The sequence below is a fragment of the Molossus molossus genome, unplaced genomic scaffold (genome assembly GCF_014108415.1).
Source record: "Molossus molossus isolate mMolMol1 unplaced genomic scaffold, mMolMol1.p scaffold_m16_p_5, whole genome shotgun sequence".
NCBI lineage: Eukaryota > Metazoa > Chordata > Mammalia > Chiroptera > Molossidae > Molossus > Molossus molossus.
In genome coordinates, this window is record NW_023425388.1 from 116,077,411 (window position 1) to 116,148,382 (window position 70,972).

Below are 70,972 nucleotides of genomic sequence, written 5' to 3' on the forward strand. Positions count from 1 at the left end.
AAGCCCTGGAATTAGGTACAAGGACAACTCCCTTGGGGTACTGGGGACGCTGCCCGAGTCCGCTGCTAAGACAGAGACACTCAGCCATGCGCTCGAATCCGTTGGCAGAGTTCCAGGTTCTACCCGGTTGAGTTCAGGAGGGCGGCACCTCGGTGACCCCTGGCCTGGTTTCCCATCACCTGGACAGTTTGCTGGGAGGACTCCGCCCTCCCACTCCGTTCACGGGGAGGAAGCCAGGGGACCAAGGCAGTTCCTTTCCCCAGAAAGGTTGGGAACTGTGACCTCAGAGTTGGTTGCTTTAAAAAAAAAAAAAAAACTTAAAAAAAATAGAGAACAATGCAAATGCTAATAGAACATACCCAGAATTAGTGACTATTTTCTTCCAAGGTATTCTGAGAAATTTTCCCCCTTAGAATGGCTCGGGCATCGCAAGGCACAGGTTGAATCTGCCATTTTGCTTGATCAGCCAGATTCCTTTCAAATGAAAATGTAGAACTGGAGCAGGATGGAAAGAGTTCTGTTTGCAAGAAAATGTACACAAGTGGACCAACCAGGTGACGCGTTCGACAAATGGCTATTGCCGTGTTTTAAATTGCGCTTGAAATCGGAACTATATAAAGAGACATTTAATTTACATGTTCGTTTTGCTGTTTTCACTTCCTCCTAAAACAGAATTTGTGTTTGTTTCCTGGCAGAAAATGTTTAGTTTCTAAACAGATCAGAGTAGCCCGGCCGGTGTGGCTCAGTGGTTGAGGGTCGACCCTGCACCAAGAGGTCGCAGGTTTGATTCCCGGTCAGGGCACATGCCCAGGTTGTAGGCCTGATCCCCAGTGGGGGGCATGCAGGAGGCGGCCAGTTGATGTTCTCTCTCATCCATGTTTCCACCTCTCTCTCCCTCTCCCTTCCTCTCTCTCTCAAATCAAGAAAAAAAAAAAGAGTAAAATTTCAGTTTACTCCAGTGACAGAGATTTAAGGGGGCTAAATAACTCTGGGAAATCGGAAGTTTTGTTGCCAAAATATTTATTTAAAATATTTTTATTGCATTTTTTTTTTTTTTTTAGGGAGAGAGAAACATTGATGAGAGAAGGTCAACTGGCTGCCCACTACTAGGGCCTGAGCCCACAGCCTGGGCATGTGCCCTGACCAGGAATCGAATGGGCGACCTCTTGGTGCAGGGGTTATGCTCAGGCCTCTGTGCCTCACCAGCCGGACTGTTGCCTGAAACTTTATGCTCATGTCTGAATCTCAAGTCGAGTTCTCCTCAGCGCTGACAGCAGTGTATTGTGTGACTGCTGGTCCATGACGTCACCTCTCGGGGCTACAGATCTAACATTTGATGCTTTGGAATAACTGATTATCCTTTAAAAAATTTAAAAAAATGTTTCTTCTTTATTGAGTTTAGAGGGGGAGGAAGGGAGAGGGAGAGAGAGATGGAAACATCGATGAGAGAGAACATGGACTGGCCGCCTCCTGCACGCCCCCCACTGGGGATCGGGCCCACAAGCTGGGCATGTGCCCTGACCAGGAATCGAACCAGCAACTTCTTGGTGCAGGGTCGATGCTCAACCACTGAAGCTCTACACTTGGGTACCTTGTTGACCAATCCAGTAAAGTGCTGGCGCTATCGGACAGATGACAGCGCCACGGGGAGCCCGTGACACCGGCGCGGTCCACGCTCAGAGAAGTGAGTCTGGACCTGATGCGTCTGCTGACCAGGGCCGTGACCGTGGGCCAAGGCCGGTCGCCTCCTGAGAGAACGGCGCGCGCCAGGCCCCCTGGTGGCGGTGGAGCCTCACTGCACACAGGGGGCGCACCACCTGTATCTGTGACTCCGCGTGGAAAACGACGCACACCATTCAGTTTTGGAAAATATTTATTAAAAAACTAAAGTGAATGTGGCAAAAAAACAAACCAACCAACACATACCTTTAAATAGCAAGCATATGACACGGTTATAAAGCTTTTCCAACTACTGACCTAGTCTTTCCACCAGCTGCGGTCAAGGAGGGCGTCCGGGGGGGCCCCATGGACACGGGTCCCCGGGACCTGCGATGAGCAAAAACTAATTACGTGAGGACTCTCATTGGCCATAGAACTTGCTTTCCTAGGTCACCCACCCCAAACACAAGGGAGACCAGGTCTTAGGAGTGTGCTCCCGGGGACCTGTAGTTCTAGTTTTAATTTGGGGGTGGGTGTGGGGGTGGGGGGAAACTGTAGAAAGACAAACAGTGTCAGTAGAGGGCAATCTTAAAGCACCTTTAAAACCTGGACCCTTTCCCCACAATTTAACCCGGCGATTCTCAGACTCCGAGTCACGGGCTCTCCGAAGGGGCACGCCCACGAGTCCTCCGGTGACCCTGCGCACAGTGGTCCGCCTCCCGGCTCGAGAAACACCGTTTAAAATGCATCAGAACAATTCCTATCCCCTAAACACAAAATGAAAAGAACCTTTTAACAGTCACTGTGCTTTGTGAATTTGGAGGGACCAACACAGGGGTGGGGGCAGGAAGGAGCCTCCGCTTCCTCACACCTGGTCTGCGGGAGACCGGGGCAGCCCGTCCAGGGCTGTGCAGCAGAACTGAAGCGACAGCACCGCGTCCGAGCGGCCGGCAGGCCCACGGCAGTCGTCCCAACTGAACGCACCCTGCTGAGCGGACGCGCCAGAGGGACGCTGCGGTCCACACCGAACGCGGGCTGACTGCTGGAGGCACAGTGACTGGAACACCCATAAAACCCTTTATTGGCCACGGCGCCGTGCCCACGTCCTGCCGGCGCGTCACGGACAGCAGGTAGAAATGGTCACGTTGATGCCCAGGTTCCCGTTGTCTGCAAACAGGTGCGCGATGGCCGTGTCGAACACCAGGCAGTCGCTGTTGACGATGGCCGCGGCCACGCCGTCGTGGATGGACCGGGGCGTCGCCTCCCAGGTCAGCCGGCGCCGGTTCCCGTTCAGCTCCAGCCTGTAGGCGAAGTTCTCGGCCTGCTTGCGGGTGCCGATGAGCAGGACGATGGCGAAGAACTGCTGGTGGCCCTCGTACTTCTCCTGCTTCTCCAGCACCAGCATGAACTGGTGGCCGAAGCAGGACTGCATCATGACCCAGTCGACGGCCCCCGGCAGGTTGATGTCCGTCGCCAGGAAGACGATGTCCTCGCCCTGGAGCGTGGTGATGCTCTTGTGGGCGTGCATGAGGTGGGACATCACGGCTTCCAGGGACCCCTGCCACTTGCAGGAGGCCCCCGGGCAGGGGCAGGAGTAGGGTCGGTACTCGCAGATGTCTTCATGCTCCGGCTTCTCCGTGTGGTGCAGGGTCAGCGAGCAGCCGGTGGTGGCGTACTGTGAGGACGGAAAGAAACACGTTGAGCCCCTGGCCGTGTCCAAGGTCCTACCGGCGCCAGCCTCCCCGAGGGTGTCCCCGCTCGGGCTCCCGGCCTGACACGGCAGTCTCATCTCAACGATGTCCACCCGAGAGGCGCTGGCTCTCAGAGTGCAAGTCCCAGTTCCCATCCACAGCCAGTCTGCCCTGCACAAACCCAGGGCCGGCGGGCGGGGACATGCCGCACCCCACACCCCGCAGACCTGAGCGCTCACGTGTGCTCAGGAGGAACATCTCAAACACAACTGCCGAGCCAGGCCCAGGGACCTGCCTTCCCCCTTATTTTCTGTGACTTTAATCATTTTTTTAAAAGAATTTAAAACTGCTTTGGGGTAGGGTTCGAGAGAAATATGTTACCTAGTTTTCAACTAAGGACAATTTTGAAAATACAGTTCCCCTCTCTCTCTCCGTCTCTCTGTCTCTGTCTCTCTCTCCATCTCTCTGTCTCTGTCTCTCTCCGTCTCTCTGTCTCTGTCTCCGTCTCTCTGTCTCTCTCTCCATCTCTCTGTCTCTCTCTGTCTCTGTCTCTCTCCGTCTCTCTGCCTCTGTCTCCGTCTCTGTCTCTCTCTCCATCTCTCTGTCTCTCTCTGTCTCTGTCTCTCTCCGTCTCTCTGTCTCTGTCTCTCTCCGTCTCTCTGTCTCTGTCTCTCTCTGTCTCTCTGTCTCTCTCTCTCCGTCTCTCTGTCTCTGTCTCTCTGCATCTCTCTCTCTGTCTCTGTCCCTCTCCGTCTCTCTGTCTCTGTCTCCACTCCCCCCTGGCTCACACTGGTTACTGGAGGGCAGGCTGGGGGGCTGCCTTCAGCTCCACGCCCTTGCCTGGAGTGAGCAACCTGTGGTGGACGGAGGCTGGGAGGCTGGAGACCACTCACGTGACCTCTCTCACCTTCTCTCACTCTTGAATCTTCCCGAGGGGCTCGGAGCATACCTCGGGGGTGAAAGGCAATCATACCCCAGAGCGCTTAACCAAGTCGGAGACGGCTGGCCTGTCTGGTTCCAGCCAGCGCAGGTTAAACTGAGCAGGGCCTCCCAGGCTCCGAGCCCTGAACTTTCCCCTCTTCCTCAGGCCCAGCTGCAGGACCAGGCTTGTCAGGGCCTCAGGACAGGCCCCGGAGGAAGGGACCGAAGTGCCCTGATGGGGCGCTGTCCTAACCCGTTTTCTGTCGCCGTCGGCCCGCCCTTAAACTACTGCCTCAATAGGCGACAAACACAACCTTGTCCTCTGAGGGTGACATTCCTGATGGATAAGCCACACCCATCCCGGGACAAGACCACACGGAAAGGAATCAGATGTCCCCCACCTTCACCGAAACGCCGATGCTCATTCCCCGCCGGCAGATGGACCAGCCCACAGGCAGGCACTTGCCCGAGTGTGATGCGCTTGTCTGAGGGGTGAGGGAGCCTGAACACCTTTTCGGGGGAAGCTGGAAGCATGCCTCAGCCCCCCGGGCCACAGTGGCAGGTGACTGTCCAGCTCACCCACCCAGACTCCCCCGCCCCTTTGAGACAGAGACACCGAATGAGGGCGGGGCCAGGCCGTGTCTCTAAGATGTTGTGTCCAACTGCTAAAAAAAAACCCCAAACAAAATCCCACAGTGTGTTTGCCTCTCCCTGCCCTGCCTTGGAGAATCAACCCCTTATAAACCTTAGGTAGGTCAGATTCTGACGTGTGCAGCTGAACTGGTCATCAGCAAGTGGGCACTAGTGACCTCTCCCTACGAGACCCCGAGCCGTGGTCACTGAGGGTACAGAAGCTGTGAAGCCAGACCCCACGCCCCTGAGGAAGAGGAGGCCTGGACAGAAATGCAGCTCCCTCCTCCCCTGCCTAAGGTGGACGGTGAGGATTTTCAGCAGAAGTTGGAAGAAATGTCAGTTATTGACTTTGCCCATAGGAATTGCTTACTCGTATTTTTAAACCATGGACTAATTTTAAAAGCATGGGTGTAAAAAATTTGATCAGAGGACAAACACGTTTATTTACCCATATATATTAATATTTTGTGTTCCTAACAAGTATATGGCCCTAATAAACAAATCCTATTAACTATGGGTTTTTAAATTTATTTTTAATCCTCACCGGAGGATATTTTTCTATTTATCTTCAGATAAAGTGGGAGGGAGGGAGAGAGAGAGGGAGAGAAGGAGAGAGACAGAAACATCGACGTGAGAGAGAGACATTGACTGGTTGCCTCGCGCACAACCCTGACCAGGGCCGGGATGAAACGCAACCGAGGTCCGTGCCCTTGGCCGGAATCGAACCCGCGGCTCACTGGTCTGTGGGCCGACGCTCTACCCGCTGAGCCAGACCGGCCAGGGCTGTTTTGAATCTGGGGTGCAGCTGGGAACAGAGCCTTCTGCAGCTCTGAGTGGCGGTTGCGGCATCTGTGCCCCGAGTGTAGAACACACAGTAACAGCAGCAAGAATTAACCCAAGCCCGGCAGGCCTTCTGGCCGAGACAAGCCCTCGATGCTCGGAGCTCCGGCGTCTCACAGGTGCTCGATACACCGGTGCTGAGCCCGCGGATGAGGAGCCACCCAGGAGCGAGCGGGCTGGGCAGTGTGCGGGAGGCGACCTGCGTGTCCTCCTCAGCCCAGGGCCCACCCCCCCACGCCCACCGACTGCGGCGCAGCCGTGTTCACGCCCAGCGACTTCAGACCCTCTGCGGTACCTCACGGCAGGGTATTTATAATCTGAATTACCCGGCTTGCCTTACATCACTTCCTGCAACCCAAATACAAACAGGGAACCTCCTCCGACTACGCGCCACCAAAGGCCCCCTGGCGTGTATGTGGGCGATGACTTTATGGACCGAGCTCCTGCAACAGCTCCCACGAATTAAATGAGCATTTTCAAGGGGTGAGGTGAGGTGCTTGCTCACGGTGCACTTTTTCTAAAAAGGCCGAACTTGAAGGCCAAACCACTCTTCCTCTTTTCCATCAGCGGAGGGCACGTCTTCAGGAGCACTGAGGCCAATTTTTAAATTTTTGGGGGGGGTTAATCCTTACCTGAGGATATTCTTCCATTCATTTTTAGATAGAGTAGAAGGGAGAGTGTGTGTGTGTGTGTGGCGGGGGGGAGACACATCGATTGGTTGCCTCTCCCACAACCCTGACCAGGGCTGGGGAGCGAACCTGCAATCCAGGTACGTGCCCTTGACCGGGAATCAAACCCGAGACCCTCTGGTTCACGGACTGACGCTCTGACCAGGAGCCAAACCGACCAGGGCTGGTGCCACTTTTATGGCAAACGGATTAGAGAAGATTCGGAAAAGGAAAGGTCTCAATGTGAGCCCTGGCTGAGTAGCCCAGATGGTCAGAGCGTCGTCCCCACACACCAAGGTTGCGGGTTCGATGCCCGGTCAGGACACATACAAGAACCAACCAATGAACGCATACATAAGCGGACCACCAAGCTGAGGTGTCTCTTTCCCTCTCCCTCTCAAATCAGTCCTTTGAGAGGACCTGGAGAGCGTGATGCTAAGCGAAAGGAGCCAGTCAGGGAAAGACAAACACCACATGATCTCACTTATTTGTGGACTATAATGAACAAGGTGGGCTGATGAACAAAATAGACCCAGAGACACAGAAAGGAGTAGGGTTCAGATGGACAGACCTCAGAGTAGGGGGGTGGGGGTGTTGGGTGAGACGAACCACAGAACTTATTTGCCTGTCTGCGTAACCAATAGACACAGACAACAATGCCGGGGGTGCGGGTGGGATGGGGAGGAGGGGGTCTGGGGGGAAAGGAGAAACATCTGTAACAAAAATAAATTAATAAAACATTGAGAAGAAACAACTTTAAACATACGCGCACTGACATGCACACGGACACACGCGTGCTGTCACGCTTCACGCGTGTCGGGTCTCGGCTCTGTTCTGCAAGACACCGTGGAGTTCCTGTTACCTACACTAGGGGCAGGGCCCGGGGATCGGAGGGAGGTTTTCGGGGCCTGTCTGCATAATGGTCGGGGTACCTCTGAGCAGCAAACCGAATCGCACTGGCCCCTGGGCTGTGTTCCCGACACGCCCAGGGCTCTGGAGGCAGAGGCCCCTGTCCCCAAGCCCCGAGGCAGCCGTGCAGACCCCGCCCTGCAATGCTGCCGGTGGAGGGGTGTCCCCCCGACAACAAACAGCTCAAACACAGACGCAGAGCCACGCAGAGAAGACGGGACCGAGTGTGGAGGATGGGAAGGGAGCGTCACTGTGGACAAAGGGGCTGTGGACGGAGCCGTTCCATCTGGTGACCCAGGACAGGGGAGCCAACAGCGGGATCGGACCTACATGGGCGGCAGGGACCTGACCGAAGGCTGACGTGACTTCAGGGTTTATCGGCATTTGAGACCGCTGATTCTCGTGCTGGAGACTGCTCTGCACGCTGTGCTCGGTGTCCTGAGGCCTCCAGACCTCTGCACACCAGACGTCAGGACAACTGCGCCCTGCCCCCATCCATTATGACTCCCAGATATGTCACCAGGCGGGGCCAAATGTCTCCTGGGGGCTACAATCACCCCCGTGGAGAGGCACTGATTTCAATGGTGATAAAACCTGGCTGGGCGGCCCAGTCAGAGCGGACAGGAGGGGCCGGGCGGGCAGGTGGGCTGCCAGCCCCCCAGGAGCAGGTCCCGATCGCTGGGAGGCCTGGAGTCCGCTCCCCCTGTGCTCCAGGCCGACTGGTCCAGGCGCCGGCCTGCAGGCCACCAGGAGCAGAGCCTCGCACCCTGCACCCCTCGGTTCCCTCACTACCCAGGACAGCTTGGGAGTCAAACAAAGAACAGTCTGAGAGAGAGAAATGAATTCACATCTGCCTCCATTCCCCAGCATCCAACCCCACAACTCAGGGACCAGAGTGCAGAGAGACACAGCTTATAGAAGCAGGTTCTAAAATTAACTCCTTTGGTTCTCAAAGGAGAAAACTGGCCTGGAAGCCCCCCAGGCAGGGGCAGCGCACCCCACACGGAAGTGAGCACTAGAGCCTCGCATTTCTGTGCACTCTGGAGGGAGCTCGGACCGGGAGGGCCCCCAGGACCTGCTTTCCTTCAGGGCCCGGTGCGCAGAGCACCCCTTCTTCCTGAGCAGCAGCACCTGGCCGGGGTCTCAGGGCTGCCTGTGGGTCCTGGGCCCTGTCGGCCGCTACCAACGAGATTTCTCCACAGGGACGGATCTAGGTGAAGTGGGAATACACGTCTGTGAACCTCGCGGGGTGGGGGCGGGGAGCTGAGCAGACAGCCCCACACAGATGCCCCAGAAAGAACAACGCCGGCGGGGGAGGGGTCGCAGCAGAAAGAGAAACAAATGTTGAAACAACACTTCTGACTTCCCTTTGGAAACTTTCCCCATTACAGTGGCTCAGAAGTCTTGTGCCAACGTGTCCTGCAGTGGAAGGGGCGGTGTGACCTGGTGCCTCCTGCTCAAGTCTTTGCAGACAGCAGCACAGAGCGCAAAACCTCCTGGGCACGGGGTGTGACGGCCGTATTCAGACGGGGGTCCAGGCAGCGTTATGGCACAGAAACCCCTTTACACAGAAACAGGACCAGATGCGTCAGAAACGGTCAAACGCTAGGCCCCTGTTGCAATGAGGATCTATGCAGAATGACCCTTTCTGGCCAGGTGCTAGGTGAAGGGCAGGGACCCTCCGACGGGTTCAGCTATTTAACCTCTTGAATTAAATGCGAGTCCCTGCAATTCAAGAGCAATTTGCTGAACTCCCAACAAATCAGCGTCTCCCACAGGGATGGCTCCCGCAGAAGCCTGTGCCTCACCGGGACTGTGAGGCAAGGCCCTGCCCCCACCTGCTCCCTGCTTAGGAAACAGTGAAATGTATTAGCAGGACGCCCGCCAGCACCTCCAATGAGAACGTGAAAAGGAAAACTGCACAATCGATATTTTATTGTTGACGCTCGTAAGCTTCCGAATGAAACCCGAGACATGTCCTGGTGCCGGAGTAACCACAAGCCAACCGCACTTTTCTTCAGTGTAAGCGCGATGGTCACAGAACACACGGCTACGTGCGACGCAGGACCGAGGCGGGGGAAAAGGGAGCAACTGAGGCTTCTGGAGAACGGGCAAACGGGACTAATTTTGAACTATTAATTGCAACTGATGTATACGTTTGAAATCACGTAAGAATAAAAATGTGTTAATGACTCCAGGGGCAGAGTTGCCCTATCTATGCTTTGTGGGATAGGTCTTCCTTTTGCAAAATGGCTCCAGCGAACTAAGTTTGACCACCATCGTGTTGTGTTTAAAGAAAAATATTCTTACTATGTATCTGCGTGTGAATGCAAAACGGAGCTCGTTTCTCTTTTACTGGAGGTTCTGGTCATCACCGGCAACGCTTCTCTGACCCCTTCGAAGCCAAAGCTTTCTCCTTGCTCCTCGGGTCTGTCTGCAGCTTCCTGGCCTGGCTGGGGCCCTGGAGGGTCGTTTCCAGCCACACCCTCAGTGCTCCAAGGTCCAAGGTCTGGATTCCCCGCCCCATCTGAAAAAGGAGCTCCGGAGCCCCGGGAATGGAGCGCACCCCACCCCCACCCCTTTTAGCACCGGGGAGGTGCACGCAGAAAGAAATGAGAGTTATCTGAGCTCCTGCTGGAAGGATGCATTCCTGGCGGTGTAATTTACTCTGTCTGATAAGCAGGCAACCAGGCTGCTACAGGTTGTAGCCTGTGGCTTCTCAACATTCTTTGGCCTTGGTGGAGAGAGCGCTGTAGCAGAACCTAGACTCCAATCCCGGCAGAACACAAAGTCAAAACTTACACGTTGCCACTTTTTAAAAACACCTCTAGCAAGTCAAGCGAGCGCCTCTGGGGCAAAAAAAAGTCTATCTACTCCCAGTAGCTCACTGAGTGATCACAGGTGGCTTTCCAGTTAATTTAGGGGGTCTATTGATTTTGTTCAGTGATTTACTGATTTATATCCCACCCACCCAATATCCGTGGGTAAACGGATATTCGGTTTCTCTCCAGCCCATGGTTCTCCGCTGCGGTGTCAATTTCACCTTAAGAACCTGAGTGTGGGACGTATTAACACAACAATTCAACAGACCTTGAGATCCTGTGAGGAAAACACGTTCATTCCAGACTTGTCGCTAAGGGTTTGTTTTGTACCTTCCGATAAAGGCGTGTCACATATTGTATTTACAGAAACTACTCGGCGTGGAGGTATTTATTTACAGCTTTTTGCAAATCTCAGGAAGGTTGGGAAGCAAAGGCACTGCTGTCATTTTGATGGCTGTCTGTCCCTCTTGCGGAAAAGGTGTTTGCAACCATTGCTCGCGTAGCTATAATTAGCACTCAAGCACCCAGGGTCCCGTGTGACCTTGAACTGAGCCTACCGTGTCACCTTGAGTGATTCTACAAAACTATGACTCATCTAGGGACTACTACTAGCAGTGAGCGAGCGCAGACATGCGTAACAGGAGAAAGGGACATCTCTTCTTGTGAAATAATTATAATACTCAACCGGCATCTGTCTGTGAGCACCCTTCCTGTGAGAGTCTTAGCAAATTTTCACTTGAGTAGTGTGTGACATTCCTCACCTCCTCTACGAGGTAGTGCGGAGAGATCATTACAACCGATGCCACAGTGACAGCTCCCAGATAGCAGGGGAAGACAGTGTCACTCGGGACCAGAACTGCCACACAGGGCAGAGACCAGGAACGGCCGGTATTGAACTGGACGGAGGATCTTCTGGGGAAAGCCGGTCTAACAAAAATCGGGGGCTCAGACGCCCTCCCTCTGCCTGAGAGGCTGACCGACCCCACGCAGCAGGTACCCTGGTGGAAGACTGGTGTAATTTTATTGCAGTAATCTGAGAACATCCTACTTCGGGGAGGGGGGTAGAGGGGGAGTGCATTTAGCCTTACAAAGACTCCCCGGGCTGGCAGAGGTTTATTTTTAATCTTAGACACTTTAAACAAAAGTTGACTTTTGACCAAGTATGTTTCTCATCTGCCCGTAGCCGGAGTTAGCAGGCAGCCACACACTGTCTTGGGGAACCAGTTTTGTAAGGTCCCTTCAGGGTCCGTGTTGAAGCAAACAAAAGCACCTTCAAGCAAGTGCTGGGCTGGAAGGCCCCGCAGCACCACACCTCCAGGAGTCGCTCCCCCTTCCCGCTGCGCCCCACTGTTCTGTCCCAGGCTCCCACACGCACGACCACGTAAACTGCCCCTACGCGTGTCAAACGGTGCTCCGCCCCGGCCGTCTTGATTTCTCAACTAGAGAAGTCACATTCACCAGAGGTCTTTTTAAATTTTTTTCTTTTCCCTTTATTGATTTTAGAGAGAGAAGAAGGGAGAGAGGGAGACAGAAACATCGATGAGAGAGAACATCGACTGGCCGCCTCCTGCACGCCCCCACTGGGGATCAGCCCACAACCTGGGCCAGTGCCCTGACCGGGAATCGAACCGGCGACCTCTTGGTGCAGGGTCGACGCTCAACCACTGAGCCGCACCGGCTGGACTCACCAGAAGTCTTAGGTGGTTGGGAGGGCAACCAGAATTAGTAAGTAAAAATACAAAACAGCCAGTATGTCCCAGGCAGTATTTGGGTTATACTGACACTCCAAAATGATTTGTTTATCTGAAATTCAAACTTAACTGGGCATCCTGTATTTTACCTGGCGACCCCAGCGAGGGGGCCGTTTTGGCACCACTGCCATCTCTCCAAAAGCCACTGCATAAGCTGGGGGTCCGTGTTCCTCAGCAGGGGGCAGCAGGCAGCAGAACAGGCAGGAGGTCAGACTAGAGTTTCTACTTCCCAAACTTACAAGCTGTGTGACTTGGGGCACATCTCTGAAGGGAAGATACTGACTGTGTTCTGTTGTGTTCTGTTCCCTTTAAAAGTAATCAGGAGGATAACATGAGATCACACACCTAGCAAGGTAAGCAATGCGACTCCACTCCCCCCCCCCCCAGAACCCCATCAGATCCTCCTCTGTCCTTCCCTTCTCTGTGGCCAACTGCCGCTCACTCCAAATGCAGCTGTGACAGGACCACTGCGGGAGTCTCCAGACCCCCCTGCTCCTACTCCCCCCAGAGAACCACAGTCCTCCCTCTTGGGAGCGGGGTTCCGGGGGTGCAGCTGGAACAGGCCTATTCAGAGGTCCCCTGGGAGGATGAGATGTGACAGAAGACGTTACACGTGTGGCGCTAACATTCCTCAGGTTGCAAAGACCCAGGTCCCTCAAGCCAGCCCTGGAAGAGGGGCAGCTGGGGCTTCAGCAGAGACAGAAGCAGGGCCAGTGTCCAGAGGGGCCTTTCCACGCTGCAGCCGGGTCTGGTTCAGTGCCGGGCTGGCTGCAGGCCACCAGTCCACTGCATGGGCCCCACAGGGCTGCGAGCCACGTGCGCGAGTGCAGGGGAGCACGCCCCTGCAGCGGGGGTCCCAAGGAAGTGGGAGAGTGAACGCCCTTTGTTCAGGGGCTCACGTGTTCAGAGCCTGCGCCCTCCCGGTGGCCGTGCCTGCCTGGCCAGCTACCTATTCTAGGCGTGACTGCCAGGTAGGCACCTTCCGCGTCACCACACCTTACTGGGCACGCGTTCAGATGGCCTCTGTCCGGTCCCTTCCCCATCAATCTGCGGGAACAGACCTGGAGGGTGCTAACCTGTGCTTTCCGGAAAAGCCATAGACATGGCGTGTGCACCTTATCTAGTCTCCCCTTTACGCCTTTCATTTCCTTATCCTCACCCGAGGACATTTTTTGCTTTTATCTTCAGATAGAGCGGGAAGGAGAGAGAGAGAGAAACATTGACGTGAGAGAGACCCATCGAGTGGCTGCCACCCACACGACCCCAACCGGGGTCAGGGACAAACTGCAACTGAGGTGCGTGCCCTTAGCGGGAACCAAACCCGGGACTCTGGTCCGCAGGCCGATGCTCTAACCGCTGAGCCAAACCGGCCAGGGCTGTTAAATAATAAGCAGCTTATTCCAGCGGTATCACTGCCACTTCGGAGCGTCACAGCCCAGCCGGACGAGCCGGGAGGGGAGGGCTCGGGACTGCAGGGGCGGCCAGGCTGTAAGAGGGGCGGGCTGGGGACTGCAGGGGCGGCCAGGCTGTAAGAGGGGCGGGCTCGGGACTGCAGGGGCGGCCAGGCTGGGGTGATGAGAAGCTCGTGGGTAATGCGGAGGAGCTGCCTCTGGCTGCGGTCGCATCGGGGAGGAAAGCAGGCAACAGCGTTCAGAAAACCGAAGGCCAACACTGACGCTGGAGAAAAATGCGTGCCCCACAGTACATGACGCCCAGGGAGCGGCAGTGTGGGTTTGCTGGCGAGACCTTTTATTTTATTTTATTATGTATTTTTTTATCCTCACCCGAGGACATTTTTCCATTTTTTTATTCAGATAGAGCGGGAAGGAGAGAGAGGAAGAGAGAAACATCGACGTGAAAGGGACACATCGAGTGGCCGCCACCCGCACGACCCAACCGTGTCCGGGGACAAACTGCAGCCAAGGCACATGCCCTTAGCGGGAACCAAACCCGGGTCTCTGTGGACTGCAGGCCGACGCTCTAACCGCTGAGCCAAACCAGGCAGGGCTGGCGAGACCTTTTAACTCCTGCACATCCCCTTGGCTCAACCACACAACTGCTGGGAATGCACCTTTCGGAAACCAGTTTCCTTCCACGAGGATTCGGTCAGAGCGGCGCTCTTTCTCCGGGACAGTAAGGAAACGGTGACCTGCGTGGCCGTCCACCGAGCTTGACGGAGCAGCCCTGGTACCGACGTGAAGCCGTCGGACTCCCCCGCGAAGGCTGTCGTCGGCGTGGAGAAGCGGCCACGGTGTCCGCGGTAAACACGGGGTAAGAGGGGAGAGCGTACCCTCTGCGGCGACATGGAGGGAGCTGGAGAGCATTGTGCTGAGCGAAATGAGCCCGCCAGAGACAGACAAACACCTGACCTCACTCGTGTGTGGAATCTAATGAACAAAACAAACTGAGGTCCAGAGGCAGGGAACAGCCCGACAGGTCTCCGAGGGGCGGGGGGTGGGGGGCAGGAAGAGATGACCCAAAGAACATATCTGCCTATATGCATAGCCCGTGGACACAGGCGGTAGTGTGGGGGTTGGGGACGGGGGGCAAAGGGGAGAAAACGGGAGACAACTGTAATCTTGTCAACGCTAAAATAAAATTTGAAAACAGAGATGTAAAAGTAGGTTATGAAATGGTGTGTGGACTCCACCTACCTGCTTTCCTTCTGAATGAAAAAGCCCATCGCTGTAGAGGTCACGTTGGCAGGGCACATGTGGAGTGGCTCAGTGGTTAGCTCCAGGCAGAGGGCATTATAGGGCATTGATAATTTTATATTACTATGTTCTACATTTTAAAATAATGATAACTTTTTTTTTTTTTGGTTAATCCTCACCGGAGGATATTTTTCTATTTATCTTCAGGTAGAGACAGAGGGAGAGAAAGGGAGAGAGAGAAACACTGATGTGAGAGAGACTCATCGACTGGCTGCCTCCCGCACAACCCGACCAGGGCCCGGGATGAACCGAAACTGAGGTACGTGCCCTTGACCAGAATCGAACCCGCAGTTCTTTGGTCCATGGGCCAACGCTCTCCTGCTGAGCCAAACCGGCCAGGCCAAAATAATGATAACTTTTAACAAAATACTTTAGAACGTGTAAAAAAACAACACACATATTAAAACGCATTTCTTGATCCAACCAGGCGTTCCCTTCTAGAAGCATCCAAGAAATGGAAAATAGTCCTCATCACCCAACGCCAAGGCCAGCTTGCCCAGCTCTAGAAAAGCCCACCTGACAAGGAGCAGGAACACAGCTTGGCGGAGAACCTACGGGAGCAAATACAAGACCCCTTTTTTCCCTGTCAAGTTGGAGCCTGGACCTGACCTCGCGGTGCCCGCCGCCTTCCGGCAGCTTCTAACTGTGCGCACCTGCTCGCCTGCGGCTGCGCGTGGTTATCACCAAGTCTGAGCTTCACAACATCACCCGTTCTACCAGCGAGCCGCTGGGCTTGCAGGACACCCACCGGTCACCGTGGGGTCTGGCCCGGGAGGCTCCGTAGGTAGGGCCTGACCTCCAAACCGCCAGAGTAAGCGGCGGCCTGGGGCGAGGAGTGACCCCAAAACACGCCTTTGTTGATTCAAAGTTTTGAAACGGGCCCACTCATTTAGGCCAGCTGTGTCTCCCGCCACCTGTGTCCGCGGCTGAGCACTAACCTCACAGACACAGTGGAGTCTAAAAACCAGGGCCTCAGCTCTTTCCCCGACGGACATGAGGACAACGGGCTCCCAGATTTTAGGAAGGTGATGGAGAATGACGGCCCTCTGGGGCAGCGCGACAACATCCAGCTGGAGGGTTCTGTCTCTTTCGTACGTCTCAGAACAGACACCCCAAGGTTAGCATCAAGATACATCTGGTCAGGAAAAGTGTTCAGCTCTCTTACTCTGCTTCAGGATGTGCACAGTGGTCACATTCTAAATCTTTTTATTTTTTTATCCTCACCCTAGGACAGTGGTTCTCAACCTTTCCAATGCCACAGCTCTTTAATACAGCTCCTCCTGTTGTCTGTGGACGCATCTGCATGTGGGCGGGCCGCCTTGAGACGGACAGAGGGGTGTCTCGGTTCCTAAGACCATTGGAAATACGTGTTTTCCGATGGTCTTAGGTGACCCCTGTGAAAGGGTCGTTGGACCCCAAAGGGGTCGTGACACACAGGTTGAGAACCGCTGACCGGAGGACATTTTTGCATGTATCTACAGATAGAGCCGGAGGGAGAGAGGGAGGAAGGGAGAGAGAAACATCGATGTGAGAGAGACACATCGAATGGTCGCCACCCACATGACCCCGGCCGAGGCTGGGGACAAACCACAACCGAGGTACGTGCCCTTAGCGGGACTGAACCCGGGCCTCTCTGGTCTGCGGGCCACAGTGATCACACTCTAACGCCCGCGTCTGGTCTTGCCCTCATGACTCACCCAACGACCCGACAGACGCCATCACTTTCGCAAGTGCACTCCTACAGGTGCCCCTCCAAGGCACGGGGACCTTGGGTGTGACGAGAAGTGTGCCGTTGACACGTCTGTCAGAGGTGCACCTCCGGCTGCCAGGACCTCGCACGCAGAACGGGGACTAAGTCTCGGGCTGGGGACGCCGCAGGCCAGACCCTGCGCCTCTGCCCTGGCCTCCGCTCCGGCTGTGCCAAGACCACCTTTAGGCGGTGATGGTTTGTCCAGTTCCAGGCCACGGTGGGCAGGACACAGTCTGGCCGACTGTGCGGGACCAGCACTGAACCCCAGCATCCTACCCAGCCTTCCAGCGCTTCTGTTCCTGCTTGTACACCAGCCTCGAGCCTCAGCAAGCGGTGGGGCTCCGGCTGCCGGCGCGGGCCCTGGGCCAGCCTGGCCCGCAGCAGCTGGCTGCGGGGACCGCAGGGACCGCTCCGCAGAGATCATCCTGCCTCAGGGGATTTCTGAGGTGAGGCGGAGATCCCTAGCAAGCTGGCTTATCCCCTCAGACTCCTGGATGATCTCTCTCACCTAGCAACAGCCCTGGAGCCGGCCGCCCTCCACCCGCTGCGGCGAAGCAAAGGCCCCTATGCCACCTTGGACCTGGTCTCAGAGCACCCTGCTCGGCGCTCTCGCCATTCTTTTTCATTTTGTTTTCCTTGTTGATTTTACTTATTTAATTTTTATCCTCACCCGAGGACATTTTTCCATTTGTTTGTTCAGATAGAGTGGGAGGGAGAGAGAGAGAGAGAAACATCGATGAGAAAGGGACACAGCGAGTGGCTGCCACCCGCACGACCAACCAGGGCTGGGGACAAACTGCAACCGAGGTACGTGCCCTTAGCAGGAACCGAACCCGGGTCTCTCCGGACCGCAGGCCGACGCTCTAACCGCTGAGCCAAACCGGCCAGGGCTCTCCTTGTTGATTTTAGAGAGAAGAAGGGAAAGGGAGAGATAGAAACATCGATGAGAGAGAACATGGACTGGCCGCCTCCTGCGTGCCCCCCACTGGGGATTTGGCCCACAACCTGGGCATGTGCCCTGACCGGGAATCGAACTGGCGACCCCTTAGTGCATGGGTCTTCCCTCAACCACTGAGCCACACCAGGTGGGCTGTCCCCATTCTTTTTAATGGAGGAGCAAGCAGGAGCTGGGAAGTACATGACTGGACCAAGGTCGCCTGAAGCCAGGAGGGGAACTCAGTTCTGTCTCCTGCAGTGCGCTCTTCCCCGGTAGTTTACTGAGAAAAGACCTTGGGGTAACCATGTAGTCCAACTCCTTCCGTGGGGATGAAGACACTCAGTGCAAAGAAAGAAACTGGCTGCTACCAAGTCAAACCCAGAGTCCCCAGCACAACAGCTCAGGTCTCCCAGGGGCCAGAGTGGACTATTCTCTTGGTAAAATAAAGCAGAACAGAAAACAAGCCATACGATCACAGATAGTTGGGACCTGCCCGACTTCCAAAGTTCGCGGAGACGAGGCTCAGCGACCGCTTTCGAGACGAAAGCCTTGCACCCTGGTAGCTGGGATTTGGTCTGCAGATGTGGTTGGTTTGGCCTGAAAAACACAGGCTTTACATCTGAATCTGGGCAGTGTTGAAAAAAAAGAGAGAGAGAGAGATCTTATCACTAAAAAGAAAAATGCAGATTTTTGGCTTTTTCTAAAAAAATAAAATAAAAATCAAAACAAGGTCTGGCATGGCCGAACATGCTTTGCCACTCTTGCCAATCACCTAGCACAGAGCAGAAGTTGCCCCCCCCCCCCAGGAGGTGGCGAGCGCCCCCCAGCTCCCCGCCGGCGCCTGCGGGCTCCCAAACCCCGAGGCCACCGGTCCGAGTCCGATGACGCTGTCCTGGTATCTAGAATTGGGCGCCACTGGGCTAGAGGAGTCCACGCGGGGAGCTTTTACCTTTCAACTGGGTTATCTGACTTGACTTTTTTTTTTTTTAAGGAACAGACACAACCTCACAATCCAAATGCAGGAAAGCCTCGCGGGCCGAGGCATTCCAGTTCAACACTCATTTATTTTTTATTTTTTTTATCCTCACCCGAGGACATTTTTCCATCCCTTGTACAGAGTAGGAGGGAGAGAGAGGAAGAGAGAGAGAGAGAAACTTCGACGTGAAAGGGACACATCGAGTGGCTGCCACCCGCACGACCAACCAGGGCCGGGAACAAACTGCAACCGAGGTACATGCCCTTAGCGGGAACCGAACCCGGGTCTCCGGACCGCAGGCGGGTGCTCTAACCGCTGAACCAAACCGGCCAGGGCTCAACACTCACTTAAAGAGAAGCCACCAGAAACTCTGAGAAGGCGAAGAAGGCATGGGAAGAGCCTGCATCACGGTGTCAATGGGTTGGAGGGGTTCTAGCTTTTTCCACAGTCGTGGAGAGACATACTTGGCGGAGGCTAAAATACAGTGACGAGTGGGGACACAAATGTGTCATCCCTCACTTCTCCCACACCCACGCGCCACGGAGGTGGTGGGCCTGAGCTACGGGGAACAGGATGTCAAAACTCTTCAGGCGCGGAACAAGCCATAGAACGGACTAAAAATACCCCCCGTGGCAGAGCGCCATACTCGGATCGCGACCTTTTTAAAACAGGAGACCTGAGCTAATGATGCATGTGTCGCCCTCCATCAAAGGGGCTGGCGGCATCTTACCTTTTAATTAAGTGGCCCCACACCTATGCAAGGAAGCTTACACCTGGCGACACATCCAACTCTGGGCCAGCTGAAGCATGAACAGTGCAGGGACATCATGAAACCCCCCAAATATTAGATGTGTAGGTTACTCCCCCCGCCCAGGTTTTGCTACCCCTTGCTCTACAAAATTCCTGCAGTATTTTATGGTGCGCGTGTACATATGTGGTCTTTTGGGGCTGTTCCCAGCGGAGGCCTGTTTCGTGAACTCATCCAGCCAGATGGTTTTGTTACTGGTGTCAACCCCGAGTGGTGACCTGGAGCCCTGGAGAGAAGCTCGGGTTCGAAATCCTGACCTAGTGAGCAGACACAGGATGTGTGCTTCCGCGATGCAGGTTCACGGGCTGGTCCACTCGCTAGCTGTGTGGTCTTGAAAAGTCACCTAACCCTCAACCTCTCTATAGCATGAGTTTCCTCATCTGAAAGAGGAGAGGCAAACTCATAAAAGGAGACCACAAAGTAGGGGGCACACAGAAGGCACCCCAGGAGCATTCCACATAACCTCCCTTCCCTTCCCAGAAGGCCAGCGGCTACAGAGCCTCAGGAGTCAAACAGTCCCATCCGCTCATACACACATGAAGACACCAAGGCCCCAGAAGTACCCTCAGACACACAGTGGCAGCTCCAGCAACTCCTGAGACCTGGGCTCTGGTACTTGGCCCAACCCTGGTTTTCTTACCTGAGCCAGCCCATGAGGCAGATTCTGAGAGCAGGTAGGGGCAGTGACAAGGCAGCCTCTTTGATTTTCAGCAGCAAGTGCAAGACATGGGGCTAGGTACACAGACCTCCTCTGCTGAAGTCTGACATGGGCCTCACTACTCCCTACTGCTCTCGTCCTCCCCAACGAACATATCTCGGTTGCTTGTTGGGCCTCTATATACGTCCAGGTTTGGTTTATCAAGCTAACGGGCTGAGCTGCCTTGTCAACAGCTTGGATTATTGGTTAGCCAGAGTTGAGGCATGACCCTTCAGTACTAGAAATCTCACCCACACGCACACACTCCTGAGAGGCAGGTCACTCTCTAAGCTTGGTTCCTGGTCTGCGGGGGAGGGGTTGACCCTGTTCAATTTCAGCAAAGGGATGACTTGACCTAGCTGCCCTCCTACAGAAGAGGGGCATGGAAAATCACCGATGTGTCCAGAAAGGCTGAGTATCCGATTCCCAAGCAAACGACTCTTCAGGGAAGACTTCACTAGCATGGTAAGGGTTAGAGAGGACACACGCTTCAACAGAAACCAGAATCCTAGGTCCCGAAGGTGAGACGTCACACTTCGTATAGCACGTTACACCTGCTCCCTTCACTTTCTCTTGGGAGCAAAACACTACTCTTAGAAGATTGCTTTCTGAAAATAACCTGCGGAATACTGACCGACACCAAATGCTGCTCTAATTCATTGAAATCCATTCTTCTCCTGGCCACTGGCGGGTTGGAGAAAAGGGAGAGGCTGAGAAGAGGGCTCCCCTGAAATCCTGTGGCACCCACAATACATCTCCAACACAAATATCCACTCTTATGTCCACTATCACCAAATCTACCACCTTCTTCATGACCCTAAGACAACGATAGGAATAGTTTGCCCAGATGTTCTCAGAAACAAGTACTGATTAGCCTGGGTGAATTAGTGAGCGTTATGAGAAGTGGTTGAAGACGGTAATTTATTAAGGCCGACAGAAAACTCGCAGTCCACACACGAATTCAAACCCTTATTTGAATAGGCTATTTTAAACTTGATCTGCGGTAGGGCACAGGCCAAATTAAATCACTCATTTTACTGACTTGAGTCTCAAGCTTCAATTCTCGGGCGGATTATTTTTAATTCAAAAATTAGCTCTTGCCCTATAAAAATAAGCAGCACCAAGGAGAAATGCAAGACAGCCTCCATTGTTTAGGCACAGAGCAGTTACTTTTACCCAAAAAAAAAACCCCTCAAAAGTATTAATGACATTACTTCCATTCCTAAAGTGTAGAAAAAGAACTTTATGGTACAGCTTTAGGTTAGAATAAAGTATAACCGACAGGTATTATCTCTGAAACTGCTCCTTCAGATTTTTAAGTGACAGATGTAGGTAAGCAGACGTTATAATAGGACCACACAATGCAAAACTATGCAGCCACTGAACACAGGGCAAGGGACAGCTGTCTCAGCCACAGAAAAACACGTGTGATAACATGAATTGATAACAGCCCGTTGCAGAAGCCATTTTTGAAACACCAACCCCCACAAACTCATGCCTACGTCCACATCTATGAACCTTGACACACACACCTGACAGGTCGGGTTCTAAATCGGGCTGCCAGAGGACACTGATAGTGAAAGAGCTGTAACAGCTCCTGTGTGCCCTTCCTATGCCATTTCTGATCAACTTCTGTTTCCATGGCACTCAGCAAAACACACACCACCAACTCTCCAGTCCTTGGAAGGCGCTTGGAGGGAAAGGCGTGGTGTGCACGGTTTCCTTGCTGCTGGACGAGGGAAAACAGGCAGCAGGCACCCCCTCCCCCCGTTAGCTCTACTCCGCAGGGCTCCCACGTGTCAGGAGAGCGCAGATGGCAGTTTCGGGGCGCAGCAGAATCCGGGACCGGTGCTGTCGAGGCCAGGGCTGGCAAAGGGTGCGTGGGGCTCCCCCACTTCCTCCCTCCTCACCTTCGGCCCCAGCCCCCCTCCTGCGGCCACCCTGCCCGCACGCCCGGGCACCCATCTGCAGAGCACACGGGCTGCGCGGAGGAGCCGTGGCGCGTTCCAACCGCGCTCGCGTGCCAATCAGTCCGGGGTCAGTGCCGGGGCAACCGTCAGCCCGGGGCTCCTCTCGAAGCGGGGAGACGGTCCGGGGGCGGGGGGACAGAGTGGAACATTTTTTTTTAAATAAGTGAGATGCCTGCCTGTGGGCGCCGGCGAGCGGCTGGAGGCGGGGGTCCCGGGCCGCCAGGCGGATGCGCCCGCGGCCCCCGGGCTTACCTTGCAGGGGAACAGGACCGCCGAGGCCACCTTCTCCATCGCCAGGTTCCTGATGCTGGGCGTCAGGGCGCCCCTGCACGTCGGGCAGCAGCTCAACTTCTGGCGGCATTGGTTACACACCAGGTGCCCGGCCTGGCACTGCAGGATGGGGGGCAGGACATAGTCAAAACAGACCGGGCACTCGAAGAGCGAGGTCAGCTCGTGGTGCTGCGGGGACACCGGGCCGGCGCCGCCGCCGCCGCCGGGGCCCGAGATCACCGCCGCCGCGGCGGGCACCGCGGACGAGCCGGGGCCCGCGGCGGAGATGGTGGCGGCGGCCGGGGGCGCAGCCGGGGACGGAGCGTGCTGCGGCGGCGGCGGCGGCTGCTTGCTGCAGGGCTTGTTAGCGCTGGGGCCGGTGGAGGGCGGGCGGCTCATCGCGCTCCGAACCCACCATGGACCCGCGGCCGCCTGCCTTCCGCGGGGCCGCCGGGGCCAGGCGGTGCGCGCCCGCCGGGCGCCGGGTCCGGAGCAACGCCACCGCGCCCGCCCGGGCCGGCAACCGAGACGGCGGGCGCCGGGCAGGCTGGGGCGGGGCGCGCGGACGACCCCGCCGCCCCCCGCGTCCGAGCGGCCCCGGCGGCCCCTCCTCCCGGCGGTCGCGGGCCCCGAACCCCGGCGGCGCAGAGCCCGGCGCAGCAGCCCTCGGAGCAGCGCTGACGTAAGCCCCGGGGGCGCGCGCGGACGTGACGCCGGGACACGTGTGCGGCCGCCCGGCGCGCGGGGACTGGCGGGGCCACCCTGCTCCCGGCCGCGGCTGGCAGCGCGGTCGCCTGGCGTGGGCGCCCCGGCCCGACTGCGCCCGCGCCCAGCGGCAGGCCCGGCGCTCGGGCGGCGCGGGCGCAGCTGTGCCGGGCGGGGCGGGGCGGGGCCGCCCCGCGGAGGCGTCGCCGAGTCGCGTGGCCACTCCCCGCGGAGCCACGCCGACGCGTCCCCGGGGCTCACACCCGCGGGCGGGGCGGAAGCGCGGTTTCTCGTCCCCGGCTGAGTCACCGGCGCTGGGCGGCCCGCGGGGCTGGGGCGCGGGGCTGGGGGCGCGCGGAGGGCCGGGGCCGCAGCGGGCACGCACCTGGCACTGGGCTGCCGAGAGGAGGTCGGCGCTCCCCGATCCTGCTCCCCACGCGGGGCGGAGGGGACCCCTGTTCCCCTCCCGGCGGAAGGCGCCCGTGAGTTGAGCGCCTCTGGCCGGCGAGGGCGTTCGGACCCGCTGACTGCAGGGGGGTCCCAGACCCCAGGCGTCCCCCCATAGGGGCTGCCTTGCGAGGCCCCGGGAAGACTGGGGGTGACGCTCCGGGAAAACCCACTGCGTCCTCATCTGAGGTTCCCGCCAAAGTTGAAGGCTTTGAGCGAGGGGTAGGCACGCACCCTGCCGAAGGGACCCCGCGTTCATCTAGGTGCTCCGAGTTAAACCGCTTTTCATGCTTTGAGCCACTGACACTGGGTTTGGAGGAAGGGGTCACTTAGATGGGGTTCAGATTCTTTGTGGGAGAGACCGTGATAAGGAGCAAAAGTGTAATGGAAAGAGCACCGGTCTTACAGCTGGGATAGTGCGGATCAAGTGAGTTTGATCTTCGCCAAGAACCTGGCCCATTATAAACACTGCTTAAATGTTAGCTGTTATTAAATATATATATTATTCGTGAACGTTTAATATTGATATTATCCGTGAATAAAATCTGTTTAAGAAACATGCTGTTAGAGCCCAGAAAAAACTTAAGTTTAATGTTAATTTCTGTGCGCGTGGAATATGATCGAAGTCTTGGCAACAATGAGATGGAATGTCAGTCAACCGTTCAGTAAATGTTTCCTGAGCATTTGTTATGTGCCAGGCGTTGGGCTCTGAGAAGGGTTCACCTTCGGTTTTCCTGCTAGTCAGGGGGCTATGGGAGGACCACACACTCATGGGAGAGCATTCCAGAGGAGCAGGTTGGGTGGGGTGAAGGCCTTGTAGCAGGAGTTAAAGCACAGGGGATGCATTTAGAAGCGCACTGGATTTGGGGTTGGGGGTGATGCATGGGAGCCCCAGTTGGCCTAATGAGAGCTTTATCTCAGTGTCAAGGGGTCACCACTGTAGGTTTTTGAAAAGCATTGTCACATGGCTGAATCAGAGTTTCATAAAGTTATAAACCATAATAATTTAACGTTTATTGAGTGCCCGTGCTCGGCGTGGTTGATTTGTCCTAAGGACTGCAACGACTCTGTACGAGGGGTACGGCTGTTCTTACCTCCATTTTTTTTTATCCTCACCTGAGGACACTTTTTCCATTTTTTGTTCAGATAGAGTGGGAGGGAGAGAGAGAGAGAAATATCGACGTGAAAGGGACACATCGAGTGGCTGCCACCCACACGACCCAACCAGGGCCGGGGACAAACTGCAACCGGGGTACATGCCCTTAGCGGATACCGAACCCGGGTCTCTCCGGACCGCAGTCCGATGCTCTGACCACTGAGCCAAACCGGCCAGGGCGTTACCTCCATTTGTATAGTTGAAACTCAGACACAGGGAGATTAATTTGCTCAGGATCACCCAGCTGATAATGTTTGGAAATAGCTCAGGAGCCCTCCTTAACTGCGATTCTATAGCCCTGTCAGCTGCGCGGGACTCCTGCTCAGTCTCGCTGGGGAGTTAAGATCAGCCCCCTCAACACGGTCGCAGACAGCCGCAGCCTCTGACCAAGCACTGGATTTTGTGGGCACACCGTACGTAAATTCTTCCCTTCGCTCGTCTTCAGAGGGAGAAAAATTAAATCATACTCGATTTATTCCATTTGTGCCTTTTTATATCATAAAGAACATAATAGTGACAACCGAAAAAAAAAATCAGCCACACTTTCACTTTTGTAGGAGAAAATAGAATATTTTCCACTTTGGGTTTAACACCCAAGCACGTGGAATTTCTCACCAAGATTTCTTTTCCATCCACCGCTGGCCTCTCAGGGCAGGTGTCCCCCATAACCAGGGCTTACTCGCTCTCAGAGAAGCGGGGTCCCCACCTGGCCATGTCGACAAGAACGTCCAGTGTTCCGGCCATTGAGGCCCTGGCTGTTCAAAAGGTGATTTTGTTATAGGGGTGCTGAAAGAAAGTACAGGCAAAGCAATTCTCTGCGGAGAGGTTCGGTTTATTTTTCCCAAAACTACAACGGACCCGCCCACTCCCCCCTGGCAGGTGCCTCCTGTGGTCTGGAGAAATCTCTCGCGTCCCCCTTTACGCACTGTGCTCCTTTGGCAGTGACTGAAGACAGGCGGGAAGGGAGTGGATGGGCCTGCTGGTCGACCCACATCAGTGACCCCTCCAGGCTGCCAGGCTGGCCTCTCCAGTCCTCCTCCCTCCTTCCTCCGGACTTCTGATTCAGAGACAGGTAGCCTCTGCCCACTGGCCCCTGTGAGCCAGAGCACTCCCTCAGGAGGGCATGCACGAGGTCGTGGGGGGGCCCTGGACGGTTGCTGCTGTTGCTGGGCTAATATGTAATGGGTGACTTTGTGGCCTGGGGAGGGGAGGGGGAGTCGGGCCTTTTGTCATCTCCTGATTCGTGACTCATTTGCCACATCTGCGGCATGACAAGTTGGCTTCCTTTCCCCACCCACTGTGGCCTGGATTGCACAGACGGGACCTGCAGAGCAGGGCGCCTCTCCTCAACCCATCCCTTCTACACTGCCCTTTAAAAAATTTTTTTTATCCTCACCCAAGGACATTTTTCCATTTTTTGTTCAAATAGAGTGGGAGAGAGAGAAACATCGATGTGAAAAGGACACATTGAGTGGCTGCCACCCGCACAACCAACCAGGGCCGGGGACAAACTACAACCGAAGTACATGCCCTTAGCGGGAACCGAACCCGGGTCTCTCTGGACCACAGGCCGACGCTCTAACCGCTGAGCCAAACCGGCCAGGGCTGCACTGCCCTTTGTGGTATACTGGGAACCTTTCTCTCCTTAAACTATCCGGAGGAGTTTGTTTGTTGTTGTTGTTTTTTAAACCTTTGCCCTGGTCGGTGTGGTTCAGTGCACCAAAAGGTGGCAGATTCAATTCTTGGTCAGGGCACCTGCCCAGGTTGAGGGTTTGGTCCCTGGTTGGGGTGTGTATGGGAGGCAACCGAGCGATGTTTCTCTCTCTCTCCCTTCCTTTCTCTTGAAAAAATAAAAAAACATATTAAAAAATAAAAAAACACACAACAAAACAACAGCTCACAGCTGAGCTCCCAACCTCACCCAAACCGCTGCGCACAGTGAGGAAGGCGGCAGCCAGGCGGACAGGTGCTTGTCTTCGCCCCGTAACTTCCAGGTCGTGCGCTTCCGCAGACCCGGCAACTTCTGCGGCCGGGCTGATGCTGTGCATTTCCAGAGCCAAGTGTGGCTGGCGTTTCTGTTTAGGGTTCGAGATGACTCAGGATTGCCCTGGAGCTTGCTGTGTGGACATTTCTAACAAGGGGAACACTCGTGGGAAATTTGGAGGTGCCTCTGAAGCCCCCTGATAATTATGGTAGGAACTTCCATCTTTATAAAGTGTTTTTGTGTCTGGGGTGTTTTCCACACACTTGAACTTGTTTTGAATACCTATGGGTCTTTAATGCGAGTATCTCTTGAACCACCCCCGTGACCCTTGTCCTGTGTACCGCAGAGTGGGCCTGTGCGTTGGCATTGTTTCTGTGTCCATACGTAGCTGAGAGCTCTTGAGTGCTGGCCCTCTGCCAGGTACTGTTCCAAGTACTTTACATATTTTCATTCTTTTAATATTCACAGTGTCTCCTGTGAGGTAGATGTTCACAGAGGATAGAAGTGGCCTCCAGAGAGGCCAAGTGACTTGTCGTAAGTCGTCTCTGGGATGGCTCTGGTCATACCTCTTCCTGGGGTCCTTCCCCTTTCTTCAGGTGAGAGCTGGACCTACTGACCCACTTTAACTGAATAGAACATGGCCAGAGTGATGGAATGTCACTTCCAAGATGAGGATACAAAAAGACTGAGCCGTCTGTCTGTCTGTCTCTGAGCCATCTCTGTGGGTGAAGTCAGCAGCCACGCTGGGAGTAGCCCTATGAAGGCCGGCACCGCAAGGAGCTGATGTCTCTGGCCAGTAGCAGCAGAGACCCCGGGCCTGGCTGACAGTTGGATTGCACCTGGGAGCCCCTCAGCCAGAGGACCTCGTGACAGCGACTGCGGAGCCCACACAGAAACTGGGAGAAATAAGTAGTTCTTTTCTTAATTTTTGTTTTTGTTAATCCTCACCTGAGGATATTTTTCCTTTGATTTTTAGAGAGACTGGAAGGGGCGGGGGGTGTGTGTGTGTGTGTGTGTGTGTAGAGAAACATCAACGTAAGACGTATCGATTGGTTGCTTCTGAACACGCCCTGGTGCCCTGACCAGGGCTGGGGATCAAACCTCACCCTTTGATGCTTGGACTCAACTCTGACCGTTGAGTCACACTGGCCAGGGCAGTGCTTGTTTGTTTAAGCCACTAGGTTTGAGGGTATTTGCTACACAGTAATAAATAACTAACACAGTTGTTCAAAGTTAAAAAGCTTATCTCTGGCCCTGGCCGGTTTGGCTCAGCGGCTAGAGCTTCAGCCCGCAGTCCAGATAGTCCTGGGTTCGGTTCCCGCTAAGGGCACGTATCTCGGTTGCAGTTTGTCCTCCGCCCTGGTTGGGGTTGTGCCAGTTGATGTGTCTCTCTCACATCAATGTTTTTCTCTCTTCTCCCTCTTGCTCTATCTGAAGATGAATGCAAAAATGTCCTTGGGTGAGGATTAAAAAAAAAGCTTGTCTCCAAAAAGGATTGGAAATTATAGACCCTCTACATTTTCGTCTCTCAAATTATTTTCATCGTGATTCTACTTAAGTATATAAAAACAAATCTAGGAATACAGCTTTATGAGGATTGTTGTATACAGCTACAAAAATAAAAGCTCGGAATACCAAAATACCCAGAATCGTGTCCTGATCACTTATTCTGAGTTACATTCGTATTGTTTTTACACGGTAATTCCATGTAATGGAAGCTGTGCTAAGAGGAAGCCACTCTTAAGTTTGGAAACAATGTCACCGTCCGTCAACAGGGAAAGGAACTATGTAAACCATCCGCAGCACCTTCGGCAACATGGAGACCTAGCTGCTCTGTGACAACCGCAAGCTGCTCCCAGACAGTCCATTTGTGTAACAAGAACCAAAACAAAACCAGTTTCATTCTGTGCTGACAGGGCCTCGGAGGGGCTGCAGGGAGACGCGGAGTGGCTGACCGGGATGGTTTCTGGGGAGGGTGTGAATGGATGCGCTCGGTATTTTCTGTATCTCTGTGGATTTTTTATGTCTTCTCCCCCCGCCCCTTTTGAAATAAGAATTTATGCATGTTTCTTGTGTAATTAAAAAAAAAGGCGCTGTCCTCGTCCCCCTGGGGCTATTTCAGAGTAGGACTTAGTAGTTGGTGCCAGATGAGTGACACACAGAAGACTCGCTGGCCGGCCAGGAGAGGCGGGTCCTTGCACGCTCGACAGGCTGGGGAGCGTCATTCAGTCACGTCTGTGGGTCTGGGCATTGTGCTGAAACTGGAGTTTCACTTATTTATTGATTTGAGAGAGAGAGAAACATCGATGAGAGAGAAACATCGATCGGCCCCCTCCTGCACGACCCCCACTGGGGATCGGCCCACAACCTGGGCTGTGCCCTGACCGGGAATCGAACCAGCGACCTCTCGGTGCAGGGTCGACGCTCTACACCGAGCACACCGGCCGGGCAGAAACTGCAGCTCCAATCCGAGTAACTCAAAGTGTGCGCAGAACCTGGAGGCCCTGGGGAGCAGGAACTAGGCAGGCTGGGGCTGGGCCTCCCAGGAGACGCCTGAGCCAGGGAAGTTCAGTCCTGGGCGGAGCAGGGTGGAGCTGGGAGCCCAGGAGTTGCGGCCATCGGTCCACTGAGCACTGCAGAGACTTTCTCAGTTAATAGCGTCGCGTTTGGAAACCAAGGATACAATCAAACCCAGCTCGACTTGTTGGGGTGAAATAGCCCAGAAGGGGACCGTGGTTCACCCTCACCCAGGGCTTACTATACACCTGACACCCTGTAAAGCATATTGTGTCTAATTCTCATAAGAACCCCACGAGGCACGTAGCACTTACTGTCCCGTTTCACAGATGAAGAAAATCAGGATCTCGGAGGTCACACAGCTGCTACGCGGCGGCACCAGGATCTGAATCCAGGTGATTTTAATCCCAGTATCTGGGTGCCTCACAGCTTGTCTGTCCCGCCCGAGAGCCTTGGATAAATGCCGTAACCAAGGGAGGAGAAGGAGGGTGAGACCCGCATTTCCTGGGCAGGTCTGAGGACAGCATCAAGGAAAGGGGACACGGTCGGGGTTGGGTCTTGAAGCTCGAGTAGGAGTGTGACGAGAGAAGGAGGGGTTGACGGATGCAGTCCGGAGACGGGAGAGAGAGAGAGAGAGAGAGAGAGAGAGAAACATCTACGTGAGAGAGACACATCGATTTCCTGCCACCCACACACACAACCCCAGCTGGGGCCGGGGACAAACCGCATCCGAGGCACGTGCCCCTGGCTGGAATCGAACCCGGAACACACTGGTCCACAGAATGACGCTCTAACCACTGAGCCAAACCGGCCAGGGCGGCCACTGGATTACTAATCTGACAAAACTGACGTTGGAAGCGAGGCCTCGAGGTGATGTCCGTCTTGCTGGATCTCGGCAGCCGGGTCTGGGTAGGGCCCTGCGTGGACATCACTCGAGGCCTCGCTTCCAACGTCGGTTTTGTCAGATTAGTAATCCAGTGGCCGCCCTGGCCGGTTTGGCTCAGTGGTTAGAGCGTCATTCTGTGGACCAGTGTGTTCCGGGTTCGATTCCGGCCAGGGGCACGTGCCTCGGATGCGGTTTGTCCTCGGCCCCAGCTGGGGTTGTGTGTGTGGGTGGCAGGAAATCGATGTGTCTCTCTCACGTAGATGTTTCTCTCTCTCTCTCTCTCTCTCTCTCTCTCTCTCTCTCTCTCTCTCTCTCTCCCGTCTCCGGACTGCATCCTTCAACCCCTCCTTTTCTCGTCACACTCCTACTCGAGCCTCAAGACCCAACCCCGACGGTGTCCCCTTTCCTTGATGCTGTCCTCAGACCTGTCCAGGAAGTGCGGGTCTCACCCTCCTTCTCCTCCCTTGGTTACGGCATTTATCCAAGGCTCTCGGGCGGGACAGACAAGCTGTGAGGCACCCAGATACTGGGATTAAAATCACCTGGATTCAGATCCTGGTGTCGCCGCGTAGCAGCTGTGTGACCCCCAAGATCCTGATTTTCTTCATCTGTAAAACGGGACAGTAAGTGCTATGTGCCTCGTGGGGTTCTTATGAGAATTAAACACAATATGCTTTACAGGGTGTCAGGTGTATAGTAAGCCCTGGGTGAGGGTGAACCACGGTCCCCTTCTGGGCTATTTCACCCCAACAAGTCGAGCTGGGTTTGATTGCATCCTTGGTCTCCAAATGCGACGCTATTAACTGAGAAAGTCTCTGCAGTGCTCCGTGGACTGATGGCCGCACCTCCTGGGCTCCCAGCTCCGCCCTGCTCCGCCCAGGACTGAACTTCCCTGGCTCAGGCGTCTCCCGGGAGGCCCAGCCCCAGCCTGCCTAGTTCCTGCTCTCTGGGGCCTCCAGGTTCTGCGCACACTTTGAGTTACTCGGATTGGAGCTCCAGTTTCGGCCCGGCCGGTGTGGCTCAGTGTTGAGCTTCGACCCTGCACCGAGAGGTCGCCGGTTCGATTCCCGGTCAGGGCACATGCCCAGGTTGTGGGCCTGATCCCCAGTGGGGGACGTGCAGGAGGCGGCCAGTCGATGTTCTCTCTATCTGAAGATTAATGTAAAAATATCTGCGGGAGAGGATTAAAAAAAATAAAATGCAGTGGCAGGCTGTCACTGAGTCTGAGAAAAGAGATGAGAAAGGGACAACCTGACTCGCTAATGGAAAGCGGGTGATTTAAAACATGCGTTTCTCTGGCTGTGCCACAAATTCAGAAAAGGGAGCAGAGCCCGGCAGGCAGACAACCTCCCCCCAGTGCTCACTCCCCACAGGTGCGCTCCTTCCGCATCACTCTTCTTGGGCTGGTGAGTGGCCCGTCGTCGCCCCTGTGTATCCAGGCGGGCTCAGGGAGTGGTCTCACTCCCCCTCCCCCTGGCTCAGCCTCCTCCCGCCTCCTTGGCTCCCACAACCGGCCCCTCCGCACCCCTGCTGCCCGCACAAGTCACAGGACTGCCTCCTGCCACCCTGTCCCTGGCCTTCCCCCTCAGGCACCTCTTGTGCCATCTCTAAAGTACCGACATAAACAACCCTGCTAAATCAGTGGATGCACGTCCTGTGATGAGTAGTGACAGGTAGACTGTTCCGTGCTTGTTGCGTTCGCCAAGTGTAAAAGGAAGGGCTTCCCTGCAGTGAGAGCTGCTTTGGCCAGGTGGCCTGGCTCTTCCGTGGCCTGGCTTCTTTGTGGCCTGGCTCTTCTACAGCCTGGCTCTTTTGTGGCTTGATTCCTCCATGGCCTGGATCTTCCATGGCCTGGCTTCTTTGTGGCCTGGCTCCTCTATGGCCTGACTCTCGCATGGCCTGGCTCCTCTATGGCCTGGCTCCTCTATGGTCTGGCTCCTCTATGGCCTGGCTCCTCTATGGCCTGGCTCCTCTATCGCCTGACTCTCCCGTGGCCTGGCTCCTCTATCGCCTGGCTCTCCCGTGGCCTGGCTCCTCTATCGCCTGACTCTCCCGTGGCCTGGCTCCTCTATCACCTGACTCTCCCGTGGCCTGGCTCCTCTATGGCCTGGCTCCTCTATCGCCTGACTCTCCCATGGCCTGGCTCCTCTATGGCCTGGCTCCTCTATTGCCTGGCTCCTCTATGGCCTGGCTCCTCTATCGCCTGACTCTCCCGTGGCCTGGCTCCTCTATGGCCTGGCTCCTCTATCGCCTGACTCTCCCGTGGCCTGGCTCCTCTATCACCTGACTCTCCCGTGGCCTGGCTCCTCTATGGCCTGGCTCCTCTATCACCTGACTCTCCCATGGCCTGGATCCTCTATGGCCTGGCTCCTCTATTGCCTGGCTCCTCTATGGCCTGGCTCCTCTATCGCCTGACTCCTCCCGTGGCCTGGCTCCTCTATCGCCTGACTCTCCCGTGGCCTGGAGCTCTCATCACCTTGACTCTCCCGTGGCCTGGCTCTCTCTGGCCTGCCTCTCCGTGGCCTGGCTCCTCTATGGCCTGGCTCCTCTATCGCCTGACTCTCCCATGGCCTGGCTCCTCTATGGCCTGGCTCCTCTATGGCCTGGCTCCTCTATGGCCTGGCTCCTCTATCGCCTGACTCTCCCGTGGCCTGGCTCCTCTATCGCCTGGCTCTCCCGTGGCCTGGCTCCTCTATCGCCTGACTCTCCCGTGGCCTGGCTCCTCTATCACCTGACTCTCCCGTGGCCTGGCTCCTCTATGGCCTGGCTCCTCTATCGCCTGACTCTCCCATGGCCTGGCTCCTCTATGGCCTGGCTCCTCTATTGCCTGGCTCCTCTATGGCCTGGCTCCTCTATCGCCTGACTCTCCCGTGGCCTGGCTCCTCTATCGCCTGACTCTCCCGTGGCCTGGCTCCTCTATCACCTGACTCTCCCATGGCCTGGCTCCTCTATGGCCTGGCTCCTCTATCGCCTGACTCTCCCATGGCCTGGCTCCTCTATGGCCTGGCTCCTCTATGGCCTGGCTCCTCTATGGCCTGGCTCCTCTATGGCCTGGCTCCTCTATGGCCTGACTCTCCTGTGGCCTGGCTCCTCCGTGGTCTGGCTCTTCTATGGCCTGACTGTCCCATGGCCTGGCTCCTCTATGGCCTGACTCTCCCGTGGCCTGGTTCCTCCGTGGCCTGGCTCTCTGTGGCCTGGCTCTCCTGCTCGCACTGAGTGGACCTTCTCAGACCAGCCCAGGGGGCTCACACGGGAACAAGGGTAGGCAGCGCCTGCAGCCCTGACATGGAGCCAGGAACCTGAGCGCCTCCAGGCAGCGGCAGCCTGTGCTCTCGGATCCTTTCTCCTAAAGTCTTTGTCTTTTCCTCCTTCTGCACTCTGGCTGTCACTGTGGCCCACAGCCAGGGAGGGATGTAGCCAGCGGAACATTTCCAGTGTATGGTTCTCTCTAGTCCAGCTCCGCCCCTGAAGAATGAGGAGGAGCGGCCCCATCTCAGCCGGGTCTCAGGAGAGGGTCTGATTGGCACGCTCGGGTCAGCTGATCATTCCCAGCCCAGTCCGCCCGGGCCAGGCTGGGGCTCACTCACTGCCCTCCGGCTCCTCCTGATCCTCCCCCCGTGTTGGGCTGGAGAGGATTTTGAGAAGAGGAGTTTGGGGCTGGCCAGACACTCCAGTAGTGGCTTACTGTGTCTTTTAAGGGAAAACATGATCTTTGTCTTCCTAGCACGTAAGCCCCAGTGGGAAAATCGAAGGGTGAGTTGGGGTTACTTCAGACAAATGTAAAATCTTTGTTTTTGTGGGTAGACCGTGGAGAGTAAGGACGCGTGGGGCTTTGAGCTTTGGAGAGCCTGGTTATTCCGCATGAGAATCGCTGGAGCACAGGTTCCCAAGGGACCCGAGTGAAGGCAGTGAAGACCGACCTCCTCAGGGGGGATTCAATTTTGAACGATGACAGTTGGGACTCGGCGGGACAGTGGGATCATTTATCGGGGGGATTTGAACACCAAACACACAAGCTTAGACCTGACTCAAGGATCAGGAATTGGGCCGGCTGGCCGGAAGCTGGGGCTGTTCTGGAATCAGATACCCCCTGATTCAAGCCTGCCCCTTCCTGTGCTTTTATGGGACTTGGGAGGGGTTCTAAGCTGCAGAATCTGTGTCCTCCGCTGGGAAGTAGGGATGACAGTCCTGGCCTGTGGCAGGTTTCCGTTGTCTTGTCTGCCCAGCACCCATCCCCACACCTGCTAAAGCTTCTCAGTGTCTCTGTGTGTTTTGGTCGATCGATCCCACCTCCCAGCTTGGGGATGGACACGTGACCCTGGCCAGGGCTACCCATACAGCCCCTTCCCAGGACACTTTACTTCCGTCTGCTGGACATTGCTGTGGTTCATGTTCAGATGTGCGGTACCTGGAACGGTGGTGCTCCCTTTGGTGCTTGGTGTTCTACCCAACCTGCCCAGCTGGGCAGGGCTGCCCCGACCTGGGCCAATTAAAAGGAGTCTTCTTTCTTGCCCCAGATCAGGGAAAGGGAAGTTGCCCAAGCTAGGCTGATAGGAGGTATCGGACCACATAAAATCCCTCCGACAGTAATGCCAGCGCGATGGGAAAAATAGCTGAGAGATGGAAAGAGGCACAGATGCATCGTGTGAGCTACTTGATCCAGCTGTGCCTGAAGCTGTAAAGTTATCTGTGGGATGTATCGGTTATATGACCGAAGAACTGTTGAGGGAGACAGTCCTCCATGGGTCCCTCTCACTCCTTTGCACCAGGCTGGGTGTGCTGAGAACACAAGGCCCTGACCAGCACTTTTACTGGGCCAGGTCTCATAGTTACGTTCACAGCGGATGACCTCGAAGGATCAGGGGACGTCTGTCTGCAGGGTCAAGAGCAGGCTTCTTACTGCGTGCCGGACAAGTGACGGTTTCCCAAGCTCAGTGATCCTCAGCTGGGACGCAAACCTACCGTGTGCGGACCCTCCGTCGAAGTCCCATTGCGTCACCTGTGAGGGGCTGGGGTCAGGGGAACCAGGGTGAGGATGCCGACGCCCACGCTGCTCACCCCACGAGCAGATCCGGGAGCCTGTGTTCTCTGCCAGCACCCAGGAAACCCCGACAGGCTGCCTTCCTTGTGAGTAGGGTGACGTTCACACCAGACCTGGCCACAGTCCTCTCTTCATTTTTGTTTCTTAAGCCGGAAAGAATAGAGATTCTGTCACTTGCAACGCAAAGTTCTAACAAATTGTATTCGTCGTCGGCTGAGATAATGTGTGAGAAAACTCCTCACCTGTGCTGGGCTGCCAAGTATGTGTGGTCCTCCGCTGGATCGTTTATTAAACAACTTAATTGAGGTGTTTTGTTTGTTTTTTATTTATTCTTTTATCCTCACCGAGGACATTTTTGCATTTATCTTTAGATAGAGTGGGAAGAAGAGGGAGAGAGAAACATTGATGTGAGAGAGACACATCGAGTGGTTGCCATCCACATGACCCCAACCGGGGCCGGGGACAAACCGCAACCGAGAAGTCTCTCTTCCCTTTTATTTTTCCTGACCATGTATTTGTCGAAGAAATGGAGGCCTTCATGTAGGATTTCACAAAGCTAGATTAGACTCATTTTATTCTGTGATGGAGGTAAGATTACCTGTCCTTAGCGGGAACTGAACCCGGGACTCTCTGGTCCACCGACCGACACTCTAACCACTGAGCAAAACCAGCCAGGGTCTTAACTGAGGTGTAATTGACATATTTAAAGTGTACAATTTGATAAGTTTTGACTTACGTAATACCAGTGAAACCTTGCCACAACTATGATAATAAACCGAAATATAGATTACTTATCCTTTTATCACACTTATTTTTAACATTGTATTACGGAGATATTAAAATGTACACAATAGTAGAGAAAACAGTGTAATAAGCTCCCAGTATCTATCACCCATCATATCAATATTCAGACATTTTTGTTCCATTTACCTCCCGCCTACTTTTTTATTTTTATTTTGCTGGAGTACTTGAAAGCAAATTCCAGATGCAGTCTCATTTTACACATCTATCTACAACAGACACATGTTAAAGGTGTAGCGTATATCTTTAACAGATGAGGACTTTTTCTTTTTTTTTTTTTTCCCCTCACCCGAGGACACTTTTTCATTCTTTGTTCAGATAGAGCAGGAGGGAGAGAGAGAGAGAGAGAAACATCGACGTGAAAGGGACACATCGAGTGGCTGCCACCCGTACGACCAACCAGGGCCGGGGACAAACTGCAACCGAGGTACGTGCCCTTAGCGGGAACTGAACCCCGGTCTCTCCGGACCACAGGCCGACGCTCTAACCGCTGAGCCAAACCGGCCAGGGCAAGGACTTTTTCTTGAATAGAGCCACAATGACATTATTGCATCCAACAAAATCAGCAGTATTTTTTTCACGTTCATCTAAAAGACAGTCTCTGGTACTCACTTCCCCCAAATGACAACAAAAATGTCTTTTTACAGTTTTTTTTTTCCAATCGAACTTTACACAAGCACCACCGATTGCATTTCGTTAATACGTCCCATCAAAATCCGTTAGTCTCTAGAAGTCCCCCTTCCCTTTTATTTTTCCTGACCATGTATTTGTCGAAGAAATGGAGGCCTTCATGTAGGATTTCACAAAGCTAGATTAGACTCATTTTATTCTGTGATGGAGGTAAGATAAGATACACACCACCCTGGCCAGTTTGGCTCAGCGGTTAGAGCGTCGGCCTGCGGTCTGGAGAGACCCGGGTTCGGTTCCCGCTAAGGGCACGTACCTCGGTTGCAGTTTGTCCCCGGCCCTGGTCGGTCGTGCGGGTGGCAACCACTCGATGTGTCCCTTCACATCGATGTTTTCCTCTCTCTCTCTTCCTCTCTCTCCCTCCCACTCTATCTGTACAAAAATTGGAAAAATTTCCTCGGGTGAGGATAAAAAAAAAAAAAAGATACACACCACGTTTCTAAGACTTGTCGTGGGGAAAAAAAATGTGGAAAATTTAAAAATATTGTATATTATTGATTACATAGTAAAATGATAATACTTTGGGTATGTGAGTTAAATAAAATATATTTAAAGTCCTCTTAGTTTTGCCTCTTTCAGTGTGGCTACCAGAAAATTCGAAAGTGCCCGCGTGTTATATGTCTGCTGGTCCGTGCTGATGCTCCATTGGATTTTCTGTTTGGACGAGCCCTTCCGAGGGGCTGTGGCACGCCCTCCTATCACATCTGGAGGTGCGTGTGTCCAGCTGTCCGACTTCAGTGGTGCTGATGGGTCGGGGGTAAGAAAGAGCAAAGCCGGTCCTGAGGGGCGGGCCCGGCACCCACCGCTCACACTGCGGTGCCTCCTGCTGCACATCAGCGCTTGGCAGGACGCCGGCTCGCGCGGGACCACGCTGTGACCGGAACGGAGCAGAGGAAACACAGCTCCCTGGTCACGTCTGCGTCCACGGAGGGGCACCGTGCAAACCTGGACTCTCCCTGGTGGGCTTTCACGAGGAGCTGCAGCGTTAGCTTCACTTTGTTCCTTCTGCCTTTTATTTATTTATTTAAAGCAGGTTTTCCTTTATTGATTTTGGAGAGAGAGGAAGGGAGAGGGAGAGAGAGATGGAAACATCGATGAGAGAGAACATCGACTGGCCGCCTCCTGCACGCCCCCCAATGGGGATCGGGCCCACACCTGGGCATGTGCCCTGACCGGGAATTGAAGTGGGACCTCGTGGTGCAGGGTCGACGCTCAAACCCTGAGCCACACCTACCGGGCCCTTCTGCTGTTTAAATGAGAATTATTAAAATACCCAATAAGAGAATCACCTTGCTTCCTGACAGCGTCCAATAAAGAGCAAAGTCCTGATGCTCGAACTATTTTCCAATCATTGCCAAGCCCAAACCTCGAGTCCTTTCTCACAGCCGCTTATTAAATAAAACCTTGTGCTCCTGTTGGTCTGCATCCCCCCTGGTTGTGAGGGGCCAGTAAACACAGCTCTGTTTCTGCAGACTTTGGCTAGTGGGCATCGGCGGTAAGAAAGTGTAGGTGATGTCAGCCTCATCATTCTATTACCAAGTTTGTTGGGGAGATTTTTTTAATTGTTATTAAAAAAAATTTTGTTTTCTTTTATTGATTTTACAGAGAGGGGAAATGAGAGAGGGAGAGAGAAATATCGATGAGAGAGAACATCGACTGGCTGCCTCCGGCATGTCCCCCACTGGGGATCAGCCCACAACCTGGGCATGTGCCGTGACCAGGAATCGAACCGGTGACCTCTTGGTGCAGGGTTGACGCTCAACCACTGAGCCACCCTGGCCAGACCTGTTGGGTAGATTTTTAAGCAGGACTACAACTTAATGCAATTAGAAGTTGTGGGAATTACAGTTAGCGGCTACTGGTAACCCTTGTGAAACTGTATTCATCAGTCCATGGAGTTGCTGGGCCTTGTCCCTCTGGTCCCTGCTGGGGCTGCTGTAACAAAGGTCCGCACACGGGGTGACGTGAGCAGCAGCCCCAGCTCTGTAGCTGGAAATGCAAGATTGAGGTGCGGGGGGCGGCTCACTCCGAGGGCCGAGACAGACTGTCCTTGCCTCTCCCCTCGCTCTGGCCAAGTGCCGGCCGCCTTTGCGTTTCTGGGCTCGGAGACGCATCACCCCGATATCTGTCTTTACTTCCCGTGGCTTTTCCCGTGCCTGTCACCAAATTGTATAAGGACGCCGATCATACTGGATTACAGCGCACCCTAATGACTTCATTTTAACTCAGTGACCTCTGTGAAGATGCTGTTTCCAAGTAAGGTCATGATCTGAGGTGCTAGGGTTCGGACTCCGACAGAGGAATCTTTCAGTGACACAGCCCAGCACCGAGTGGTCATTCACAGCCAGGTTCTTCCCGCTAGGTAGCAGCAGCCACCAACCCTAGAGGGACGATCCTGAGAATTTCACTGTAACTGCTTCATACTCAGCGCACGTCCTCAGCCAAGCTCCCGTGCACACAAAGACATCCATTTAATAAACGTGTTAGTGAGTGGACAAAGGAACGGTTCACACAACCTGTTCCGTGACCTTAGGGAGTTTTCTCTTTAGGGGTTCTACGGACATCTTCTATGAAGGGTCAATCTCACCCGATCCCAAAGTTAAAGATGGTTCAGTTAACCCTATGGTGGTCTCACCCAACCAGGATTGGCTAGCCATGGGACCATTTCTGATTCTAGTCCTGGGTGTCAACCTTACGGGGAAGACGAAGTGTTCACTTTCATTGTGAAACGGTGAGGAGTATCCCTGAAACATTCTACCTTGAATGGCACCAACTTCCCCAAGGGCAGTTCATTTATAGTATCCATTATGCTAATGAACGAATCACTGACTCCACCATTGAAAGCCTATTAATAAAATCTATTATAATTAGCGGAGCCCGTGGTGTTGACTGAGGATAGCTGAAGCCTTCCGATGCTCCTCTGTGTGTGGCATTTCGATGAAACGCTAGCTGTGAATTCTTGATTCAGGCGACCAGCGGTCCCTCGAGTGTACGCGGAGACTGACACACACACGCATTTATATTGCGCTGTCTGAGCTGACGTATTTAAAAGTAAGTTACAGGCCGAACTATTTCCAGAGTATCCTTGGGAAGGCGCACGATGAATGGATGGATGTTGGCGTGTCAAGACCACGCAACCGGGTTAAGTGTGCCCTTTATCAGCTATCTTTGTGAACTTGGGTGAATCATTTCAATATTCTGGGTTTCAGTTTCTTCATCTACAAACTGAAAGGCCTGGATTTAATGATCCTTTAAGTTCCCTTCAGCTCTTAAATTCTACAATTCAATTCCAAGAGCTAATAATTCAGCTAGCATAAAACAATATAATACAGACTGAATACATGACTGCAGGGAGGGAATGGTATGGGGGTGAGCTTGGATTAGTCAAGGGAAACCTTTTGGGGGAGTAAGATAAGACCAGTGAATTATTTTAGTTGTGTGTGTGTGTGCGCGTGCGTGTATAGGGTGTCCCAAAAAATGTTTACACGACTTTAAATAATTATAAAGCCAGTGTTTATTAAAACACATTTCATTTTCAAAAGGTAATAGAATCTACAGACACCCTGTATACATTTTTGGGGTATACCTTCTCTCTATTTTTTTTTTTTCTATGTAAGTACAGATCAAAGTGATTCTTAGTACTCTAAGACTCAAACTTGGGACATTAGATATCATTTCAGGTGACTTTATTAGCTTTTAGAAGTTAAGGCTAGTGAAGAGACAGGGTGTTGGTTTTGCTTGCTTGAAGTTGCCAACCATTTTAATGACACTGTGCGGTGGCCTCAACTTGAAAATGTCCTGTGTCCTACCAGTGTCGTCCTGTGCCACCTTTGTGTGACTTTGAATAAAATGCCTATTTGCAAGACTCAAGTCTGAATCAAGATGCACAGTCCCTTCTGGTCAGAAAGCAAAGGGAAGAACTACTGATTTCCTACACCTCGATTAAAGTAGCTTTCCCACCCTAAACATCGCCACGGCCCACAATTCAGTCCACCCCACAGGCGAGCTGGCTGTCGATCGCTGGACAATGTGCACATCACGGCCCTTCCCGGAGGCTGGCCCGGGGCTGCCGGAGGGGATGGAACAGCGTCCCTTTGTCCGCAGGCAAACGCAAGCGCACGGCGGGGGATGGATGAGCCACAGTGTCCACAAGGGCCAGAGAAGTCAAGTCGGTGAGGAGCTGGCTGAGTCCGGGGGGGGTATGATGGGTGCTCCTGGCTCATTGACGGGGGAGCACGGAGCAGCCCAGGTGCACAGGGCGGCTGGGAGCTGCACCCCCAGCAGACACAATGTCAGAGCGCAACATTGTGTCTCCCCTTGAAGCCACAAATCCAGATTTTCATGCGAGAATCCTTGACTGGGGAGTGTTTGTGATGAATTCAACCTTTTTCAAGCTTCAAAGGCTGATCAAAACTCTGCCTGCACAGTGCGTACTTTTAGGCCATTGATTCATCAAGGAGAAAACGAGGCCTTGTTGACACACCTGGGAGCAAAGCCCAGCAACATGACGTATTGGCTGCCTCACAATGGGTAGGAGTTTAAGATCCGAATGTGATTTCTCTTATAAGTGAACATCAGGATCTTTTTAGCTACTTAGTAGAATTATTGGGAACATTGAACGGGAGAAGGTTTTTGACAAGGCATTTAGCTGGCTCTGTTCGGATGCCCTTTGAGCTAATGGTTATAAACTGGGTGTTCACAGGTCGAATCCAGCCCACAGTCCTTTGAAACATTTTTGGTGTTGATTTATCTCTCCCGACTTTACCCTCAAGGCTCTGAGCACGTGCAAGGGGGCTTGCCCAGGGGAACTTCAGTCTTTTCTTCTGTGCTCAGCACACTTGGGCTGTTCAGGATTTCACATTATGGTGACTGTAGCCAGTAACGTACCATTTGCATTTAAATCCATTTGATTTGAGGATTTCAAATCAGGATAACTGTAGGATTTCAAATCAGGGTGACTGTAGCCAGTAACATCACATTGGAAAGAAACATTTGAATGATGGTGGTGATGGTGATGATGGTGATGATGATGGACCACTAGCGAGACTTCAAGCATCTGCTATGATAGGTCTGAAACACAGGCAGTACCAGTGGCCATTACTTCAATCCTAATGTCAGTATAGTGAAGACTTTGCCCTCTGTCTCTCCGCCTGCCTGTGGACATGCTAACACTTTTGACTTCTTTAATTTTTTGTTACCCATCAAAGTCACAAGTGTCTTCTGTTTAAAGAGCAGAATTCCCTGGCAACTCTTTTTGTTTAATTTTTTTTTCTTTATTGATTTTAGGGAGATAGAAACATCGATGAGAGAGAACATCGATTGGCTGCCTCTTGCACACTCCCCACTGGGGATTGGGCCCACAACCTGGGCATGTGCCCAGACCGGGAATTGAACCAGCGACCTCTTGGTGCATGGGTCAATGCTCAACCCCTGAGCCACACCGGCTGGACGATCACTGGCAACTTTAAAAAGAAAATGTTTTTATTGATTTTTTTAGAGAGAGAGGAAGGGAGAGAGAGATAGAAACATCAGTGTGACAGAGAAACATTGATCAGCTGCCTCCTGTGTGCTCCCCACAGGGCATTGAGCCCATAGCCCGGGCATGTGCCCTGACTGGGAATCGAACCGGGACCTCTCAGTCCATGGGACGACTCTTCAGCCACTGAGCCACCCGGGCTGGCTTCCCCCACAACTTCTGTCTCTGCATCACTAAATAACCACTTTGAGGGCAGATTAACTTTGCTGTGAAATGTGGGACTAGACGGTTTATAGTAACCCATCCTCTTCAAAGTTTCACCAAGCATGTTTTCATACTCCTATCTCATTTGATCTTGAAAGCAACTCTGTTCTTCCAACTTCCTGATGTGAAAAGTGGAACGTGGTGAAGAAACACGACCTGCCTGTTGTTACAAAGCTCACAGACCACTTCTCAGGGCGGTCTGCGATTGTCCAGAGGGGTGTCCGCCTCCCCCCGGAAGGAGGCCTGAGCTCTCCGTTTGACCTCTATCCCCATCGGGATGCTACTTTCTTTCTTTCTTCCTTTTTTCATCCTCACTTGAGGATATTTTTACATTTATCTGCAGACAGAGTGGGAGGGAGGAAGAGAGAAACATGGATGTGAGAGAGACACATCTATTGGTTGCTACCTGCATGACCCGGACTGGGGCTGAGGACAAACTGCAACTGAGGTACGTGCCCTTGGCCAGAATCAAACCCGGGACTCATGGGTCCGAAGGCAGACGCTCCAACCGCTGAGCCACACCGGCCAGGGCTGTCTGCTATTTTCAGTTTGCTACGTGCCTGACCTCTTAGCCATCTGAGCCTGTGACCTCACACAGTGTCTTTCCCTGCGTCATCAAACGCTGCTCAGTGACAAGAAACCTGACCATGCTGCGGTGGGAGGTCAGTGGAGACATCACCACCTGTGCAGCCACCGGCCAGTACAATCCAGCTGACAGCAGACCCAACACGAGTGTCCTGGAGTCTCAGACTTCGTTGGCTTCTGCTTTCCATGCCATGTATTTATTTTTAAACTTTATTTATATGGACTCTATTGGGGACACAACCACACAGGTTTCAAGTGTACAGCCCAACGAAACACCATCCGGACACTGCCTTGTGCGCCCGTTGCCCGCGGTGACGTCTTTTTCCGTCCCCATTTATCCACCCTTTGCCCCTCCCACCTCCTGCCAATCTCTCTCTCTCTGGCTATCACCACACTGTTGTCTGTGGCTCTGTGTTTTTTTTTTTTTTTTTTTTTTTATCCTCACCCAAGGACATTTTTCCATTTTTTGTTCAGGTAGAGCGGGAGGGAGAGAGAGGAAGAGAGAGAGAGAGAAACATCAACGTGAAAGGGACACATCGAGTGGCTGCCACCCGCACGACCAACCAGGGCCGGGGACAAACTGCAACCGAGGTACATGCCCTTAGCGGGAACCGAACCCGGGTCTCTCAGGACCGCAGGCCGACGCTCTAACCGCTGAGCCAAACTGGCCAGGGCTCTGTGTTTTCGTATATGCATATATATTTATTTATTTTTTCTTAGACCCTCACCTTTTCCGCCCAGCCCTCCAACCCCTCCCCTCCGCCAGCTCTCAGTATGTTCTTTTTATCTGTGCTCCTGTTCCTATTTTGTGAAATCATTTTTATTAGATTCCATGTATAAATGAGATCGTGTGGTATTTGTCTTTCTCCGACTGGATTATTTTACTTAGCACAATGATCTCCAGGTCCATCCATGCTGTCACAAAAGGCAAGATTTCCTTCTTCTTTTTTTTTTTTTACAGCCACATAGTGCTCCACTGTGTAAATGTATCGCAGCTTTTTTATTTGCTCATCTACGGATGGGCTCTGGGGCTGTTTCCAGATCTTAGCGATTGTAAATAGTGCTGCTGTGAACACAGGGGTGCGTATATTCTTTCAAATCGGTGTTTCGGGTTTCTTTGGATATATTCCCAGAAGTGCAATGGCTGGGTCATAAGGCAGTTCCATTTTTAATATTTTAGAGAAACTCCACCCTGTTTTCCACAGTGGCTGCCCCAGTCTGCATTCCCACCAGCAGTGCACTAGAGTCCCCTTTTCTCCACACCCTGGCCAGCACTTGTTGTTTGTTAATTTATTGATGGCGGCCATTCTGACAGGTGTGAGGTGATATCTTATTGTGGTTTTAATTTGTACTTCTCTGATGATGAGTGACGTTGGACCTCTTTCGCATGCCTACTGGCCGTCTGTATGTCCTCTTTGGAGAAGTGTCTATTCAGGTTCTTTGCCCATTTGCCCCCCTTTGCCTGTGCTGTTTTTGTGGCCAGGTGGGTCGAGCTCTGGGGAAGTTGAAGCCCAGTACAGGCTGTGTTGGTTCTGGGCCCACGTGGACTAGGTTCCTGTGCAGGTCGGTGTCAGCCATGGTGCGTGCCCAGCCTGGGCCCCTGTCTGAAGCCACTGGTCACTGACCATGGCTGTGTCTACTGGGCCTGGCAGGCATGGGAGGGGCCAAGCTGTGTCCACAGTGTGGCCTCCTGCAGCTCCGAGCTGGGGCAGATCAATCAAAGGGCCAAGGCTCTCTGAGGTCAGCGTCCACCTGTTGGCTACTCTGCCACCCCTGAGGTCGCCTGGATTTCTTCCAGAGCCTTTGGAGACTGTGGAGTGGGCCCACGTTGACCACGCCCCACGGCCCCTTCCACACAGCACAGCTTGGAGGGTGGGTGCCTGGGGGGGGCAGGGTTAGGGGTCTCCTACTTGGGGGCAGCATAGTGTGGCACTCAGTGGGGAGAGAGTGGCCCCTGCTCCAGAATGGCGCTCTGTCTGCTAGTCCACATGGTGGCTCCCCCAGGAGGAGCACACCTGTGTTCCAGGTTGGTGCAGTCAGCTGTCCCCACCACAGGAGCCAGCTCAGCAGGGCAGGGCCGCCAGGACTTGGGAAAACAGATCAGGACGGTTGTCCCTTAGGGGTGGCGCCCGCGGAGCCTGCGGGAGGGGAGTGAGGTGGGGCCTCTCTGGAGCTGTGCAGCCACACCTGCTGCAGGAGACGCTGTGACGGTGTCACGCTGAGCGTGTTCCCTTCCCCCGCAGAGCTGAGCTCAGTGAGGCTGGGCCACTGGGACTCGGGAAGGGAGAACAGTCTCCCGCCGGGTGGTGCTGGCTGAACCTGCAGGTGTGGGGAAGACTGGCCCGCGTTCCAAGGCCGCACAGTCAGGGTCTACCTGAGGGTCTGCCTGTGGTTTCTCTGGAGCAGGAGTGCAGCAAAGACCGCGTCGGGCGCCGGGAGTCCTCTGTGCCAGACGCAAGCTTGGCAGGTGGCCAGCCTTCCGATGACGGGGTCGGTGCGCCCCCCAGGCGGGTGCTGGGAGAACAGGCGCGCCCGACCCTGGGAAGGCGGTGCCTGAGGGCCATGTGGGATAGGGACTCGGGACAGGACTTCAGCAGCTGACCCTCCAGGTTCCTCTCTGGGCCACACCACCCAGGTCTCCTGTTATGACTCCCTTGTGCCCTGAGTTGCCTTTTCTCTGCCGGTGGGGCCCGAGAGCGCTCCTGTGTGCTGGCCCCTGAGGAGAGCACCCGGGGTTCCAGCAGACCCCTCCCCGTCCTGGTGGGCGGAGGCCCTGTGAGCGTCACCCCACATGCTGCGCAGCTCCGATCCCGCCAGGTGCTCTGGGTTGGGGGCCCAGCCAGGTGCTCTGGGTTGGGGGGTCCCAGCCAGGTGCTCTGGGTTGGGGGGTCCCAGCCAGGTGCTCTGGGTTGGGGGGTCCCAGCCGGGTGCTCTGGGTTGGGGGCCCAGCCGGGTGCTCTGGGTTGGGGGCCCAGCCGGGTGCTCTGGGTTGAGGGGCCCAGCCGGGTGCTCTGGGTTGGGGGGCCCAGCCAGGTGCTCTGGGTTGGGGGGGCCCAGCCAGGTGCTCTGGGTTGGGGGTCCCAGCCAGGTGCTCTGGGTTGGGGGGTCCCAGCCAGGTGCTCTGGGTTGGGGGCCCAGCCGGGTGCTCTGGGTTGGGGGCCCAGCCGGGTGCTCTGGGTTGAGGGGCCCAGCCGGGTGCTCTGGGTTGGGGGTCCCAGCATAGGGACGAGACCCACACACCCCGGGGAGCACTGTTCAGCTGAGAATTCCCTCGGGCTCCTCAGTGGTCCCACATGGGCGTGGGGGCAGCCTCTCCATGTCGCCCCCTTCTCCCCGGTCTCTGCAGCGTCCATGAACCCTTGGCTGTCCGTCCCGATCAGCTGTCCTTTAGCTGGCCGTTCAGGCTGATGGCGCTGTAGATCCCGTTTGGTATCAGAAGGAAGTGAGTATAGCTTCCACCCACTCTGTAACCACCTTGAAAAGCCTCCCATGACATTGAAATAACCCTAGTGGTTTCCGTGGCTTCAGTGGGCTCTGGCACCAAAGTGTCCACGCTCACTTTCCCAGCGTGTCCTGTGCTGAGAGCGTGACACAGAAATCCAGCCAGAAAATCACCCGGCTGGTGTGGCTCAGGGGTTGAGCGTTGACCCAGCACCAGGAGGTCGCCGGTTCGATTCCCGGTCAGGGCACAGGCCCAGCTTGTGGGCCCGATCCCCAGTGGGGGGCGTGCAGGAGGCGGCCAGTCGGTGTTCTCTCTCATCGATGTTTGTATCTCTCTCTCCCTCTCCCTTCCTCTCTCTCCTAAATCAATAAAGAAAAAAAAATTCAGCCAAATCTATTTCTTCCCTCAATAATAACGAAATGGTTATGTCTCAAGGGCTTGGGCAATCCGGTGGCTGCCGTGGGTACGGGCTGGGGAGAGGCTCCCGCCGAGACGTGGCGGTAGGCAGTGTGCACGTGAAGGCAGTGGCGGCGGAATCGTGCTCGGGTCCCAGATCCTGGGCCCCAGTGAAACGTAACGAGTGCCTGGTGGGTCCTAACGTTTTCAAGCCTCGAAAATCGCAGCTGGGGAGCTGTAAGCAGTTTACGGTTCCTGGGGTAGCGCGTGCAATGTGTCTTGGGGGCTCTATCAATTAGAGTCACTTGACGCGAACAACAGAAACAGACTGGGGCTGATTTTAGCAAAAGGGGCTGGATTGGTAGGATATGGGGTAGCTCGGAAAACAGGATACAAATGGATGAATTAGGGTCTTTGATAGAACCAGGAATCAGCTGGCAAGGGCTACCAGACAGTCTCTGGGGTCAATGATCATTCATTTCCAGCCTCGAAGTCCCTCAGTTCAAGGTTTTGACTGCAGGGGAGTGATTTTCTAACAGGCTCTCGCCAGGGTCCGGGATGAGGTGCACTGTGATTGGCAGGTCCACAGGCTCCCGGCCATGGGGCTGGAGCGTCACCACCGAATTCTGATGCTGTTTCCAGAAGGTAAGGTCCCAGCGCCAAGGACTCCTTCCTTCTGTTCCAGGAAGGACGACTCCCCGAGACATCTCGGTTAAGCGATTCCAAGACAGTATCTGCTGTTCAGGGCACAGGATTTAACCAGACCTGTGTCCGATCCCCAGGGATGAGCAACTGATGGTCTCAGATTGGGTCAGATGTCCCCTTCTGGTCCAGAGTCACTGCTGTAAACAGCTTGTTACCCGAAGAGCCACCCGCCACCGGGTGTGGGGGCGCACGGCTGTGGAAGATGCCGGGCGGGCTGCCCAGCTCTCCCTCCCTGGCAGGACACACCGGTGTCCCAGCTGCTGTGAATCACACTCAGCCGAAGGGGCCCCGGTTTCGAGATGACTCGGGGTTGCGCCACAGGTCCCTGGCAGCCTGCAGCCAGTGACGGGCGGACACGGGCACAGCGTTCTTTACTTCCTTAAGAGATTTTCTGAAGACACTCCGCAGTCAGTTCCCAGCACAAGGGTCCCCACTGGAGGCGGTGGCCAACGGAGCCGAGACAGCAGAAGTGAGCGGAGGCCTTTCGGGGAAGATTTGCATGCCGGATCGGAAAAGGGGAAGGGGAACGTGAGTGGGCACGGCCCACGCTGCTTCCTGCCCAGCAGCGTCGGGTCATGTCGGGGCTCCCGTCCCGTGGCCAAGAGCCAGTGGACATAAGGACTGGTCAGGCGAGTCCTAGGGCCTGTGCCGGCCGCGCCTGCCGCCAGGGTATTATTTATTTAAAAATAATTTTTTTTTTCTATATTGATTTTAGAGAGAGAGGAAGGGAGAGGGAAAGAGAGAGATAGAAACATCGATGAGAGTGAACATCGACTGGCCGCCTCCTGCACGCCCCCCACTGGGGATCAGCCCACAACCTGGGCATGTGCCCTGACCGGGAATCGAACTGGCGACCTCTTGGTGCAGGGTCGATGCTCAGCCACTGAGCCACACCAGCCGGACAGCCTCCAGGGTTTTATATATGAGAAAAATAAATCTTATTTGCTAAAGTCACTTTAGGTCAGTGTTTCTGTTACTTGTAACTGAACACACTGCCATCTGACGTCGCTGTTGAGGGAATGTAATGAGAAAATAAAGGCCAAGCATACAGCAAACACTCAAAAAGATCGTAATTTTCTTTTTCCTTGTCTCTTCCCAAATTAACGTTCCCGGTGGGAGTTTATGGAAGGCCCGGTGAAATTACACGACTCCGCCTCTGTACGTGACGCGTCAGGGTTGCCCCCTCTGAGCGGCCTGTGCTTGGGAACCGGTGCCCGATGAGGACTGGGTAACAATGACAGGAAGGATCGGCGGATTTCATCTCCTTTCTGACATTTCAGCCGTACGTGGTCTGGGGTTGGGAACACTGACCCATCTCATTGCTTTAACATCTCCTACAAATTCAAGGAAAACTCCCTTCGCATTTTTTGTTGTTGCTAATTCGCACCCGAGGATATATTTTTTCCCCCCACTGATTTTTAGAGCGAGTGGAAGGGAGGGAGGCAGGGAGAAAGAGAGGGAGGGAGAGAGAAAGAGAGAGAGAGAGAGAGAGAGAGAGAAACATCGATGTGAGAGAGACACATCATTCCAATCAGGGCCGAGGAACAGACCTGCAATCCAGGTACGTGCCCTTGACTGGGAATGGAACCCATGATCCTTTGGTGCACGGGCCGATGCTCTAACCACTGGGCACACAGGCCAGGGCAATTCATACCTGTGCATTTTATTATTTTGGACCCATAGGGGCTAACCCTTCTTGTTCATAATAACGGCCACGATGTTTGCACAAGTGGGAACCTATAGTTGACTGGCTTGGGTGTCAGAACTGTAAGGCTTTTGTTTAGATTTGACCCATGTACGCATCACAGTATCTCTTTATTTGGGGGGGGGGGCACCCTTCTTGCTGTGTGTAGTCAACTTATTATTTATGGAAATAAAGCCTGTACTTGGAGCAACCAATCTGCTGGTGAAAGAGACATGTGGTTGGAAATGCGCCAAATGTCTCAAGTCTAAATGCCGTTAATAATGCGATTCAACCCGATTGAGCAAATATTTGTTTATTTATATTGATTTTAGAGAGAGAGAGGAAGGGAAGGAGAGAGAAACATCGATTTGTTGTTCCACTTACCTATGCATTCACTGATTGATTCTCATTTGTGCCCCCACCAGGGACTGGACCTGCAACCTTGGCATATGGGGACGATGCTCCAACTGAGCTGCCTGGCCAGGGCCCGTGCTGAGAACCAGTCACGGCCTGCCTCTGGACGAGGTCTGTGGAGGGCAGACGCAGACACAGGTCACCTGGATGCAGGGTGGGCGCGACAGTGAGGATGACGGCAAGGTCTGTGGGGCTTTGAGGGAGGCGGGAGGGACTCATCTCACTTGGGAGCTGAATGAAGGGCTCTGACTGTCGGTGAGCAAAGCACGTGATCTCTGCGCTTGTTATTTTCTGTCACCTAATATGACTTTTGATTATTCAAGTTCAAAACCCTTTCCCATAGTCTACCTTATGTGGGTTGGTACCGCACCCCATGGGGTGGGTCTGTCGTGTAAATTTGTGCTAAGGAGTGAACTAAACAGCCTCGTCTGAATTACTCAGGTGGCTTTAGCGGTGAAGACCCCGGGCACTGAGGGGCAGACTGAGTGCAGACCAGTGGCTTTTTAAAAAAAATAAATTTTTTTTCTTTATTGATTTTAGAGAGAGAGGAAGGGAGAGGGAGAGAGAGAAAGGTCGATTGGCCACCTCCTGCATGACCCCACTGGGGGTCGGGCCCACAACCTGGGCATGAGCCCTGACTGGGAATCGAACCAGTGACGTCTTGGTGCAGGGTTGACGCTCAACCACTGAGCCACAGCGGCGGGGCTGGACCATGGTTCCCAGGCTGGGCTGCACATTCAAATGCCCTGAGCAGTTGAAAAAATCCTGGTGCCCAAGTTCTGTTCAGACCAATTAAATCAGAAGTGGTTTAGATCCAGAGGCGGAAGCCAGGCGTTAGTGTTTTAAAAAAAGTATCTTTTCATTTATTTACTTATTTGTTTATAAGTTGTGAAATACACAGAACATAAAATGGACCGTCTTAACCACTTTTTTTTTTAAATCCTCACCCAAGGACATTTTTCTATTTTTTGTTCAGATACAGTGGGAGGGAGAGCGAGGAAGAGAGAGAGAGAGAAACATCAACGTGAAAGGGACACATCGAGTGGCTGCCACCCCCACAACCCAACCGGGGCCGGGGACAAACTGCAACCAAGGTACGTGCCCTTAGCGGGAACCGATCCCTGGACTCTCTGGACTGCAGGCCGACGCTTTAACCGCTGAGCGAAACCAGCCAGGGCTCAACCACTCTTATTTTTTATTATTATTATTTTTTAATTTAATTAATTAATTTATTTTTGTTACAGATGTTTCTCCTTTTTCCCCCACTGATTCCCCCCTCCCCCGCCCTCCCTGCCCTTTCCCGTTTGTTGTCCATGTCCTCTGTTCATGCACACATGCATGTAAATTCTGTGGTTTACCTCTCCCCCACCACCCCCCTCTTTAGGGGATTGTCAGTCTGTACCCCACTTCCGCGTCTCTGGGACTACCCCATTCCTCAGACTGTTATGTTCATTATATTCCACAAATAAGTGAGATCATATGAAACCTGTCTTTCTCTGTTTGGCTTGTTTCACTTAGGATGATACTTTCCAGGTCCCTCCATGTCGTCTCAATCAACCACTTTTAAATACAAAGCCCAGCGGCATGAAGTACGTCCCCAGTGTGTGCTGCCATCCCCAGCACCTGCCCAAGGACCTCGGTCAGTCTTGGGAAAGGGAAACTCCACGTCCAGTCAACAGCCCTCCCCTGGCCCTCCCCTCAGCCCCCCAGCGACTCTGGCCTCACAGAAGCGGGACCAGGGTTTCTCTTTCTGCGACCGGGCTGATCCCTCAGCAGTGTCCTGGAGGTTCATCCCCGTTGGGTCACGTGTCCGAATGCCCTTCCTTTCCAAGGCCAAGCAATATCCCCCTGTGTTTCTGTACCACGTTTGTTTGTCCCCGGTGCAGATGGACACTCAGCTTAGCGCCCCCTTCCGGCTACTGTGAATAATGCTGCCGTGAACGCGGGTGACCCTGCGCTCGGTCCTTGCCGGGACATGTTCAGGACTGGAATTGCTGGATCAGAGGGTAATTCTGCTTTTGCTTTTTGGAGGAACCCCCTTATGGGTTGTCATAGCGATTGCAGCCTTTCCCATCCTCACCCAGTGTGTCCGTGTGTGTGTGTGTGTGTGTGTGTGTGTGTAGGCTCTCTTGTGACCTCAGAGGACAACCGAGGTCGACCTCAAGGACTAGAGTGTTTACCGGCCTCTGTGCACAGTCTGCGCACCAGGACCGGCCAGCTGTGTCAGGGCACGCCCCGGGCAGGGGCGCACGGGGAGGGGGCACCACCGGGCAGGGGCGCATGGGGAGGGGGCACCGCACCAGGGAAGGGGCACATGGGGAGGGGGCACCGCCCCGGGGAGAGGCGCACGGGGAGGGGGCACCGCACTGGGGAAGGGGTGCACGGGGAGGGGTGCACCGGGCTGTGTTCCTGTATTGCTACCAAACTCTTCCGAATCTGGGGCCCTCTGAGCTTTCTCTGCAAGGCAGCTGCACTGACAGGCCTCTGAGTGTTGAGCACATGATTCAACCCTTGTCCGCTGGCTTTGCAGGCCCCACATGCACCGTAGGAAGAGTCGCTTCTTCTAAACGAAACGGAAGAGGAGGAAGAAGGTGAAGGAAGGGTGGGCTGCCGGGTCTCCTTCAGGTCTGTGGCACAGGGACCCGCTCTTTCCTGGACCGAAGCTCTCCCAGACGTGACTCCTTTTAATTTATTTTTCTGTATTGCTTTTAGAGAGAGAGGAAGGGAGAGGGAGTGAGGGATAGAAACATCGATGAGAGAGAACATGGATTGGCCGCCTCCTGCACGCCCCCCACTGGGCATCGGGCCCACACCCTGGGCATGTGCCCTGATTGGGGATGAACCAGCGACCTCTCAGTTCAGGGTCGACGCTCAGCCACTGAGCCACCCCGGCCCGGCCGATGTGACTTCTTACTGACTCCACACCTGCCTCTCCGCTCCCGTGGTCCTCGAAAACCAGGCAGGATACTTAAAACAAACTGTGTTTTTCTTGTTGGAAATAGACAACATCTCCTCAAGCTCAGAGAACATCTGGGACGTGATCCAGAATCATCTAAGGCACAGCCCCCCCCCCACACATTACTAAGGACGAGTCTGCCGTGTGCAGAAAGGGGGAGGGACAGAGGCGCAGGACAGAGGGGGGGGGGCTGGAGCCCCGCATCCGGAGTCGGCTGTCTCTCTGGCATGTTGTCAGCACTGATTTCTTTAATCGTCTTGATTTAGAAGATTTCAGTGTCAGTGGGCACTCTTTTTTATTACTGGCCTTTCCTGGGCCTCTCATATTTCCACGCAGCTATCGACGTCCTGTCAGAATCAACAGCAGGAGAAGGTCCCCTGCCTGGATCTGCCGCGCCGTGTTCCACCTGCGCTCGGAGGTGAAGAATTACGGCTGCTCGGGATCAAGCGGGCCTTCGAGAGACCGGCTTGCAGCCCCGTTTATTTTCACGGGGCCGCAGACACGGCCAGGGGTGGTGGCGGAGCTGAGACAAGGGCCCAGGTGTCTCTGAGCACAGCCACCGCGTCGGCCGGGTTCCACGCTGGCGTCCACGTCCTTTGTTCGTTCGCGCTGTCCCGAGGATCTGTTGGATGCGGTGCTGGGCAGTGGGGACGGAAGCACAGACTGTTTCCCGGCAGGCGTCTCCTCCAGCAGGGACCGTAAGAGCCGGACCTTAGGGTCTGCAGCGGAGGGGACGCCGACCCACTGGGTGGTGGCGGTCAGGGAGAACTCCTGGAGGAAGTGATGTTTACTCTAAAAACCGACGAGCAGGTAAAAGTTTGCTAGGGAAACAGGGAGGGTATCTCAGGGAAAGCAAAGAGCACATGCAAAGGCCTCAGGACGGAGGTGCACCTGAAGAACTGAGAGGGGCCCGGCCGGTGGGGCTCAGTGGCTGAGCGTCGACCCTGCACCAAGAGGTTGCTGGTCAGGGCACAGCCCAGGTTGTGGGCTGATCCCCAGTGCGGGGCATGCAGGAGGCGGCCAACTGATGTTCTCTCATCCATGTTTCTCTCTCTCTAAAAATCAATAAAGAAGAAAAAATATGTTTAAAAAAATCATTAAAAACATATTAAAAGAAAAAGAATGAGAGGAATTCAGAGTGAGTCAGGTGAGTCTCTCTCAGTGCCACAGGAGAAGGGGCTGGAGGCGGGCAAGGTGGGAGGAGAGACCAACTGGGAGGGTTGCTTGGACCAACTCTGGGGCAGAGGGGATGGAGAGACGTGAACGCATTTTAGAGGTGTGCCCGTGATGGATGGACCATGGTGGGTGGTGAGCCCAAGGGGTGCCCCGTCCTGGGAAGGGCCTGTAGGCAGAGGATGAGGGCTAAGTGTCAGGAGGGAGACAGTGGTCATGTTGATGCTGAAGTAAGTGTCTTTTGGACTCTCACACACATCTTGAGTTGACTTTCTAAGTAGTTATTTGTTATGGGCTGAAGTGCATTCTCCCTGACTTCCTATGTCGAAGTACTAACCCCTAGTACCTCAGCATGTGCCTGTATTTGGCCCTGGCCTGTTTGCTCAGCGGTTAGAGCGTCGGACTGCGGACCAGAGTCCCGGGTTCGGTTCCCGCTAAGGGCAGTATCTTGGTTGCAGTTTGTCCCCGGCCCTGGTTGGGGTGGCAGCCACTCGATGTGTCTCTCTTACATTGATGTTTCTCTCTCTCCTACTCTATCTGAAGATAAATGCAAAAAAAAAAAAATGTCCTCAGGTGAGGATTAAAAAAAACAAAAGACTGTATTTGCGGATAGGGCCTTTCAAGGTGATTAAGTTAAATGAGCCTGTTGTGGTGGGCCCTGGTCTACTGTGCGTGGTGTCCTTAGAAGAAGAGGACAGTGGACTTGCGGAGAGAAGACTGGATGTGCACGCACAGAAGAAAGCCCACACGAGGATGTAGCGGACAGCGCGGCTCTCGGTCAGCCAAGGAGAGAGGCTTCAGAAGGGCCAGCTCAGCTGACACCTTGAGCTCGGATGTCCTGCCTCTAGAACTGTGAGACAATACATTTGCTTTTTATTGTATTTGTATCCTCACCTGAGGATATGCTTTCATTGAGTTTAGAGACAGAGAAAGGGAGAGAGAGAGAGAAACCTCGAGGTGAGAGAGAAGCATCAGTCGGTTGTTTCCCGTAGCACCCTGCCCAGGAATGGAGCCTACAACCCTTTGGTGTGTAGGACGACGCTCCAACCAACCGAGCCACCGGCCAAGCCATGCATTTGCTTTTTTAAGCTGCTCAGTCTGTAGTGTTTTGGCAGCTCTGGCAAACTAACCCAGTGCCTCAGACGAGTCAGCAATGTATCTCCTCTTCCAGCCAGATCTCTAAGTGGAGGTGTCCACAGGCAGCTGGAGGTAGGGTCTGCAGAGGGGGCCCGAGTCAGCACTTTGCCGCCCTCAGCGCCAGACATAACTGAAGCCAGGAGAGGATGGGCCCCCCGTGCTCGGGTGGGGAAGGGAGCAGGGCCTGGCCTCAGTGCAGGGCCAGTCAGACAGAGGGGGGACCGGTCCCCGCGCCATGAGCGCCCAGGGAAGGGAGCGAGCAAGGGTCCAGGCTGCGAGGCCGGGAGAGTGAACGTGCCTTTGAGAGCACTTTGAGGGTGGGGAGTGGGGAGGGAGCCAGAGTGCCCCCTGGAGGAGTGGGAAGCGAGGAGCCGGAGGAGGGGGATGGACAGAGTTGACGAGTCGTTTGTGGGCAGATTCATACGTAGAGCAGAACCTGGAGTGGGGCTGCGGAAGAATCTTTTTATTTCTTTTCCTTCTAAATGAGACATTTGAGCCCGCTGTGGATCTCGCTGGGAAGGGCAGGGGCCCTGTTCAGGTGCAGGAGACAAATCAGTGGGCTCCAATCTTTCTGTTGTTGTTAATCCTCATCCAGGGATATTTTTCCATCAATTTTTAATGAGACTGGAGGGGAGGGAAGGGGAGAGAAAGAGAGAAGCATCGATGTGAGAAAGACACATTGATTGGTTGCCTCCCACATGTACCCCGATTGGGGCCGGGATCGAACCTGCAACCCACGTTGGAGCAGGAATTGAACCCGAGACACTTCAGTGCGAAGGCTGACGCTCTAACCATTTAGCCACACCACCCAGGGGTGTCTGGTCTTTAAGGTTGGAGTCGAGGGCTCCACCGCCCTGGTCAAGAGATGGTCTTGTCCGGGAGAAGGGGAGGTGAAGACCGGGTGCAGATGCAGGGGGCTGAGGGGCTGCCTCCTGGCTGGTTCCTTGCTCTCTGACAATAAGGTGAGGTTGCGCGTGAAGAGTCAGGGACACCAGGGGGCAGACGTCCTGGAACGGATCCGAGGAGTGTGGAGACAGTGTCCCTGACCAGCTCTGATGGAAATGCAGACCCACTATGAGCTAGACTATTGCTTGTGTTTTATAGACACTTGAAAATAACCTGATGGGTAAGATTATCCTTATTTTACAGATGAGACATGAGGGCCTCCAATGGCCGAGATTCGCCTGAAGTTACATCACCTGTAAGTGCCCCGGGCAGGATCCTTAAAGTGTTGGCCCCAGGCCCTTAGCATGATGTCCTCCGGCCTGGACATCAAACTAGACAAAGTATCTGTCCACCCTGCAAACCTGTATTGAAATTGACTCAGTGTTTTCTGGAGGAGAGCTGAGTTCCTTGTGCAGAAAGGACCAGTCACCCCAAACGTGCTGGCATCTCGGCGTGACCCCAGGCCCCAGGTTAACTGCACCCACCCCCCTCGGGAAGGCAGTTCACAGGCTCATCCTGGGATTGATGACTGCCTGGGAATGGGGGTTCAGGGACGGATTGGGAGGGTAGAGGGGACGGGGTACCCTCACATCTTCCCAAACTGGTGGCTAATCAAATTTGCAGATGCTGCCCTGGCCGGTTCGGTTCAGCGGTTAGAGCGTCGGCCTGCGGACCAGAGTCGCAGGTTCAATTCCGGTCAAGGTTGCGGTTAGGTCCCTGGCCCTGGTCAGGGTTGTGCGGAGGCAGCCAGTTGATGTGTCTCTCTCATGCTGATGTTTCTCTCTCTCTCTTTCTCCCTCCCACTCTATCTGAAGATAAATAGAAAAATGTCCTGGGGTGCGGATTAAAAAAAAAAATTGCAAATGCTTCTTCTTTTTTTTTTTTTGGTACGTGCCCCTAGTGGGAACCGAACCCAGGACTCTCTGGTCTGCAGGCCAACGCTCCAACCGCTGAGCCAAACCGGCCAGGGCCACTGATGCTTCTTTACTTACAAATGGTTTAAGTTTGAAAGGTTGTGCCAAAACCATCGGTGTATACGTCCGCCACGCGGACATCGCCTAGACCAGCCACCACACACTCTGGGGCCGATAATCCGTGCGGCATAGCTTTGAGTCGATCTGGAGAAATTTAGATGTACAGCGACCACCCTGTCGGTTCTGGAGAATTCCAGTTTTTCTCTACTTTGCTACATTTCCAGTGCCTTTGGGATATTCCATCATTCCAGATCAATGTCCTGGGCAGCTGTCCGGTGAACCACCCCCAGGCCAACTGTGGCTGCACTGTGCCTCAGTTTCTCATAGTGTCAAATAATCGTCCTGACCCGGTCTGTGAGTACGGGTGACTCATTGCCGAACTCGCGCAGGTCTCAGCGGTGAGGACCCGTTGGAACTGCCCAGTCACGATCTTTGAAGTGCTCGTGGGCCATCAGAGCCACCGGACGCTTGGCGTGGGAGATGCGGCGGTGCTGCCTCTTACGTCTGAGAAAGTTTCCTCGTCTCGCCGTGGCTAGTTCTCCAGAAACACACCACCTGCTGTGTGTGCCTGGCTTATTTCAGGTTCGTCATGGGACATGTTTCAGGCCTAAAAGAAAGTAGGCAACAAGCAACCGGACACCTGGGAAAGGGAAAGCGATGGTGGCTTCTGAGGCATTCTTAGCACCGCACAGGGACCTGTCGCCGGCGGCTGGAGCATCGCAGGGTGGCCGGCCCTCTCGCTTTGCCCTGACCGAGCGGTTCCAGGGATGCCAGGCTTTTAGTACCAGGGCTGGGGACGTCCTGGCAAACCAGGGTGAGCTGCTCCTCTGACTTTTTAAAAACCCTTGCCTGAGGGCATGCTTACACTGGTTTTAGCGAGAGAGGAAGGGAGAGAGAGAGAGTCGTTGATGTGAGTGAAACATCGATTGGTTGCTTCCTGCACGCATCCTGACTGGGGATCGAACCCGCAACCTGGGTATATGCCCTGACTGGGAATCGAACCCGTTACCTTTTGGTGCACCAGAGGATGCTCCAACCAACTGAGCCACAGCCGCCAGGGCCCACTTTTTGAATACACTTTTTATTATGGAATGGTTTTGGATTTTTAAAACAATTGCAAAGATATTAATATCTCACATTAGTATGAAACATTTCACACAGATTTCCTTACTTTTTATCTAAGGTCCTTCTTCCGTTCCCTCTGGGATACCACATTACAGTTAGTTGGTCTCCAGCTGGCCACGGCAGCCCCTCAAACTTGTCTTGTGTATGGCTTTGCCAAATTTGAATAGTACTGGGCAGGTGTTTTGTGGGATGTCCCTCAGCTGGGATTTGTTTGCTGTTTTTCTCCCGATTAGACTGGACTTACGGGTTTCGGGGAGGAAGGACAGTGGGGAAGGTGCCCATCTCATCTCATCATCTCATCGCACCTCATCACATCCAGGAGACATGCTGTCGACAAGACTTGTCCTGGCTGATGCTGACCTCAGTCACCTGCTTCAGGGAGTGACGGTCAGGTCTCCGCACTATTGAACATGTCCTTTTCCTCCCTTTCTGGTGCAGCCTACACTTTAGGGGTGGGACATGGGGCTCCACCTCCTTCGTCAGGGAGATTTCCATAAATTACTTGGAATTCGTTGTCATGGAGATTTGTTTATTCTCCTCAATTAATTTGTATAATCATTTATTTATATCAGTATTGCCTTGGCCAGTTTGGCTCAGCAGTTAGAGCATCGGCCTGTGGACCAAAGAGTCCTGGGTTCGATTCCAGCTAAGGGCATGTACCTCAGTTGCAGTTTGTCCCCAGCCCTGGTTGGGGTCGTGTGGGTGGCAACCAATTGATGTGTCCCTTTCACGTCGATGTTTCTCTGTCTCTCCCCCTCCCACTCTGTCTGAAGATAAACATAAGAGAAATATATCCTCAGGTGAAGATTAAAAAAAAAAAGAATATATCAGTATGGACTTGTGGGTATTTGTTTTGCACTTGGTGTTGTAGTTCGATACTATTTGATTGTATTGCAATTCCTTGACAAATGAGCTTGAGCACCTTTTCGTGAACTTATTTGCCGTGTGATATTTTGTTTGTTAGCTGTCTGTTCAGAGCTTTTGCCCCCAACCCCCTTTTTAAAAAAAAGAATAGCTTATTGATTTTTAGAGAGAGAGAGAGGGAGAGGGACACAGAAGCATCAGTGTGAGAGTACAACTGGTATTGGCTCCTGCACCCCGGGCATGTGCCCTTGATGGGGGTCAAACTGGCAAATTCCTGGTGCACAGGAGGACGCCCGACCCACGGAGCCGCAGTGGACAGGGCTCTTCTGCCTTTTTAAATGGGGTCATCCTGCTTCTGAGAGCAATCTGGGACTTGAGACCCGTCGTGCATGTGCATGTGTGTGCGTGCGTGCGTGTGTGTGAGTGTGTGCGTGCGTGCATGTGTGTGTGTGCGTGTGCGTGCGTGTCTGTGTGTGTGTGTGGACTGGGAAGCCCTGCCAACCCTGGTTTCTTCAGCTGTGGTCTCTGAGACCCTTCCGGAGGCTCAGCTCACCCCATCCCGAGTCAGATCTGGAGGGAGCAGGCTGCAGTTTGGAGGGAGACGCCCGCCGGAGTGGACTTCGGGTCACGCTTCACAGACACTGTGGGAACTAGAGTACCTCACAGCCCTACAGAGTCCGTTGCCCGCTCCCACCGTTCTGAGCGAGGTTAGCAGCATCAGCCGCAGGCCGTGTGCTGTGGAAACATTCTGCTTTCTAGGCGCTCCTGGTTCCCAGAGCCGCGAGCAACGTGGGGGTGGATGGCTGTGCGGACACTTCCCCACCTTGGACACAGTTCTTTGCTCCTTTCGAAAAGCCAGGCTTCAAGGTTTGGGGCCACGCGAGAAATGCCACCTGGTCCCGTCACCCCACACAGGGTTGCTTGTGTTCTTTGATGTGCAGGCCTCGCTGGCCATGTCTCCTCCTCTGCTTGTTTCCAAACTTGCTTCAAGTCGGAGACTTGTTCCTGTAGTGACTCACAAAGTCCTTTCTTGGGAGGAAATGCCGCTGACCTGTGGGCAGGTGGGAGCTTGGACAAGCGTCCAGGTGACGGGGCGCACCCGGCGCCGCTGAGCCGCGTGGCCAGCAGGGGGCGGGCGAGGCCCCGGTTCACTGCGCAGAAGGGGACCATTCCGCGGGGTTCACGGCGGCCTCGGGGGGTTAGCAGTCGGAGCTGTGGTTTCCTTTCCTCTTTTTACTGACTTGAAAGCTAGTTCTCTGGAAAGAAACATCGATTTTCTGTCTATTTTGCCTGCGCTTTCTCTTCTGGGCGGCTTGTCATTGAATCTCGCCCCACCAGCCCGCGTGGCCATTCCTAGTGGATTTCGGGGGCGGAAAACCGCGACGTGCCCCCCGATTCTCACAACAGTTTTATGCAGGTGAATTCCCGATAAGTGACAAAGGGTCAGAGAGGCGGGCTGGGGTAGGGGTGTTGCGTCGTTCCGCAGCCTCTGGCGGGGCAAGGGGGGTGGGTGGGCGTGGGAGGCGGGGTGCTCTCCCCTCCCCCGGGGCGCCCGCAGTCTGAGCCCCAGTCCCAGTGCCACTCTGTTCCCGCTGGGCAGTTCCAGGGTTCCCCATCTGGGAAACTGTCCCCGAAGGTCCTGCTGTCCCTGGCTCCCCTCCGTGCTGGGCGGCCGTCGACCTGGGGGTGCCGCCGCCCCGTGTTTCCAGTGCAGGCCGCCTGGCCTCGTCCAGGGCTGGCAGTGCCAGGCGTCAGAGACAGGTTTCAGCTGACCTTGACCTTCCTCCACCGCCTCTGGGGCGGGGGCTACCTTCTGCACTTGGTATGTTTGCAGGAGTGAGAGTTTTCTGCAGTGTGGGCGAGGTGGTCTGCGGATGTGGGTTCAGCTTGTCCCATGCACCAGGCGGTCACCGGTTCAATGTGAGGTCACCGGTCTGGGCTCATGCCTACGTTGAGGGCTCCAACCCCCGTGAGGGGAGGGCAGGAGGCAGCCAATTGAGGTTTCTGGCTCATCTATGTTTTTCTCTCTCCCGCTCTCTATCTAAAGATCAATAAAAACACATTTTAATTAAAAACTTTTTTTTTCTTTATTGATTTTAGAGGGAGAGGGAGAGAGAGAGAGAAACATCGATGAGAGAACATGGATGGGCCGCCTCCTGCACGCTCCCCACTGGGGATCGGACCACAACCTGGGCCTGTGTCCTGACCGGGAATCGAACTGGTGACCTCTTGATGCAGAGTCGACGCTCAACCACTGAGCCACACCAGCCCGGCAATAAAATCGTATTTTAAAAATAAATAAATAAAATGTGGTGGAGGTGATTTTGCCCAATGGCCAAACAATGGACTTACTTCAGGCACTGACTGGCTTCTGGCTAAAATGGTGTTCAGGTACCAGTGGGAGGTTATTTTGCTAGAGATTCAGCCTAACTCCTCGTTTTTCCTCACGAGCATAGTGTCTATGTAGATTGACAGTCTGACCTACTAACCAAATTTATTGAACAGTGAGACGAAGCACCTTACTAGCATTCAGAAATGCAAATTAAACACAGTGAAGTACCATTTCTTCATCAAATGACAAAAATTCAAAACACTAACATAAGTGCTGATGGGGAGTGGGAAGAGGTGCCCTTATATGTTGCAAATGAATATAAATTATTACTGCTTTTGAGAAGGTAATACAGCAAAATCTATTAAAATAAAAAATGTTTTTGCCACAAATCTCATTTGGCAGAGTATATTCTTCAGATATGAAAAGTGTTAGAACATAAAAATAATCAAGCATGCTTGGTGCATATTTTTTTAATGGAAAAACAAAACATAATTGAGACACACCTGAATGTCCATCAATAGTTTGCTTTAAATGTAATTTGGTATATTTATAATTTCAATTTAAGTGAGTATAAAGGAATGAATTAGATCTGTATGACTTGCTCTAAAGGACCAGTAAGTTGAGTGAATAAAAAAAGATTATGGAGTCTTAAACATAGAGTATCTGCAGTTTTTGTAAGAAGGAACAACTAGAACTTTCTATGTAAGGATATATGTCTGCACACAAGCAAGATGAAACATTTAGGAGGGCACTGTTAGGCTTTGACCCTTGGGGGGGGGTCACATAAGAGGAGGGATGTGTATGTGTACATGTGTATTTGCATGGGGTGGGAGTATGATGATTTTTGTCTTTAATGCATTTTAAAAATAAGATGCCCATAAATGCTTGTAGAATAAAAACAGGTAGATGAGGGTTGGTTCCTAAAAAGTTTAAGCCATTGAGCCCTGGCTGGTGTGGCTCAGTCGGAGCATCGTCCAATACAACTAGAGCTGGTGAGTTTGATTCTCGGTTGGGCCACATGTTTCTCTCTTTCTCTCCCTAAGATCAGTGAAAAACATCCTCAAATAAGGCTTAAAAAATGCTTAAAAGAAAAGCTTAAGCCATTGAGCCAAGTCTTAACCACTGGTTAATCGTCACGCAGGGGTTAGAATGCCGGTGTGATGCACCAGTTCAATCCTCTGCACAAATTGCTATTTAAAAAAAAAAGTAACTGGAAAAATTCCTTATTGCCTCTTCTGTTTGATGTTTTGCCCCTCCCCCCTTCCTTTGCTACCGAGTAGCCCAGCTGAGAGAACAGAGCTGGTAATTGTAGCCAGACCCTTGGGCTCATCCCTGGCAGACACATTCCTCTGCACTGGGGAAGTTGATTTCCATGACCTGGTTCCCTCTTGTATGCCGCTCCCAGGGTTCAAAGGATGGAGGAGGGGACCAAAGAGGTACATATTTTCTCATCGTCCAGTCAAGATGTTCCCTTTGATCTGACAATTTTCAGGAGCCAACATTTTATATCATTTCCAGCTCGACATAAAAGATATGTCCTTGGGGCTGTAAGAAATATCATCTCATCTGTGACCTCCCTTCCATACCGCAAGCTCTCCAATGACTTCACGGAACCCGCGCAGTTCAGTTTGGGCTTTGCCCTCCTTCTCTGCCGAAAGTAAACCTGCACCCCTGTCCACTAGTTTGTCTTTAATCCAGGGAGAGATTGTTGCTCATCACATGGCTACATTGCTGTATCCACCTAATTTTTTCTTTTTATTACTGGGACATAGTTTCCCCCCTAACATTGCTTTTTAAAAATTATTATTAATTAATTTATTTATTCTTGTTACAGATGTTTCTCCTTTTCCCCCCACCAATTCTCCCACCCCTACCCTCCCCGCCCTGTCCCCAGCTTTGTTGTCCATGTCCATTGTTCATGCATACATGCATATTAATTCTGTGGTTTATCTCTCCCCCACCACTCCCTCTTCTGGGGATTGTCAGTCTGTACCCCACTTCCATGTCTCCAGGACTACCCCATTCCTCAGACTGTTATGTTCATTATATTCCACAAATAAGTGAGATCATATGATACTTGTCTTTCTCTGTTTGGCTTGTTTCACTTAGGATGATACTTTCCAGGTCCCTCCATGTCGTCTCAAAGGATAAGAGATCTTTCTTTCTTACAGCTGCATAGTACTCCACTGTGTATGTGTACCACTGCTTTTTTATCCACTCATCTACTGATGGACATTTGGGCTGTTTCCAGATCTTAGCTATTGTAAATAGTGCTGCTACAAACATAGGGGTACATATATTCTTTCTGATTGGTTTTTCAGGCTTCTTAGGGTATATTCCTAGAAGTGGGATCACTGGGTCAAATGGCAGTTCAATTTTTAATTTTTTGAAGTAACTCCATATTGTTTTCCATAGTGGCTGCACCAGTCTGCATTCCCACCAGCAGTGTGCTACGGTCCCCTTTTCTCCACACCCTTGCCAACACTTGTTTGATGATTTGTTGATGGCGGCCATTCTGACAGGTGTGAGGTGATAGCTCATTGTTGTTTGAATTTGCATCTCTCTGATGATTAGTGATGTTGAGCATTTCTTCATATGTCTCTTAGCCATTTGTATGTCCTGTTTGGAGAGGTGTCTATTTAGTTCCTCTGCCCATTTTTTAATTGGGTTCTTTGTCTTCCTTTTGTTGAGTTTTATAAGCACTCTATATATTTAGATATTAATCCTTATCTGATATATCATTGGCAATGATGCTCTCCCATTCAGTGGGTTGCCTTTCCATTTTGATGGTTGTATCTTTTGCTGTGCGGAAGCTTTTGAGTTTGATGTAGTCCCATGTGTTCATTTTCTCCTTTGTTTCTGTTGCCTTGGGTGATGTATCCGTGAAAATTCTGCTGCGTATGATGTCTGAAATTTTGTTGCCTACACTTTCTTCTAGGATTTTTATGGATTCACGAGTCACATTTAAGTCTTTTACCTATTTGAGTTTATTCTTGTATATGAGGTAAGTCGTTGGTCAGTTTTTTTTTTTGTTGTTGTTTTTTGGCATGTAGCTGTCCAATTTTCCCAACACCATTTATGAAAGAAGCTGTCTTTACTCCATTGTATGCTCTTGCCACCTTTGTCAAATATTAATTGAGCATAATGTCTTGGGTCCATTTCTGGGTTCTTTGTTCTGTTCCATTGGTCCATGTGCCTGTTCTTGTGCCAGTGTCAGGCTGTTTTGATTACAGTGGGTTTGTAATATAACCTGAAATCTGGTAATGTGATCCCTCCTACTTTGTTCTTCTTTTTCAAGATTTCTGTGGCTATTCGAGGTCTTTTTGGTTCCATATGAACTTTTGAAGTATTTGTTCTAGTTCTGTGAAGTATGTCCTTGGTATTTTGATGGGGATTGCATTGAATCTATAGATTGCTTTGGGTAGTATGGACATTTTAATGATGATAATTCTTCCAATCCATGAACAGGGTATGTGGTTCCACTTTTTTATATCTTCCTCTATTTCTTTTTTCAATGTCCTGTAGTTTTCTGCGAATAGATCCTTTATTTCTTTGGTTAAGTTTATTCCTAGGTATCTAAATTTTGTTGCTGCAATGGTGAATGGGATTATTTTTTTAATTTCTCTTTCTGTGAGTTCATCATTGGTGTATAAGAATGCCATAGATTTCTTGACGTCAATTTTGTATCCTGCTACTTTGCCAAAGTCATTTATTAAGTCTAGTAAATTTCTGATGGAGTCTTTGGGGTTTTCTACATGGAGTATCATGTCATCTGTGAATAATGACAGTTTCACTTCCTCCTTTCAAATTTGGATCTCTTATATTTTTTTGTCCTGTCTGATTGCTGTGGCTAAGACTTCCAGTACTATGTTAAATAAGAGTGGGGGAAGTGGACATCCCTGTCTTGTTCCTGTTCTTAAGGGAAATGCTTTTAGTTTTTGCCCATTGAGTATGATGTTGGCTGTAGGTCTTTTATATATGGCCTTTATTATGTCGAGATATGATCCCTCTATTCCCACATTGCTGAGCGTTTTCATCAGAAATGGATGCTGGATTTTGTCATTGGCTTTTTCGGCATCTATTGATATGTTCATGTGGTTTTATTCTTCATTTTGTTTATGTGGTGTATCACATTTATTGATTTGCGAATATTGTACCAGCCTTGCATCCCTGGGATGAATCCCACTTGGTCATGGAGAATAATTTTTTTGATGTATTGCTGGATCCGATTTGCTAGTATTTTGTTCAGGATTTTGGCATCTATGTTCATCAGGGATATTGGACTGTAGTTTTCTTTCTTTGTAGTGTCTTTTTCTGGTTTTGGAATTAGAATTATGCAGGCCTCATAAAACGAGTTTGGAAGTCTTCCTTCTTCTTGAATTTTTTGAAATAGTTTGAGGAGAATGGGTGTTAGTTCTTTTTTGAATGTTCGGTAAAACTTCCTGTGAAGCCATCCGGGCCTAGGTTTTTTTTTTTTTGCTGGGAGAATCTTGATTACATTTTCAATTTCTTCTGTTTTTATTGGTCTGTTCAAGTTTTCTGTCTCTTCCTGATCCAGTTTTGGGAGACTATGTGTTTCTAGAAATATGTCCATTTCGCTTAGATTGTCGAATTTGTTGCCATATAATTGTTCATAGTAGTTGTTAACGATGTTTTGTATTTCTGTGGTGTCAGTTGTTACTTCTCCTCTTTCATTTCTGATTTTGTGTATTTGGGTTCTCTCTCTTTGTTTCTTGGTGAGTCTAGCTAAGGGTCCATCAATCTTGTTTATCTTTTCGAAAAACCAGCTCTTTGTTTCATTGATCCTCTGAATTGTTATTTTGGTCTCTATGACATTTATTTCTGCTCTGATCTTTACTATTTCCTTCCTTCTACTTGCTGTGGGGTTTTCTTTTTGTTTGCTTTCTAGTTCTTTAAGTTGTGAGGTTAGGTAGTCTATTAGAGATTTTTCTTGCTTCTTGCAGTAGGCCTCTAGTGCTATGAACTTCCCTCTCAGAACTGCTTTCGCTGTATCCCATAGATTTTGTGTTGTTGTGTCTTCATTTTCATTGGTTTCCAGGAAGTTTTAAATTTATTCCTTGATCTCCTCGGTGACCCATTCATTGTTTAATAAGATGCTATTTAGACTCCATGTGTTCAAATGTCTTTGCATGTTCTTGTTGATTTCTGGTTTCATGCCATTGTGATCTGAGAAGATCCTTGATATGATTTCAGTCTTCTTGAACTTGTAGAGACGTAGTTTGTGTCCTAACATGTGGTTTATCTTTGAGAATGTCCCATGTGCACCTGAGAAGAATGTGAATTCTGCAGTTTTGGGATGTAATTCTCTGTAGATATCTATTAAATCCATTTGGTCTAGCGCTTCATTTAGAGTCTCTGTTTCCTTGCTAATTTTTTGTCTAGGGGATCTATCCAGTGATGTCAGCAGGGTGTTGAAGTCCCCTGTATTGCTGTTGATTTCTCCTTTGAAATCCTCCAGATTTTAAATATATTTTGGTGCTCCCATATTGGGTGCATATATGTTTATCAAGGTTATATCTTCCTGTTGGATAGATCCTTTCAATCCAATGTAGTGGCCTTCTTTGTCTCTAGTTATGGACTTCATTTTGAAATATATTTTATCAGATATGAATATTGCTACCCCAGCTTTTTTTTTTCTTTTCCGTTTGCTTGGAAGGTTTTTTTCCATCCCTTCACTTTCAACCTATGTGAGTCTTTTGTTGTAAGGTGGGTCTCTTGTAAACAACATATAGATGAGTCTTGCTTTCTTATCCAGTCAGCTACCCTGTGTCTTTTTATCAGAACATTCAATCCATTTACATTTAAGGTTATTATTGACATGTACTTATTTATTGCCATTTTTGTTTATTGTGGTTATATATTTTTCCTATTTCTTCTACTAATTACAGCAGCCCTTTTAACATTTCTTGCAGTGCTGGTTTGGTGCTAATATATTCCCTTAGCCTTTGTTTTTTCAGTGTTTTCCTCACAGTGAGGAGTCCTCCATCCCTGTAGAGGGCACTGGTGCACAGGGAGGGGCGTGAGTGGTGACCCTGAGGAACAGCAGCGTGCTCGGAGGGGTGCTTGTCCCCAGCGCCCCTGGATCAGGCCCAGAGCATCAGGATGCTGCGTGGACTTCTCTTTGGCCCGGCAATTGGTGGCCAGGGCCCAAGTGGAAGACACGGGAGCCTTATATTCACCAGGTTCTACAGAGAACGATGCCAAGGAGCCTCTAGAAATTGGGGCCAATCACCAGCCAACTGCAGCCATCACCCCAGTGCTCCCCCATCCATGTAGGTCAGTGGCAGCTGGGAGCCGGGGTGGGGGCCAATGGAGGAAGTGAAGTATTGGAGTTTTTCTGGGGGGCTATTCCTAGGCAACTCTGAAGTCAAGGGAATAGGTCCCAAGAAGTCCCCTGTAAAGTTGGGGCTCTGCAAGAAGGGCCGCAGGTTATTGTATTGGTTTTCTGTCATCGCTATGACAAGTCACTACGAACTGAGTAGTTTCAAACAACACATGTTTGTTCTTTTACAGAGTTGGATTCTGAGATCGGTCCCGGGGGGCTCAACGCAAGGTGCTGGCGGGGCTGCGTCCCTTTATCACGTGGCTGTCTCCCGACTTGATGTCCTCCCTCTCCTTAGGACCTTGTGAGTACATCGGGCCCACCAGGATCCTCTCCCATCTTCCAGATCCTTCACCATACTTACCACACCCCCCTCTTGTCACTGTGTAAGGAGCATAGTCACGGTTCTGTGGCTTAGGACAGGACATCATGGGAGGCCATTATTCAGCTAATCAGTCGTGGTTTCTGGTCTGGACATTGACTTCAGTACTGGACTCTGCTGCCCTGCACCTGCCCAAGCAGGGAAAGAGGGTTGGAGAGAGATGGTGACATTGAGGGGGTGGCAGACACTGCCGATTGGCCAGTCAGGGATGTGCAAGTTTTTGGGGTTCAGGGTGCAGCCTGCTAGGCCAGGGGGGCTCCAGAAGACGCAACGCTGGGCAGGGCTGCCAGGGCCAGGAGCCGAGGTTGGATGAGGTGCGGGAGTCCGGTCTTCCCCAGGAAACTGTGTGGGAGCTTGAGAGAGCGGAGTACCCCCTCTCCCACTCAGCCCCCACCCTCACGGATGAGTCGGATGTTTGGAAGTGAAAAGCTTTGCATCACACACGAGATGGGAGGTAAGAACTGCACGGACTTCTTCATACCTTCTTTTAAAAATTTTTTTTTTCTTCATTGATTAGTTTTAGAGAGAGAGGAAGGGAGAGGGAGAGAGAGATAGAAACATCAATGAGAGAGAACATCGACTGGCCGCCTCCTGCACGCCCCCCACTGGGGATCAGGCCACCACCTGGGCATGTGTCCTGACCGGGAATCGAACCGGCGACCTCGTGGTGCAGGGTCGACGCTCAACCACTGAGTCACACCGGCCGGGCCTACTAGCGTCTGGTGACTAGGACGCTGGATCCGCCAGGTGTCAAGCTGGCCAGTAAGGAGCCCGGAGTCAACCTCGCACAGTCGAGCTTCGGGGACGCAAACAACCACGCCCCTGGTCACGTCTGTGTGATAGCGAGGGCGGGCTCCCCCGTAAACCCCTTGCCGTTTTCGATGTCGCGGCTGAGACTCCGCCAGAGGACGGAGCCGCTCAGGGAGAGTAAGTCCCAGAGCGGCCGGAGCCGGACGGCCACTGGCCAGGCCTCGGGGTTCGCGCTCTGCTCTGCCCCCGCACTGCCCCGGGTTCGGTGCTGCTGTCTTGAGGCTGAGCAGTGCGGGGCCACTTCTGCTGAATGAGAGAGAAACACGGTCGGTTCAGCAGTGCTCGGCTGACACTTCTTGAGCCTTTTTCTGGAGGGAACACCTGCCCGGAAGGAGACATCTGAAGGTTACCTGTCCCCCACCTTGCTCCCCGACCCCTCATTCCATCCCTCCAGCCCTGAATTCTTGCCTCCCACGAATGCCACGGGCGGCGTGGAGCAGGACATCAGGAGGGTGGGCTCCAGAGGGACCCAGGTCTCTCAACCTTCAGTGCCAACAGACTATCCCAGGCGGGCAAAGCGCACCCTCCGCTTGGTGGGTGTCGGCACGCTGGCATTTGGGGTCGTGGGGACCACGTCACACGGATGCTGCACCTTCGATACGGAGTGTCCGGGAAAAGAGGGCTCAGGCTGCATTCTGCCACGCAGAGAGGTTTGCCAGCTGATACAAGGTACGCCCACCCGTGTTCTGTGAGCTCGATGGAACCCCAGCTCCCCCGTCCCCACAGTGAGCTGCCCACAGACAGGTCACATCTGAGGAGTGAACTGTGTCCTGGTGGCAGGACCCTGTGAACTAGTGTGTCGGGGCCAGACAACCCAGATTCCCCGAATCAGCAGGTGGACGCGGGCCCTCCTGCGAGACTTGGTTCGCTCTGGTGGTCACGAGTCCCTCCTGCGCTATGGGCTCTTTAAATCATTTCAGTCATCCGCATATGTTGAGCGAACTGTTATTTTTACCAGTGGAAACTCATTTTTAATATCCATTATGCTAATGAAAAAACTTCAAGTGTTGGTGAGAGATAAAAATAGCGGAGGAACTTGTGTTGGCTCCTCTGGAGTGGAGCTCTTGATTAAATGCCAGCAAGCCAGCCCTGCAGCACATCCCTGATTAGATCATGATGCATTTATAGCACATTGTTTATGTTGAAATATTTTAAAGCAAGCGACAGAGGACATGATAGCTCTCACACTTGAGCTTCCTCCTCCGTAAGAGAAAGATAATACAGTACACCCTTGGTTTTGCGGACCTTGATCTGTGGACTTCGGATTTAATAGACAAAATTTCCAGTCTCTATGTCACGTGAAAATTCACAACCTATTCGTTTAAAAATGCTTTTAACCAAGATTTACTTATAATTCAATTAGCAGGTTATTTTTTGTTACCAATTCACTTATTTTGAACAAATTTTAGCAAATAGGCCATATGTTGGAAAAAATACTGTAGTAATTTTGCCAATATAAATAAATATTACATATCTACAATGGTCTACATATTCAAACCCAAGAGTCACCGCTCCTAAACATTGTTCAGGGAATGATTAGCACGTGCACAGAAACTGGTTCTGTCGTCGGTGGTGTAACTTTCTGCAGGAGTTTTAACACGTGCCACTGAGGTTCCACGTGGGCTAAGCCACGCCCCAGCCGTGTGCGTGTGCATTGACTGTGAATGTGCCTGTTTACTACATCTATTCAGTATAAATTTTTTTTATCCTCACCCGAGGACATTTTTGCATTTATCTTCAGATAGAACGGGAGGGAGAGAGGGGGGAAGGGAGAGAGCGAAACATCGACGTGAGAGGGACACGTTGACTGGTTGCCACCCACACAACCCCAACCGGGACCGGGGATGAACTGCAACCGAGGTACGTGCCCTTAGCCGGAACCGAACCCGGGACTCTCTGGTCTGCAAGCCAAGGCTCTAACCGCTGAACCAAACTGGCCAGAGCTGGGCTATTGATCTTTTAAATAGATCTCATGGAATCTAATACTGCAGTACTATGATGGGTGCTATCCTTATTTTAAAAATGCAGGCATAAGCTTTTCTTTCCTGTAAAAGGTCTTGTGTAATATTTAAAGTAGGAAATTTTATTTCTTTACTTTTACTCTTTAAACTTGCATTTCCATTCCACTTTTATGCTAGCATACTTGTGTGCTTCCAAGCCTGTGGTTGATTGCCCTCGTATATTTTCTGCAACAAATATATGCATGTAAGTAAGTTTCATAGTTCATTTTAGTTCCTGTTACCTTAAGGCTCTACATGTTAAAACATTATTTAAATCGGGTTATTATTATAGTTGTTTTTTTTGTATGCAGTTGACAAAAATAATATAAATGTATTATAAATTTTGATAAACACATTCTAAAGAAAAATTAAACCTGTATTATAAATACACTTAATATGATTTTAAAAATTAATTCATGTATCTGGGTGAATATTGTTTATTTTTAAAATGAGACAAGGGTGAGCATCAGTTACTTTCCCAATTTATTTATTTATTTATTTATATTCCTCACCCAGGGATATTTTTCTACTTATTATTACATAGAGTGGGAGGGAGAGAGAGAGACAGAGAGAAACATCCATGTGATAGAGCCACATCGACTGGCTGCCTCCCACACGACCTGACCAGGGCTGGGGATGAACTGCAACCGAGGTACATGCCCTTGACCGGAATCAAACCTGTGACTCATTGGTTCGTGGGCCGACACTCTGACCACTAAGCCAAA

The 70,972-nt window shown here is 52.7% G+C and overlaps 1 protein-coding gene across 1 annotated transcript; it reads right to left on the minus strand.

The window, feature by feature from the left end:
• Nucleotides 1-1,905: 1,905 nt before the first annotated feature.
• SIAH2 (siah E3 ubiquitin protein ligase 2) lies at nucleotides 1,906-22,788 on the minus strand. Its single transcript, XM_036243151.1, has 2 exons — nucleotides 21,999-22,788; nucleotides 1,906-3,334 (listed from the first exon to the last, which is right to left on the minus strand). The coding sequence occupies exons 1-2, from the start codon at nucleotides 22,413-22,415 to the stop codon at nucleotides 2,777-2,779; spliced, it is 975 nt and encodes a 324-aa protein (XP_036099044.1). The 5' UTR covers nucleotides 22,416-22,788; the 3' UTR covers nucleotides 1,906-2,776.
• Between the last annotated feature and the right edge of the window lie 48,184 nt (nucleotides 22,789-70,972).

Bases quoted from the DNA above. Each gene is read 5' to 3' on its own strand.
- SIAH2 (XM_036243151.1), bottom strand. From the start codon at position 22,415: ATGAGCCGCCCGCCCTCCACCGGCCCCAGCGCTAACAAGCCCTGCAGC. The intron at 3,335-21,998 runs GTAAGCCCGGGG...CCGTCCTCACAG, and splicing joins CGGTCCTGTTCCCCTGCAAG to TACGCCACCACCGGCTGCTC.